This window comes from Aquarana catesbeiana, linkage group LG01 (assembly GCF_042186555.1).
Source record: "Aquarana catesbeiana isolate 2022-GZ linkage group LG01, ASM4218655v1, whole genome shotgun sequence".
Classification (NCBI taxonomy): domain Eukaryota; kingdom Metazoa; phylum Chordata; class Amphibia; order Anura; family Ranidae; genus Aquarana; species Aquarana catesbeiana.
In genome coordinates, this window is record NC_133324.1 from 513,800,837 (window position 1) to 513,872,925 (window position 72,089).

The following is a 72,089-nucleotide window of genomic DNA, read 5'->3' on the forward strand; positions in this document are numbered from 1 at the left end:
AATGTGAGTATGTCATCTTGAAGATTTAGTTAGGGAGGTAGGGGTTGAGATTGGTTGGGGGAGGGATGGGGGAAAGGTTATAAGAGTAGGTAAAAATAAGGTAAATTAGATTAGGTGTATTTGTACCAGCGGTACAGTAGATGAGTCTGAGCTCAATAAAACGTCCGTACGGCGTTGAGCTGTTTAGTGTTATATGGATAACACCGGATGCGACTCTTGGGGGTAGGTGGGAGGAGCGGCAGTAGGTGGGAAGGTTCTGTTTTTTATATTAGGTAGTTATTTTTAACATTGGGAGTTCCGCAAGGTCTGGAATTGTCAGGTTCTGTTAGCTATACAGCTTTGACTTTTGTTGAAACCATAATTTGTATTGATGTAAGGACTATAGGAGTCAGTGATGAGAGGCGTAGGTAACAGTTTGAACAGGTTTTTACATTTTAGTAGGTAGTTGCGTGTTTGTACCATAAGAAAAATTATAGTAAACATTTAAAATTTAAAAGAAGTAAAGTTCTTAAATAATATGTTAAGTGAAACATTTCTTAGTATCATGTTTTGGTAGATAATTTTGTCCTGTTGGAAATCCCACCAGTAGGTCCCACCACTGGTTAAGCCAGGGGAGGTGATGAGTGGTGAAGGGTGATGTAATTTTCCATTTGGGTGGTGAATAAACAATTCCTGTGCAGTCTTTTGTGATGTGGTTTCCTGTGTTTGTGACAAAAAGTGTGATTGTAGAATTACTCACGGTTCTTTAAATTGGTGTCCAGTGATGCTTGGAGATGTGTGAGGTTCATTTATGGCGATAGATCTGGAGTGTTCTAATATCTTTAAGTGGGATGGGTTTTAGCTGGTCCTTCGCCTAAAAAACTCAATGTGTCTAAACAGGAAAAAAGTAGATTAACAGACAAAATAAAGCGTAAAGACCGTTCCTGAATTTGTCATGCATGTGTTATTATGTAGCGGACACAGAATGAGATTTGAGAAGCAGTCTGAGTGTTTGGTTTTCCTCATAGGCGCTTAGCATCATGCGTGGGTCTGTAACTTCATTATTGGAATGGTTAGTTAAGGCAGAGGAGGTAGTGAATAGTCAAGGGAGGTGTAATGCCTCCCTTTGGGTGGTGAATAGTCATTTCCTTTGCAGGCTTTGTGATGTGATTATGTCAAAGTATGTGACAGTAGGGTTACTCACTGTTCTTCAGGTAAGTGTCCGGAATTGCTATTTTTAAACTTTTTGCTGCATTGCACTGTGACATCCTATGTTTACAGGAGTGTAATTTGAGCAAGGAGCCCAAGGTTGCTGGCTGGACCCAGGGACCAGCTATTTGATCCTTAAATAATAAAAGAAATGGAGGGTGTGTGTGCTATTTAGGAGTAACAATTTTAAAATTAAGAGGGTTGTGCATGTGGACTGAGGCCGCTGTGTTCTGGTCTTTTTTGCGTTTGGGGGCGTGGTTTTTTGGGGTTTTTGTATTTATGGTACTGCTGACAAGCATGAAAGACTCTTTATCTGATAAATTTAAATTATTTTTGGGAGGGAGGGAGCCTACCTTTTTGGTAGGTGACTGTATTTGTATTATTAGGGATGGAGATAGGGTGGGTAGGGGTAGTTGGGGGGGTTGGTGGTGGTGGTAGTAAAATGGATAGTTCGGGGAAGGAGCTAGGGGATATTGTAAAAATGTTTACGTTAGAGGATACTGGGAGTGATGGGGGACCAACTTTTTTTAGTTCTAGTAGAAAAGTGTCCTCACGTATTTATTTTTGGTTTATGTCTAGGAATTTGAAGGAGTCTTTTTCAGTACAGAGTATGCTTTTCATGGGTCATGGCAGAATTGATTGTGGAGTAAGTATATGTGATGGAGCTTTGTATGGGAAGGGAGTGTGGAAGTTGAATGTGAGTTTGTTGGAGGATGTGAAAACAAGAGAAGAGTATGTTAGGTTTTTTTGTAAGCTGAAAGGAAGAAAGAAGGATTTTGTGACCATGACGGAATGGTGGGAATGGGTGAAAATTAGGAGTTTTTCGTAAGAAAGGGGTGTGAAAAAGCAAGGAATGAAAGGTTAATGTATGAAATGTGTCAAAAAATGTTTGATTATTTGGAGGAGATGAGGGAGTTTGGGGAGGATGTGTCCGTGGAGATTAGGGAGGCAAGAGAAAAGTTGAATGAGTGTCCGGAGGCAAAAGGGAGGAAGATTGTGTCACAGGCTAAAATGGAAGTTAAGGAGAAAGATGAAAAGTGTACGAGGTTCTTTTTTAGGAAAGTGTTTGGAGGGAGGATGGAAATGAAGAATGTGTTAGATGAGAGTGGGAAGGAAGTGGGCAGGAATAAGAGTGTTAATGAGGAGGTGAGAACATTTTATTCTTGGTATATTTACATCAGGTAAGATTGATTTGAAGGTAGAAAAATAAGTTTTTGTTGAAACTGAGACGTGTTTGAATATAGAGGATAAAGATGTATTGAGGGCGGATGGAACAAAAGAGGAGGTTGAGAGGGGTGTGAAGAGTATAAAAAAGGGAAATCACCAGGAAGTGATGGGTTACCGGTGGATTTTTACTGTGCTTTTTGGGAAGTAATAGGTGGGTGTGTTTTTGATGTGTGTGAGGAAGTGTTGGTGAGTGGAAGGTTATCAAAATCTATGTGTGAGAGTGTCATTGTCTTGCTGTATAAAAAGGGGGATAGGAGAAATTTGAAAAATCGGAGGCCCATTTCATTATTGAATGTGGATTATAAGATCATTGAAAAAATTATAGCTGATGGAATGAGAGAGGTGATTGGGAAAATGGTGTGTGAAGAGCAGGTGTGTGCAGTTCCTGGAAGAAAAATTGCAGAAAGTTTGGTGAGTTTAAGGGATGCGTTGTGGTGGTGTAAGAGCAGGGGACAAGGGATAGCTGTATTAGCAATTCATTTTGAAAAAGCATATGATCGGGTAGTGCATGATTTCATGTTTAAGGTATTGAGTAAGATGGGTGTACCAGAGGGGATGATTAGGTGGATTAGGAGGTATGTATAGGGGAATGGTTAGAAGGGTGCTTGTGAATGGATGGCTAACGGGGGAGATGCAAATTAAGGCGGGTGTGAGGTAGGGGTGCCCGTTGTCCCTGGTGTTATTTATTTTGGTGATGAGCCGCTGTTGCGTATGTTGAAAAAAGATAAAATAGTGAGGGGAGTGGTAGTGTCTGAGTGTGATTGGGTATATGGATGATGGTACTGTGTTTTGCAGGACTGTGGCGGGTTTGAAAAGGGTGAAATTGTTAGTAGATGTGTTTTGTATGGCAAGTGGATTTAAGGTGAATTTGGACAAGAGCAAGTGTAAAGTGTTTGGTGTGTGGAGTGATATGGTGTCTTGTGGATGGAAAGAATGTATAGGAGGTCTAAGGGTGGTTGGAGTAAAGTTTGATTGTGATTTGTATGGTAGGGAAAATTGGGAAGATGTGAGGGGGAAGTTGGAGAAAAAAAATTCATTTCTGGTCTTTGAGATCTTTGTCGGGCAAGGCTTTAGTTATAAAATCTGTTCTTTTGCCAATTTTATTGTTTTTGTATTGTCTTTCCAGCGCCAGATAGGGTGTTTAAAAAAGTTGTAAAGTTATGTTTTACCTTTTTTTGGTCATCCAAAATGGAGCAACTTAAGAGAGAAAAAGTGGTGAAAGATAAGTTGAATGGGGGAAAAGGGGTGGTGTGCATTGAAAGATTTTTGGTACTGAAATATATAAGTGTGTGTGTGAGGCTTAATAAACTGGAGAGTTTGGGTGTTTTTTGAGGTATGTGGGAGGGGGAGTACTGAGGAAATGTAAGTTGTTGGAGTGTGATTTGAGGAAGCCTGTTTGTTTTAACCCACTGTGGTTTTAGGTGAGAGTTGAGAGAGGAATAAGGAGGTATGGGTTGAAAGATGTAAGTAAAGAGCTGTGGTGTGCATGTAAAAAAGTATTAAGGATGGTGGGAGGGAAGGAGGAATTGGAAATAATAGGGGGTTTGAATGAGGCTAAAAGTGAGAAGGTATGGCGGAATGTATGTGTTAGCGATCTGACAAATAGACAAAAAGATGTGGCTTGGATGATAGTGCACAGGTGTTTGCCTACAAGGGTCTTTCTACGCAGAAGGAGGCTGGTGGATAGTGAAGTGTGTCCGAGGGAGGGGTGTAGAGGGTGTGAAGATGTTGTTAATTTATTATGGAGGTGTGAATTTGCAAAGAAAGTATAGAGGGAGTTTAGAGGATTGATTAAGAGGCTGACTGGGGTGGAAGGGATAACGTATGAGATGATTGTGTATGGGATGTGTAATTTAGAGGAGATGAAGATGAGAGTGTTATGGCTGTTGGTTAACTGTGTGAAGGAGTGTTTGTGGGATGTAAGAAATATTTTAGTTTTTAGGAGAGAAACGGTGAGTGTGAAGGAGTGTAAAAGCGCAGGCAATTTGGTGTTTTAGACACTGGAAGTACTGGATATAAGCAATATATGTGATTATATTAATGACCTTTTTTTCTATTTTTCAGAGAAAATGAGATGTTGGTGAAGGGTTAGCGTAAAGGAGAGTGCTAGGAGAATTTTTTTTACTATAGGGTTAAGGGAGAGATTGTATTTTGTCTTTATTTTTTGAATAAATTGTGGGCGGTTTGGTTGTTTATGTAAATGATATGGAGGAGGGGGTGGAATAAAGTGTGATGTAATTGCTGCAATATTATACGATCTATTGTATCCTATATAACTATTGCATACATGTACTAATTTGTCTAGTCCCTATAGTTAGCTAGTCTATAAGAGTCTGATAAACACAATGATATAACAAACACCTCTGCTTAGTAAACAAGTTACATTTATTTCCCAAGGAATTATGAAACTAACATAAAAGTATTAAAAGGTATTACAATGTTACATAGCTTACAATCAGAACACAATATACTAAACAGCAGATATCTACAACATAACAACAATCAAACATATAATATAAGAATATCAAAGATACTTATCACAAGGTTTCATCGGCTGGTTCTGGATGATAAAAGGGGTCCGGGCCACATGGTTTAGGCCCGAGCCAGCACCCAGAGCAAGGCCTCAAGATGGCCGAGCCATGAGGCTTGCAAAGACCAACCTCAGCAGAGAGAGAAAGGGGCAGAGAGACAGAAAATGCCTGTGTGTGCTCATTTCATTCAAACATACACGCCCACTCGTAGCCAACCCCATTTGTCTTCCATCCAGTAGATATCGCCAAGAGGTAATCCTTCAAATGTCTGCCCATTCTTCAGGAAGCATGCTGTATTGTCCACTAGGGGCAGCGTCTCTGTTAGCCCTGGGCCGTCTTAGCTAGCTCTTATTCTCTTTGAAGCCTGTAATCACACATATCACAGCAGGTGGGCTTGAGCCAAGCCATTGTTCTTCCGATTACAAAGCTTTGATATGTTTCATTCCAACTGAGGCTACCTAGCTGTGTCAACCAGGAAGTGAAATACCAGAAGTAAGATATTAAACCATTTTGCTATCCAACAAAGTGGAATGGGAGGATGTGGGCCGGTTTGTGATGATTTGTACATTCTTGTTTCTTTTTCTTTGTTTGTTTGTTGTACTTATGTAAAAATGTGAAAATCTGGAAACAAAAGTTTTGTTGGACTATGTATTTATTTATATTTTTGATACATTTTAAATAAAAGAATTAAAAAAAATTGCTGTTTGGAATCGACTTTGGCTTGTGAACCTGACTATGAAACTCTCCTCCTGCATTGACCTTGGCTTGTGACCTCGACTACGAAACTCTTTCCTGCACCGACCTTGGCTTGTGACCCCAACACTGATCATTGGTCTAGCATTCAGATCTCTTACAGACCTGAGAACTGAGCTTGCCTGAAGTTGGGCCATTGGTCTCCACGCATTACAGGTATTCTCCTAACAACCTTGTCCCCATGTGTATGGGGACAAGGGCCTCTTCCCCACAACCCTGGCGGTGGTTGTGGGAGTCTGCAGGCAGGGGACTTTAACAAGGGGGCCCCCAGAACCCCCCCATGCAAATGAGTACTGGGTACATAGTACCCCTACCCATTTACCAAAAAAGCGTGCAAAGTGAGTAAGGACAGTACACAAGTTTTTGACAATTTCTTTATTAAAAAATAAAAAACAATGTCGTCGTCGCCCCCCCCCCCCCCCCCCCAAAGAATAAATGAAATGAACTTTAACAAATTTCAACTGAATTCAAACTTTAACAAATTTCAATGAAATTCGTTACTATTTCTTTTTGAGATTCGGATACATCCGAATCTCCTAATAACTCAAAATTTGTCTGAATCTGTATTTGTTCCGAAAAGAATTGCACATGTCTAAGCATTACTTAAATACAAACGACATGTACCATGTGGTAGTGTACGTTTGGATCAGAATCTTCTCTGTAATTACCGTAACTTGTATACACAGATTAAAGCTGACATTTAGTAAATTTAGGGAGAATACAGCACCGCACACATTAGGTATGTGTAATGGTGTGTATCCCATTACTTGCATGTGACTTGTAGTAAAAATCAACCATGAAGTGTCTCCTTTACAGCCGCTGGATACTGCCCAGAGGAGAGGTCTTTAGGTGCTGTGATACCTAACCGCTACCGCTGATATTTAGTAAAGTTGCGATTGCGCAGCTTGCTGGCACCCCTTCTACCCTCTCCGCCATTCATATTGCTCATGTTACCACACTCTCACAAACTACTTCTGTAAATGAGCAGAGGTGATCCTGTCATTTAGCTGCTCCTCCATTCACAGAATATTATGAAATGTGGGATAATAATTGTATGAGTTCTTTGAATGGCAGAGAGGGCAGAAGGGGGTAGGCGATCTGCACAACTTTTCAGCAGCGCCTGCTGCTGTTAACCTTTACACCTCTGGAAGCCAGCTGCAAAATGGTGGAAATAAGTTAATCTCCAGAAGGGGTTTTAAAATATTCGTTTTTCTTACTTGTGCCATAGTGTGTTTTAAAAACATGATTAGCAAAGTCATGAAATGTAGTTTGCTAGCCAATTTATCTTTCCAAATAAAATGAATGATTATGTGTGTGGAAACACAAACTGCATTGTGTGATATAGTTTGTGAATGTATGAAATCGCATTGGTATAGAGCAGGAATATGCAATTAGCGGACCTCCAACTGTTGCAAAACCCATCATGTCTCTGCCTCTGGTTGTCATGCTTGTTGTTATGCTTCATGGAACTTGTAGTTCTGCAACAGCTGGAGGTCCACTAATTGCATATCTCTGGTATAGAGGATAAGAACCTTTACAGAAAGACCTCACTGCACTTTTGCGAAACACATTTTAAATTCCCAGCCGATGTCCCATTTTTCACCTCTTGGAATCCCCATATTTTTTATCATTATTTTTCCCATCTTTCATCTGAATTTTCTTGAAGTCCAAAGAGTCCCTATCCTTAGACAAGGTCACGCCTGGATATATAAATCTTGAGGAAAGAGCAAGCAATCATAAAGAGGAAGGAACCCCTTGTGACAGAACAATCGTTCAGACCCATGGCTCCTTCTGTGATCTGCTGTACACTTCTACAACTTTTCCTTCTGGTCAGCGGTAAGGAAAAAGCTAACACCTATGCATTTATTACTACATAACAGCTACACTATCTACTATTCTTCCCAGCTATTCACTGTTCACCCTAGAAAATATTGTATAACTGATGACCTCATGTGTTAGTCTTAAATTTATATACTACTTAAACTTTATATTGACATATTGTTATTGTGCCAATATTTCAGCTAAAAAGTAAAAGTTTTTGTTTTTTATTGCTTTGAATTTTATTAATCACGTCACTGACAACTGACTAGAGTTTAAACAAAAATAAATTAGGAATGCATTACATGCTTAATTATATTTAATTTTAAAAATTAAGCAAACCAAAACTTTGGTTTCCTATCAGGTCAAAACTTAAAAATGTTCAAGCTCAAAACATTTTCAAATGTGGCATCATACCAATATTGCACAAATTAAAATGTAATGATAAATATACTATATAATTAAAAAGACTATACATTTTAAAATGCTGTCTGTTAAGTAATATATTACTTTTATAGTTTATTTGATAATGAGTAGGTTTGAAAATCAGATTAATCAGTAAACTACAAACATTTTGATTCTCTTGAATGTTATACAGTATATAAAGGTATGTCCAGTCTGAAGGAACTTAAAACTTAGGGATAATGTTTGCTTTATAATATATATATTATAAATAATATAATATAGAATAATAAAAAAATGTATTTTAAAATTTTTTATGCTCATACTTTATCTAGGACCGCATTTCTCATTTTTTGAACTGCAGAGCAACCCTTAAAATAATTTTCAGGTCTCAGCAAACCCCTGCTAAAATTATATCTACCGCTCACATTAAGTAAATGTGATCACTGAAATACCCAGTATATGGTAACATTGATGTGTTGGACACCCAGAGGGAATTATTTTTTCATTCCCCCACAACTCTATATGATAAAAACTATTTTCAGTAATAATCATGAAACCAATTGAATACTACGAATGGCCAGAAAAACACAGACCGTGAAAACATGGCTAGTGGAGAAATGCCCCTTTAGATGGTCAGTGCAAAAGTGTCCCATTCCCATTACCTTGGTAAGTGGCAGAGGAGCCCTTGTTCAGTGGAAGGAATGCCCATTTATATCCCCCTTACACTGGCGATCAGTGTAGTGCCCCTTGCATTGTTGGTCACTGGCCCCATGCCACTGGCTTTTGTGCTAAAACTATGCTGGCACTATTCAATTTGTCATAACTTCAAAACCCTCTGTTGAAAAAGCCATTATATCTGTAGCAATATGTTATTTAACTGCAGGTGTTTACCCATACTTGCAAACACAGATGTGCCCCACTTTCAGTTTACTGGCAGCAAAGGCTAATCGGCGGTTCTAACGTAATAGAAATTTACGAACATTTTTTTTTAACCAACGTGTTTGTGCAGAGTTTTTGTATTATCATTATGGTGAAACTGGGGCACCACTTCAAAATGCTGTATCTTTGATCCCGAAATGTCATCCTGTAGTTTTTTCTGTAACTAATGAAAACATCTGCAAGAATCTATGTCAGCTCCTGATCACTTGTGGAAGCCTAGTATTCTCATGATGCACAAAATTATATACTATAGAAAGACACTATCTGGGCAAATTGTGCGCTTTTTTATTTAAATTAACATGTCTCTATCAGGAAATTTGCATAATTGTTTTGAATTCATAAAAAAAAAAAAAAAAAAAAAAACTCTGGTCCAAATGACAATCTGTACAATGACAGCAGTGAATTACGTAGCTGTTAAAGTCTGCTAATTTGTATATTAATTATTTTTATTTTACTGGAGAATTCATTCAATTTCAAATGTACTGGAATCCCAAAATGCTGACTGCTTGTGTTGCCGTCGTTACTGCAGATGATATAAATAAGTGTTACTTTTGGAGGCATATTTATGCACTATATACAGCTAGTGCAGAAGTAAGACAAAACAAGAACCCCACCTCCCAAAGCCATCCTCTGTATAATATAAGAAAAATACAAAAAAAAAACCTTCTTTGACCTATGTTAAACAGTTGCACACAAGCGTAATAAATATTTTTTATTTTTTTAATAAATCAGGAGTGCTTTATTGAAGAACAAGGTAAAAAAAAGTCTCAGAAAAAGAATACAGTGCCATACATAATAGACAAATAAAAGCAGGACATTAGGACCCAACCATACAATGCCATGTAGCAATAACCTCATATACTAACAGAAAAAAGAGAAAATCCTCAACCCGCATGAGGCACCAAATAACACCTGAGGAGTTATCCATCCCCAAATATGACCATTAAAGCAGGAAGTAAAAAAAGGGGGTAGAGAAGGGGCAAAAGGAGCAGCAGAAGGGGGTAGGGGTATCAGAAAACAAGAATAGAGGTAGGGGATGAAGAAAAATCAAGGGTGGGAGGTGGGAGAAATCAATCGCATTTCAACTCGAGGTCCAATGAGACCAAACTTTATCATATTTCCAGGGACAGCCACATTCATATATGTAAGTTTAAACATTGGCAGGGAAGCATCCACCATAGCTTCCCAGGAGGACACTGCAGGGGGAGTTGAGGAGGTCCACTTAAGTAGGATTTTTTTTTTTGCATAGTATAAGACATACAGTATGAAATTAACAATTTAGCAGGGTGAGAGCAATGCTCGTCCTCATGAATCCCCAGAAGGGCCAACTCCAGGGAAGCTGGAAGTGTCAAGTGTAACCTTAAATTAATCAATTCAAAAACACCCGACCAGAATTTTGCACTACTTGGATAGTTCCAAAACATGTGTAGGTAGGAACTTAGGTGAGCACAACAGAGGACACTTTGGGTCTCGGGTCGGGTACATCTTTTGAAGCCTCGCAGGATTGTATAATATCCTATGCAGAAACTTGACTTGGATCAGTTTGTCCCTGGAAGATATTATCAATTTAGGACCACCCTCCAAAAAGTCACCCCAGCTTTCTCTGTCCAGAGAGGGAATTTAGTCTCTCCACATCTCCTATACACATTCAAGCGTAGGGAATCAGTATTGGGTTGGGCCCTGTATAGAGTAAGGGGCTTATCTCTATCACCCTGAGCAAGCAATTCCTCAATAGGATCAGCCTGAAGGATGGGCAGCTGAGGAAACTGGGCCCTAATCACATGACGCAATTGGCAATAACGAAATTGCATCCAATTTGCACCCATAATTGAGGGTCGGGGATAGTATGAAGTTGGGGGGGGTGAAGGGTTACCCCAAATGGGTTGGGCAAGGTGACCAGTGATTCGGGCGCAAGAAATGACGACAGGCAACCCCCACACTCTTCGAGTGGCACGTGTCAGATTCAAAACCATGGTAATAATTTACTGATGTTTACTCAGGAATGTTGAGTATAGACAAGTAATATTCTTCATTGTCAGTGCTGTAATACAGTATTCTCATTTATACTCGCGTAAACATGCTTATAGATGAGTAAACACATGTATGCAAGTAAATTACTGTGCTCAAATGTAACATTTTCTATAGTTGTTTTACTGCTCTGTACTCAATGCTGTATTACTGATCTATACTCAGCTGTGAGCATGGTTCAATAGACAACAATGCATCTCATTTATAATCGGTAAAAAACACTGCGTTTTTTACTCCCGTTTACAAGAGGCCTTAGACTGTCAACCATTTTACTTTCTATTACTTTCTTTTGCCTTAACTAGGTATAAAGGTTTCCACTATCTATATAATTCCTATGTACTCCTAAAGATTATAGATTTTCTATATTGCAAAACTCTGCTGTTTACCTAAGACCCCATTCACACTTGGCGATTTGGAATCGCAGACAGAATCGCCACAAAATTGCCCCAAATTGCTGCAAAATTTGTGACGCGCATTTAGGTACCATTCATTGGGTAGGAGAGAACTTCAGGAGTGGGAGCTGGTATCTGTCAGAAAAAGGTACCGGCTCCCAGAAAGAAAATAAGGCCCAGTAAGTTGGGGGGGGGGGGGGTTGAGTCAGATGGATGGTACTTTTTCTTTTAATTGAAGGACCGTTTTAAGGCCCTGTATACAGTGTTGGTCTCAAATTCACAGGTTCAGGCATTAAGATTTGTTCTACCTTCCGCCATGAAAGGGTTAAACTAAACAAGACTGAATCATACACCAGTTTTAGTAAAGACCAATGGCAGCAGGCAGAATAGTTACATATAACTGTATCCTATGTCTCACTACACTTTTTACATCCAATTCATTAATTTTTTGCAAGGGTGGGGCAGTGAAATCAGAATGACTATTAGTGCCGGTTCACACCAGCACGCTCTGCAAGATCGCACTGCAGTGCAAATCACATGCAATGTCCATGTGATGCAATTTCAGCCATACAGATTGCATGGCTGATATCGCATCACATTCGGACCAATCTCGCACAGGACCCTTTTTTTGGTCCGCACCAGAATGGGAACGCATGGGTGTCCACACCCATGCGATCCGATTCATGTCCGAACTGTCAGTTTGCAGTGTGATACGCAAGCTGAAATGGGGGTGTCATTAACAATGTATTAACACTTCCGGCAGTTCACATATGGCGGTGTAAACTGCTGTGCGAGTTGGGTGCGATGCAGGAACCCACAGTGGATTTGCAGGGTTCCCACATCGCACAAGTGTGAACCGAGCCTCAATGATATCTAATCTACTTATATTTAACAGAAGTGTGCACAGTTCAATTAAACAAACACAGACAGATATGGAAACCCATTTGGATGCATTGCAGTGTAATTAGAAAATTCTAAAAGATACAAGCTCTTATAGTCTGATTGCACAACCTCCTTTAGGTCTACCAGCAACAGTTCAGTGCGAGGGCCTGCCTGATTGGATACAGATTGATTGGATAGTATTTGTGGGTCCTTATATTACATAGTTTTGGTAAATCTAAGTTAAAGTAATTCTAAAGGTATGTTTTTTACCTTGATGCATGAAGGGAAAAAAAAAACCTTCTGCATGCAGCTCCCCCCCCCCCCAATGCTTATCTGAGCCCGATCGCAATTCAGCGATGTGCACGAGAGCTGCTGCTCTCCCAGGTCTCTGCCATTGGCTTCTGCTGCTGTCAATCACAGCCAGGGATGAAGGAGTAAAGGGTGGGACTAAGCTATGCTCTGTGTCCCATAGACACACAGGGGCAGCTCGGGAGCGAGCACGCTCGAGTGCCCCATAGCAAGCAGCTTGTTATGGGGGGCACTTGACAGGGGGGAGGAGCCAAAAGCACCAGGGGGGGAGGGGACCCGAAAACAGGTGGTTTGGGGTTGCTCTGTGCAAAACCATTGCACAGGGCAGGTAAGTAATTATGTTTGTTATTTAAAGAAATAAAATAAAATTGTAGGTTTATTATCACTTTAATTATACAAAGAGTATACAGTCCGATTGTAACATATATGGTGAGATTTAACGATAAAGCAATCAACCATGTATTGTGTCACTTCTGATAATCTCTGTGCATGTATGCATGAGTTCTTAACGCTTTGTTTCATTTCTACAGCTAATGACATCTTAACCATAGATCCTCAGAACCCAATTGTGCCACTTGGAGGGTCAATAAAACTAAATTGCTCCATTAATAATCCTTCGTGTACTACTAACTGGAAGGGCCTTGACACCAACCTTGGCAGTGTGTATACTGCGCCTGGTTATAGCGTCCTGACTATACAAAATGCCAGTATCTCTATGGAAGGCACCAAAATCTGTGTTACAACCTGCCCTGCCCCTGGTCGCAGCAAGAATTTGCAAAAGAGTGTGTCTCTTCAAGTATACGGTATGAAAATGGGTTTTGTATATTGATTTGTGGGGTGCAGTAGGGATATACAACACAGACAAGTAAACAGCAGCGCTTATTGATGCAAATTTTACAAAAGGCTAATTGTAAATACAATACCTTTAGGTGCCATGTATTTAAAAGCATACCATTCAACAGTTTTTTTTTTGTTTTTTTTATTACATATTTTTTTTTAAGACGCGCTAAAACAAGCAAGTATTTAACCCTCTGTTTAAATGCATTCCAGGATTAACAAAACAAAAGATCTCAAAGCCTTAAGGCCGTACACACAATACAAAAATCAGATGGAAAAATCGTATGAGGAGCTGCCTGACGATTTTCGGATCGTTACATAGTTACGCTTGAGAGGGGATATGATTTCAATTTACAAATACTGTACTGGTGACCCCACAATAGGGATAAAACTTTTTCGCAGAAGAGAGTTTAATAAGACTCGTGGCCACTCATTACAATTAGAAGAAAAGAGGTTTAACCTTAAACTACGTAGAGGGTTCTTTACTGTAAGAGCGGCAAGGATGTGGAATTCCCTTCCACAGGCGGTGGTCTCAGCGGGGAGCATTGATAGCTTCAAGAAACTATTAGATAATCACCTGAATGACCGCAATATACAGGGATATGTAATGTAATACTGACACATAATCACACACATAGGTTGGACTTGATGGACTTGTGTCTTTTTTCAACCTCACCTACTATGTAACTATGTAACTATGTAAGAAACAAAAGAATACATACAAAACTATTCAACACATTACGTCACTTCTGACGTTGTATTCTGTTGTACGAAAACTTTCGTATTGTTAGTAACCTCTTCACTTTCAACATGAGACTAGCATGCCACAAAAAACGGACGTTTGGCTGTCCGAAAATCTGATCGTGTGTACGAGGCTTTAGCCCAGGTTCACACTGAGCTGCGGGAATGAAGCCATGTGAGTTCAGCTGAACTGGCACAATTTTACTCCTGCATGTCAGTCTCGATTTCAGCCGCGATTTCAGAGACATCTGTGCAGAAACCTGTAATGTAAAACGCATCCTGAAATCGCAAAAAAGTAGTACAAAAACTGCTTTTTAAAATCGGTGCGGCACCGCAAATGCAGCATTGCACAGATTAGGACGGTGCCATTGCTGGCAATTAGCGCCGATTTGACATGTGATTTGACATATCAAATTGTACCAATGTGAACCAGGGCTTAGTCTGGGTACACACAGGCCAAAAATCATTCGAAAATGGTCAGGTCGAGCGCTCATGCTGCAAAACCAGCATCGGATCAGTGTTCGCAGCCATTCCAGGGGGGCAGTCCCCCTGTCAGCCCGCAGGGTTGAACAAAACACAAAATTCCAGTGTGTACCCAGCATTACAGTTCATTCCTTTACTAAATCAGCTATAGCCTGAGTAGAAAAGCCTGTCCCCTGCCAGCAGCTGCATAGTGGGACCCTTCTGTGGAAGCAAATATCAAACATGCCCCCACTGAATCAGACCCATAGCTCTGTAATCAGCAAAGTTCATGCTTTCTGCTGATTGGTGAGATCTGGCTCTGACTTAGCAGGGTGTGTGTCTGAACTCTGCAGAGAGATCACTGATTCCTCAGAGAGAGCAGGAGCTCCACAATTGCTGGAAGGGGACAGGCTTTTATACTCTGGCTATATCTCCTTTAGAAAGAAAATGAACCGTAAGACATTGAAAACCTTTTGTTTTGATGGACCTGTTATATATTTAGCTGATGTAAACAGAGGGTTGAAATGGGCTTTAAAAATAAATGTTGATATTAACTTAAAGTAGTATTAAAGGCAATTTTTTAAAATTTCATTTTCAAAAGAGCAAGGAAGGGTTATAACACCTGTCAGATTTTTTTTTCACCATCTGTGTCCGTTTCGGAGATATCCTTTCACTTCCTGTCCCATAGCCAATCATTGGAAGATTTCCCCTTTATTACATTTCTGGGGACAACCAAAAATTTGGGATTTTCTTTTACTTTAAAAGATAATAATGTGGGTGGTACAGTGGTGTAGTGGATAGCACTTTCGCCTAGAAGTAAGAAGGGTCGCTGGTTCAAATCCCAACCACAACACTACCTGCCTGGAGTTTGCATGTTCTCCCTGTGCCTGCGTGGGTTTCCTCCGGGTACTCCGGTTTCCTCCCACACTCCAAAGACATGCTGGTAGGTTAATTGGATCCTGTCTAAATTGTCCCTAGTATGTATGAATGTGCGTTAGGGACCTTAGATTGTAAGCTCCTTGAGGGTAGGTACCGATGTGAATGTACAATGTATATGTAAAGCGCTGCATAAATTGACGGCGCTATATAAGTACCTGAAATAAATAAATAATAATAAACATGACAAATAGAGAGGGTGAATCTCCTTAACAGGGGCACAGACAACAATAAAAACTGACAGGTGCTCTAATCCCTCTCCACTCTATCCAAAACTAAAAGAAAAAGAAAAGTTTTGCCCTTGGTGCCGTTTCACATAGTGGCGACCTGTCAGGCGACTTTGCCGCCTGACAAGTCGTGCTCCATGCTTTGCAATGGAACCTTTCCAATAGGAGCGACTCAAGGTCAAAAGGTTCCAGTACTACTTCGGAGCGGCTTGCGTTGACTTCTATACAGAAGCCGTTTTGCAAGCCGCTCTACAGCTGCGATGTACACGGTGGCTTCAGAGTCGCACAACTTTGAAGCCGGCCCTGTATGAACCAACACTTACTGTGAGAATTAGCAAAATATAAGCAGCGCACATTTACTAGTTTAATTAGAGGCATGGTTCACCTTTACCAAAACAATGGCTATGTAGATAAGAGACCTCTGTAGATACAGACATCCCTTATCTGCATAGGCAGTTTTGGTGAAGGTGAACTAACCCTTGCTGAAATCCAGGCAAACAGCCAACTACACAGATGAAAGCCATAAATGGGATCTGTTTTACCTGCAAAAGGATCTGTACTTCTGTCTATTCAGTTCTTACATTTACACAGCTCAGGCAAGCAGCAGAGTCCAGTCTGGCGGAGTAGGAGACCTGATATTTCTGCAGTTAGGTAACACTAATGCCACGTACACATGGTCAGATTTTCCCACAGGAAATATTCGATGGGAGCTTGTTGTCGGAAATTCTGACCATGTGTAGGCTCCATCGGACATTTTCCGTTGGAATTTCCGACAAACAAAATTTGAGATCTGGATCTCAAATTTTCCGACAACAAAATCCGTTGTCGTAAATTCAGATCGTGTGTACACAATTCCAATGCACTAAATTCCACGCATGCTCAGAATCAAGCAGAAGAGCCGCACTGGCTATTGAACTTAATTTTTCTCGGCTCGTCTTACGTGTTGTACGTCACCGCGTTCTCATGTTCGGAATTTACTACAAGATTTGTGTGACCGTGTGTATGCAAGACAAGTTTGAGCCAACATCCGTCGGAAAAAATCCATGGATTTTGTTGTCGTAATGTGCGATCGTGTGTACGCGGCATTAGCATGTTCCTTGTTAACACATGAGCACAGCAGCACAACTGACTGGCTCCTGGTCTTGCTTCTCCTCCTCCCAGTCTGAGCTCTGCTGTACAGGGACTGCAAGAGGCTGATGCCAATTCAGCTTTAACTACAGGTTTACAATTGATGAGCATGGTCAAATAAGATTTAGAAAAAGCCATTCTGTACTGAGAAATACCAAAGCTTAAACTGTAGGCAAGTGGAGAATGTTTACCATGGAGTATTGGGTTGTCTTGCTGTTGATTGCCACAATAAATCATACATAAATGTATGCATATTTATGTCTAGAATCCTAGTGAAGAAATAAGCATTAGCGCAGTTAATTAATCATAACATGTATATCCACCCAGTAACAGTGATGTTTTTTATTACAGAATTCACTTTTCTATGCAATAATTTCATGTCTCTGTTGTAGCTCTTCCAGAAACTCTGCTTCTGAGCACCAGCACAACAAACAGCAATTCCTATCTGCACTGTTTAATGAAAGGAATGCATCCTATGGTTGACATTGATGTGCAATGCTATAGAAATTCAGACAAGTTGGGCAGCTATTCTGATGATATTACTTCTGATGACGAGTTGGATATACACAATATCACCTGGAGCTGGGAGATCAGCGATGAAGATTTGAAGTCCCAGACTTTATACAAATGTGAAGCAGGACTTTCTATAGGCGAACGGATATTCAGAAGAGTGGGGATACTAGCGATACCTAAAGAAGGTACTGTACATTTAAATCATCTTGTGTTATTACTGTCCTATTTCTTCTATTTTATAGTTGTATTTATAATTTGTATAAAGAGTTTACAGTTTTATTCATATTAGGCAGCATGTCCTCTTCCTATTGGTAAGACATACATTACCCCGGTTTTTGTCTAGTATTTTAGTGGAGCAGCTAAACAGTGCAAAGCCTAATACTATTATTAATTTGTCAAGCAATGCTGAACTAATAAATGTATGAGGGAGACACAGATGTTCTTATTCTCTGGAGTTCATAGGTGTAATAACTGGGGGCTGGGTGAATCCTGCAGCTCTGAAGCTTAGGTAAGGTAAAGGTAAAAAAACCCTAAAGGGGTTGTAAGGTAGAAGGTCTTTTATCCTAATACATTCTATGCATTGGGATGAAAAGCACGAACGCCATTGGCTCCCACTGCTTACAAAGTCAGCTAGCCAATCAGGGGAGAGAGGGGGCTCCGTGTCTGAATGGACACAGGGAGCTGTGACTCAGCTCGGGTTTCCCCATAACAAGCTGCTTGCTGTAGGGGCACTGAACAGGAGGGAGGGACCAGAAGCACAGAAGAGGGACCTAAGAAGAGGAGGATCCAGGCTGCTCTGTGCAAATCTACTGCAACAGGGCAGGTAAGTATAACATGTTATTTTTATAGGCTTTAGAACAACTTTAAGTCACACCAGTACAAAATGGATTATACTTGCTTGCTATGGATTATTGCTCTTAATAAAACACTAAACTCTAGTTTTAAAAAAAATCTATTTAAGTGTCTATTTATGTGTTCTTAACTCAAAAAAGTACCTTCTATTGCTCTCAACCTCCTCCTAATCTCCAAATTCCCTCTTTTGTTTTTGCTGTGATCTGAGTTTCTATTAGAAGGTGGCTACGTTCATTCTCCATGGTCCCACTGTATGTAGGAACATAGCCACCCTTTCTTGCTCCCTCTTGAGATGGACTAGGGACTATAGACTATGGGATTTGTAATGTGCATAGAGCAGAGCACATGATCACAAGTAATGTGCACTACTGGTTCCAAACAAGCAGAATTAAGTGGGAAAGGGAGAGGTTTGAAGCCCACAGAGGACATTACAACAAGGCAGAATAACATAGTTGTGTGGATTATTTTTGGAGAATTAGAATATCGTTTTCGGTCACAATAATTATCTTAAAATATAAAAAAATCTTCATTGAATAAGGCCACATGTTCCTTACAACAATACATAACATGTGAATGCTGTGAGATTCAACACCCTAACCACATTTACAGTATGCTGATGGTTACTTTACATCAAACTCTTTTGACTACCTTAGACGGGTCCACACCAATTGCAGAGAAAAAAGTTTAGTTTTTCTCTGAGGGTTATGATCGCAGCTAGCTTGTGTTTTTACAGTGCAAGGCACTTTTTCCCAATTTTTTAAAAACTTTAATGGAATTAGAGTGGTATTAAACTTAAAAATAAACATTATATTGCATCTTACCAATTTTTAGATGTGATGGCTGCATTCATTTTCTTTTTTAGGCTTTCTTTCTTTCTTTTCATATGATGATCCAGCCAGCAAGCCTGTTGTTTTTCAAAAGAACTAGCTCTCCTGTAGATGTAGCGGCTTACAGTGATGAGGCGAACCATTTACCAATGACATGGGTGCTTACAATGATCAGTTTTTATTTATTTATTAATGTAAAACCTTTATCCCAAAAAGGAGAAAAAACTGTTTGCTGTAACTGATTATAAAGTGTTAGGTGGCGTTTGGCTTCAATTTGTTAGTGTATGTGAATCTGCTAGTCTGTCTAACACTCCCCTCCCCCCCAGACTGAGAATGGTGCTGTCTGCTGTGCTCCTTGTGGGCATGGAATTCATCAGAGCTTCACAGGTTGACACTGAAGTCCTCTTCCACTCCTCCATGACGACATCACAGAGCTGGCGGATGTTAGAGATGTTGCGCTCCTCCACCTTCCATTTGAGGATGCCCCACAGATGCTCAATAGGGTTTAGGTCTAGAGACATGCTTGGCCAGTCCATCACCTTTACCCTCAGCTTCTTTACCAAGGAAGTGGTCATCTTGGAGGTGTGTTTGGGGTCATTATCATGTTGGAAAACTGCCCTGCTCCCACTCTCCAAAGAGGATCATACTTGGCTTCAGTATGTCATAGTACATGTGGGCATTCATGGTTCCTTCAATGGACTGTAGCTCCCCAGTGCTGGCAGCACTCATGCAGCCCCAGACCATGACACTCCTGCCACCATGCTTGACTGTAGGCAAGACACACTTGTCTTTGTACTCCTTACCTGGTTGCTGCCACACACGCTTGACACCATCTGAACCAAATAAGTTTATCTTGGTCTCATCAGACCACAGGACATGGTTCCAGTAATCCACGTCCTTAATCTGCTTGTCTTTAGCAAACTGTTTGTGGGCTTTCTTGTGCATCATCTTTAGAAGAGGCTTCCTTCTGGCATGACAGCCATGCAGACCAATTTGATGCAGTGTGCAGTGTATGGTCTGAGCACTGACAGGTTGACACCCCCCCCCCACCCCTTCAACCTCTGCAGCAATGCTGGCAGCACTCATATATGTCTATTTCCCAAAGACAACCTCAGGATATGACGCTGAGCACGTGCATTCAACTTCTTTGGTCGACCATGGCGAGGCCTGTTCTGAGTGGAACCTGTCCTGTTAAACCGCTGTATGGTCTTGACCACGGTGCTGCAGCTCAGTTTCAGGGTCTTGGCAATCTTCTTATAGCCTAGGGAATCTTTATGTAGAGAAAAAGATCCTCAGAGAGTTATTTGCCATTAAGTGCCATGCTGAACTTCCAGTGACCAGTATGAGAGAGTGAGAGTGATAACACCAAATTTAACACACCTGCTCCCCATTCACACCTGAGACCTTGTAACACGAATGAGTCACATAACACCGGGGAGGGAAAATGGCTAATTGGGCCCAATTTGGACATTTTCACTTAGGGGTGTACTCACTTTTGTTGCCAGCGGTTTAGACATTAATGGCTGTGTGTTGAGTTATTTTGAGGGGACAGCAAATTTACACTGTTATACAAGCTGTACACTCACTACTTTACATTGTAGCAAAGTGTCATTTCTTCAATGTTGTCACATGAAAAGATATAATAAAATATTTACAAAAATGTGAGGGGTGTACTCACTTTTGTGAGATACTGTATGTGTTTCATTTTGTAATTCCTGCAAACTGTGCCTGGTAAAATTAGGACAATGTTTTTATCAGCAGCTGACAATATTTGTGGCAGCTAGACTAATTTTATTTAGGTTTACCACTATCTTTATGCAGGTTTTACCTAGGCCCTTTCTTTGTGCTCACCCCATTCATAGGGATACATTAGGTCCAATACGTTCAAAGCTCTAGGAAGTCATAAGGCCCCTTTCACACGATCGGACTATTCTGAACGGGCGCTCCGTGTTAGCCTATGGAGCGACGGATGTCAGCGGAGACATGTCCGCTGACATCTGACGCCGGTCCGATCCGCTAAAAGCAGACGGATGGCCCTACGTCCAGGTCCGTCGCTGGCGGATCGGATCGGGTGAGATCTGATGAAAATGGACATCCTGTCCGTTTTCATCCGATCCCTCCATAGGCGGCAGCGGTGCCTGACAAGCCCCTCCCCGCTCAGTGAGCAGAGAGGGACCTGTCATCCGCTGGCTCAGCGAAGCTCAACGGAGAGATCTCCCGCTGAGCCGGCGGACCGAGGCGGGCTCCGTAGAAATGGAGTCCGCCTCGTGTGAATGAAACCTTAAGGTGCAACATATGATACATTCTGTGTTTTGGTGAAACAATTTTAACCATTTCCTTTGCTTTATTCATAGTGGGGACCACTGATACTTTGGCTAGAACAGTGACCGATACTGAAAACCAAAACACAGCTATGACTACAAGAACACCCAAAACATTTTCTACAACCACAGATCCCACAACATTATACACAAGAACCCCCAAAAAGTGGACCCCATCACCTCCATCTACATCCAGCAGGGTCACCACACACAAACAATTCCCCACTTCAAACACAGGTAAACAGTTTTTTAGCATTAAAGGAATCCAAGCTGTCATTCCTGACCTCTCCAGAAAAGGCTAGTGACCTGGCTGTTATGATGATGCTTTGGCTTTCATACTGAGTCACAGAACACATACGGAACAGGAGTTTCTGACGTTTCTCTATCAGGTCTGTAACTGATAAAAAGTGCTGGAGCCAGGCAGCTAGTATTTTCAAAAGAGGGTCAGCTGTGGCAGCCCATGTATTTTTTAATACCTTACTCATATACAATACTGTGTAAAAGCAGGTGTAAAAAATGCTGTAAAGTAATGCTTTCAAAAATATATATTTTAATTGTTTATTTTTATCAATTTACAAAATGCAAAGTGATCAAACAGAAGAAAAATGTAAATCAAATCAATATTTGGTGTGGCCACCCTTTGTCTTCAAAACAGCATCAATTCTTCTAGGTACACTTGCACCCAGTTTTTGAAGGAATTTAGCAGGTAGTTTGTTCCAAACATCTTGGAGAACTAACCACAGGTCTTCTGTGGATGTAGGCTGCCTCAAGTCCTTCTGTTTCTTCATGTAATTCCAGACAGACTCTATGATGAGATCAGGGCTCTGTGGGGGCAAACCATCACTTCCAGGATTCTTTGTTCCTCTTTATGCTGATAGTTCTTAACCACTTCAATACAGGGCATTTTCACCCCCTTCCTGCCCAGGCCAATTTTCAGCTTTCAGTGCTGTCACACTTTGAATGACAATTGCACGGTCATGCGACGTTGTACCTAAATTAAATTTTGATAATTTTTTTTCCCCACAAATAGAGCTTTCTTTTGGTGGTATTTGATCACCTCTGCATTTTTTATTTCTTGCGCTATAAACAAAAAAGACCGACAATTTTGAAAAAATCACAATATTTATTACTTTTTGTTATAATAAATATCCCATTTTTTTTTCTCAGTTTAGGCTGATATGTATTCTTCTACATATTTTTGGTAAAAAAAAAAAAAATATCACAGTAAGCGTATATTGATTGGTTTGCACAAAAAGTTATACCGTCTACAAAATAGGGGATAGATTTATGTCATTTTTATTATTAACTTTTTTTTACTACTAATGGCAGGGATCTGTGATTTTTATCGTGACTGTGACATTGCGGCGGACAGATCGGACACTTTTGACACTATTTTGGGACCACTGACATTTATAAAGCGATCAGTGCTATAAAAATGCATTGATTACTGTATAAATGTCATTGGCAGGGAACGGGTTAACACTAGGGGGTGCTGAAAAGGGTTAAATGTGTGTCCTGGGGAGTGATTCTATCTGTGGGAAGAGGGGACTGATGAGGGGAGGAGACCAATCGGTGTTCCTATATACAAGGAACATACGTTCAATTCTCCTCTCCCCTGACAGAACGTGGATCTGTGTGTTTACACACACAGATCCATGTCCCTGCTCTGTGATGAGCAATGGCGGGTGCCTGGCAGACATCGCGGCTGCCGGGCATGCGCACCGGGTCCCCAGTGATGTGGCGAGCATACGCGCGCTCTCCACAATGCCGGGAAGACATAGACGTCATATGACGTCCGCCCGAAGGGAGGAAGGGTTCCTGCCGCCGTCATTTTACAATACGGTGGTAGGCAAGTGGTTAATGACATAGGCTGTATGTTTGGGATCACTGTCCTGCTGCAGTTTAAATTTGGGGCCAATCACACGCCTCCCTGATGGTATGACATGATGAATAAGTGTCTACCTGTATTTCTCAGCATTGAGGACATTATTGATCAGGCAACATTGAGGACCGTAGACACAGTGGTCAGCCAAGAAAACGTAATGCAGCAGATGAGACACATCATGCTTACTTCCCTTCAACATCAGAAGATGTCAAGCAGTGCCATTAGCACAGAACTGGGGAAACCAGTGGGACCCAGGTACACCCATCTACTGTCCAGAGAAGTCAGGGCAGAATTGGTCTTCATGGAAAAATTGCAGCCAAAAAGCTAAAACCTCTGGTGAAAACAAAGCTAAGCGACTCAACTACAGTGCCTGAAAAAGTATTCGTACCCCTTGAAATTTTCCACATTTTGTCATGTTGCAGCCAAAAACGTAAATTTATTTTATTGGGAGTTTATGTGGTAGACCAACACAAAGTGGCACATAATTGTGAAGTAGACGGAAAATGATAAATGGTTTTCAAAATTTTTTTACAAATAAATATCTGCGTGGCTTGCATTCAGCCCCCCTGAGTCAATACTTTGTGGAACTACCTTTCACTGCAATTAAAGGTGCAAGCTTTGCACATATAGAGTGAAATTTTTGCCCGTTCTTCTTTGAAAAATAGCTCAAGCTCTGTCAGATTGGATGGAGAACGTCCTGAACACCAATTTTCAAGTCTTGCCACAGATTCTCAGTTGGATTTAGGTCTGGACTTTGACTGGGCCATTCTAACACATGAATATGCTTTGATCTAAACCAGGGGTCTCCAAACTATGGCCCTCCAGTTGTTCAGGAACTACAATTCCATCATGCCTAGTCATGTCTGTGAATGTCAGTGTTTTACAATGCCTCATGGGATATGTAGTTCTGCAAGGCAGTATATGTCTGTGCGTTACTGCACGTTTAATGCAGTATATTTCTTTGCATTAGTGCACATCTAACGCAGTATATTTCAGTGCGTTACATGCCCTTTAATGCAGTATATTTCAGTGCGCTAGGTACCGTTTAACCACTTAACCACGCTGGGCATATACACTGGGTCCCCCGCCGTGCAGCGGGCGCGCGTGCCCTCTGGCAGCTCTTAAAGGGAACCGTTGTGTGGGGTTTCGCGCAGTACATAGTATATTTTATTTAATGCAGTATATTTCTGTGCGTTAGTGTACATTTAACGCAGCATATTTGAGTGCGTTAGTCCACATTTAACACAGTATATTTCAGTGTGCTAGTGCACGTTTAACGCAGTATATTTCAGTGTGTTGCTGCACATTTAACGCAGTATATTTCTGTGTGTGGTACACATCTAACGCAGTATATTTCAGTGCGTTACTGCACATTTAACGCAGCATATTTCTGTGCATTACTGCACGTTTAACGCAGTATATTTCTGTCCATCACGTGCCGTTTAATGCAGTATATTTCAGTGCGTTAGGTACCGTTTAACCACTTTAGCCCCAGAAGATTTTACCCCCTTCCTGACCAGAGCACTTTTTTGGCACTGCGTCGTTTTAACTGATGCGCGGTCATGCGACGCTGTACCCAAACAAAATTTTCATCCTTTTTTTCCCACAAATAGAGCTTTCTTTTGGTATTTGATCACCTCTGCGGTTTTTATTTTTTGGCTATAAACAAAAAAGAGCAACAATTTTGAAAAAAAAAACCCCAATTTTTTAAAAAAACAAATGTCTTCAGTTTATCCCGATATGTATTCTTCTACATATTTTTGGTAAAAAAAAATTGCAATAAGCGTATTTTGATTGGTTTGCGCAAAAGTTATAGTGTCTACAAACTATGGGAAAGATTAATGGCATTTTTATGGCATTTTTTTGGCATTTTTATTATTTTTTTTTACTAGTAATGGCGGTGATCTGCGATTTTTATCGGTACTGCGACATTGCAACGGACAGATCAGACACTTTTGACACATTATTGGGACCATTGACACTTATACAGGATCAGTGCTATAAATATGCACTGATTACTGTATAAATTACCGTATAAATGGCACTGGCAGGGAAAGGGTTAACACTAGAGGGCGATTAAGGGGTTAAATGTGTGTTCCCTGGATGTGTACTTACTAGGAACAAACGACATGTCTCCTCTCCCCTGACAGAACATCGATTTGTGTGTTTACACACACAAATCCCTGTGCTGGCTCTTGTGCACGCGATCGCCCCGGGGGCGATCGCTGGCCATGTACACCGGGTCCCCTGCCGTGCAGCGGGCACGCGTGCCCTCTGGCAGCTCTTAAAGGGAACCATTGTACGGGATTTCACGCAGCGGTGTTACCGTACCACAGTATATGTGCGTGAGCCGGTCGGGAACCGGTTAATGCAGTATATTTCAGTGCGTTACGTGGCAGTTAATGCAGTGTATTATTGTGCCTTAGTGCACGTTTAATGCAGTATATTTCTGTGCGTTAGTGTAAATTTAACGCAGCATATTTGAGTGCGTTAGTCCACATTTAACGCAGTATATTTCAGTGCGCTAGTGCACGTTTTTCATAGTATTTTTCTGTGTGTTACTACACGCTTTTCACAGTATATTTCTGTGCATTAGTGCACGTTTTACACAGTATATTTCTGTGTGTTACTGCACATTTAACGCAGTATATTTCTGTGCGTTACTGCATGATTAACGCAGTATATTTCAGTGCGTTACGTGGCAGTTAATGCAGTGTATTATCGTGCCTTAGTGCACGTTTAATGCAGTATATTTCTGTGCGTTAGTGTAAATTTAACGCAGCATATTTGAGTGCGTTAGTCCACATTTAACGCAGTATTTTTCAGTGCGCTAGGGCACGTTTTACACAGTATTTTTCTGTGTGTTACTACACGCTTTTCACAGTATATTTCTGTGCATTAGTGCACGTTTTACACAGTATATTTCAGTGCGCTACTACACGTTTAACGCAGTATATTTCTGTGTGTTACTGCATGAACACAGAATATTTCAATGCGCTATGTGCCGTTTAATGCAGTATATTTCTGTGCGTTACTGCACGTTTAACGCAGTATATTTCAGTGTGTTGCTGCACATTTACCGCAGCATATTTGAGTGCGTTAGTCTACGATTAACACAGTATATTTCAGTGCGCTAGTGCACATTTAATGCAGTATATTTCAGTGCGCTAGTGCAGTTTAACGCAGTATATTTCTGTGTGTTGCTGCACATTTAATACAGTATATTTCTGTGCATGGTACACTTCTAATGCAGTATATTTCTGTGCGTGGTACACATCAAACGCAGTATATTTCTGTGCGTTACTGCACGATAAACGCAGTATATTTCTGTGCATTACTGCACGATTAACGCAGTTTATTTCCGTGCATTACTGCATGATTAACACAGTATATTTCAGTGCATTACTGCATGTTTAACACAGAATATTTCACTGCGTTAGTGCACGTTTACCGTAGTATATTTCTGTGTGGTAGTGTACATTTAATGCAGCATATTTGAGTGCGTTAGTCCACGTTTATTGCAGTATATTTCAGTGCGCTAGTGCGTGTTTAACGCAGTATTTTTCTGTACGTTACTGCACGTTTAACGCAGTATATTTCTGTTCGTTACCGCACATTTAACGCAGTATATTTCTGTGCGTTAGTGCACGTTTAATGCAGTATATTATAGCATATCAGTGGAGTGTGTCTGTGTAGTGAGTACTCAGGTTAAAGTGCACCAAACACCACTTTCCATTGTTTTTTTTTTTTTAACAGTGAACACTTTCCATTGTTTAAAGTGCATCCACGTACACATTTCCACATCTTTATTACATTTTGTTAATAAGGCAAACAAGAAGAGGCAGACGTTTCCATGGCACTGCGAGGGGGCCAGCAGCGTATGTGTCCACAGGCAAAGGTGGACATCGCCAGTCCTCAGGCAGGGCATAGTTTCCTCTGATTAGTGATGTTGGCTGTGCTACCTAGCCACAGCATGCAGATGAGGTGGTGGACTGGCTTACTAAACCATCCTCATCCTCCGTCACCCAAGCAGAGACTAGTGCACAGTCCACTGCAGCTGCCAGAGTAGCTATTTCTGCCTCCTTGTCCATAGCTATTCCTGCCATAGCCCCAGCATCAGGCATGGAGGAGTCAGCTGAATTATTTGAACGTGGCATCAGCCACTTGCTCCTTGACAATGCACAGCCATTACTTGATTCAGATGTTGGTTCTGAGGTTGAGGAATGTAGGAACATGAGCCTACAGAGAGGGTAGAACACTGGTACACAAATTGGCAGTCATGTTCCCCCAGCCGCAGCGTATTGCCAAGTTGTCTACAGTGGTAATGAGGATGGAGGAAATGATGAGGTCACTGACGCAACTTGGGTGCCGGATAGAACAGAGGTGGAAAGTGATAGTGAGGCACAACCCCAATGAGGCAGCCATCATGGAAGAGTAGAGAGCAGCCACTCTAATATATCACATTGTGGAGCTGTTATCTCCTGGCCCACTTCCCACAGCTCAGCTGTCGTTGCCTTTTTTAGCACATGTGCAGCCGATCGCACTGTTGCAATTTGCAAACTTTGTCTCAAGCACATCAAGCGTGGCAAAAACACCAGCCATTTGGGTACCACATGCTTGACAAAGCATTTAACCTCCCACCACTCAGCCGGGTGGCAAGAGCCACACAAAAGGGACACAATTCTGTTTCTCCTCCTTACTCACCTCAGTCTGCCACTGCTATACCTCATGACCTCTCCGCAGCCTCCACTGATAGGGATGATGGTATAGCGCAGGGTGTCCTAGGTCCTTACAGCACATCTGCCAGTAGCACACCACCAGCTTCAGACTATAGCCAGTCACATTTCTCTGCCCCACCTGCTGCGGCCAAAAAAAATACAGTCACTGCCACCCACATGCCCAGCATCTAAATGCAAGCTTTTCAAACCTGCTGGCTCTACAACTTCTGCCTTTCTGTCTGGTTGATTCTGCCCTTTCTGTGAGTTTGCAGAATGTGCTGTGCCACAATAGCAGGTTCCCATTTGCTTTTTCTTTTCGTGTAAGGCCATTCCAGCTCTGTACCATCACATGGAAGGTAATGTTGTGGCATCGTTGGGCAAGGCATTAAGCCGCAAAGTCCACATTACTGCTGACAAGTGGTCCAGCAAGCATGGTCAGGGACAATATATTTTGTTCACAGCGCACTGGGTAACTCTGCTTGCAACTCGAAAGGATGCAGCACAGGGCTCAGTGCTGCAGCTTGTTGTGCCACATCTCTATACAGCTAGTGGTGATTATGCGAAATTTGTCAACTCTACCCAGTGCAATGCTGCAGCGGCTGCACATGCAGCAGAGGGCCATCAACGAGTACCTTTGTGAATATGGCACAATGTCAGGCTCAGGCTGGCTCGGCTTTTTTTCCCCACGCCAATGGCTGTTCATAAAGGATGCATGCCCTGTACTGTCACCATTTCAGGAGGCCACAAGGATGGTCATGCATCAATCCCTGTTGTGTTTCTGCTGGAGAAGACTCTGTGTGGCATTATGAACAGGGCACTCGAGGCAGAGCAGCTGGAGGAAGAGAGGGGTTTACTTTCCTCTCAAGGCCTGCTTTATGCAGACACCATTCTTCCTACACCACAGAACACACAAGAGGTAGGGGAGGACAAGGAGGATTCTGGCAGTTTTGGAGCCATCGAAGCAGAGGAAAACATACGTCAAACATTAAGAGATAGTTTTCCATCCCCAGAACCCTTGGGAGTAGTACGTGGCTGGGGGGAGGCAGTTCCAGATACTGTCAGTGACCTTGAGGAGTCTGCTTCTCATACCTCCACAAACTTGCGGTGCTTTGGCTCCCTCATGCTTCAACGTCTGCTAACGAACCCAAGAGTATGTAGCATAAAGGAGAAGGATCACTATTGGTTGGCAACCCTCCTTGACCACTGTTACAAGGGGAAAGTCTCAGAACTTGTCCCATCCCCACAGAGGGTGCAAAAGATGAAATCTCTTGAGGACACCTTAAAGAGGAGTTTATACAACGCCTTTCCAGACTCTGGTAGGTTACAGTGTCATGGAAAATGTAGTTTTGAGGCTTCTGTTGGTTAAGAGAGGAGCGGTGGAGAAGGCGGCCACCTAAGTGATGCATTTCACAATTTATTTAGTCCTTGCCACCCAGGGCTGTCAGCTTCCACATCGCATCGGCAGCGTCTGCATCATATGGTGGACACATTATCTAGGAGCAAAAACAGAGATGGAGAGTTTTCCAGTTGAGGATCCACTGGGTTACTGGGTCATGAGAATAGACCACTGGTCAGAACTTGCCCAGTATGCAATTGAGCTGCTGGGCTGCACTGCATCCAGCGTGCTTTCCGAACGGGCATTCAGTGTTGCTGGAGGTTTTGTTACTGATAATAGAACACGTCTGACCACAGACTCCGTGAACTGTCTGACATTTATCAAAATGAATTAGTCCTGGATTACGAGCAGCTATTATGCCGATGTCGCTGATTAAGTGTTTTTGGGATGTGGAATTTCTGCAGGACACCCAAAGACCAATTTTTCCGCACCTGATTGACAGGTGCATGTCATTTAAATTTTTGACAGCAAGGCCAAATCTTGCTCTCATCAAGAGTACCTCTATAGGGTTACAGGGTTTCCACACCTGTTACTTCTATCCAAGAAGAGACCAGAATTTATCCAAATAATCTCTAATCTTGTTCCCAGTGCACTACGTTGTGGCCTCATTATACAGACTGGCTCCCCAAGCCGTTGTTTACAAAATAAAGTAAGCTTGCAGGGAAAATGTCTTTTTTTTTTTTTGCTTTATAAATGCAATTATTACTGCAGCAGCTTCTATACATGGTACAGATGTGCCACTTTACAAGTAGACTAAGGGGACCCCCAGGCACTATATTGAAAGAAATTTTTCATTTTTATTGTTCTTTCTCATTTTTTTGCTTTCACTTTAAGCATCAGTAAATCACTGCTCATTTAAAAATTACGTTTTTTACAAACTTTTTTTTTCATTGATACATTTATCAACACCTTCCTAAAACCCTTGCACAGTGCTGTATTTGTTCACGACATCTTGTAGCTGACTGTTATCTGATGAGGCAAATATATTTATTTTTTAAAGAAAAAAGACAGGGAGGTTGATTTAGTAAAGGCAAATATACTGTGCACTACAAGTGCACTTCAATTGCAGTTGCTCCAGAACTGAGGGGAAGGTCCTGAAATGAGGGGAAGCTCTGCTAATTGCTATCATCCAATCATGTGCAAGCAAAAGCGTTGTTTTTTATTGTCCTTGCACGTGATTGAATATTCTTTGCAAAGTAAAGCTTTACCTCATTTACTAAGCTCTGTGCAAGTGCACAGTATATTTGCCTTTAGTAAATCAACCCCAAAGTGTTTTTTCTTGACAATTCATCCTTTCATTTTTCCCTAAAAGTAACTGCTGAAAAGTGGGCTACCTGTGGCTTTTTATTTATTTTGGTGTTGCTTATTGCAACCTCTCAGAAGGCACCCAACAGTCAGTCTAAACTCTGCTGCAACATTCACTCTCCATAATGATAAAGGCAAGCTTAACCGGTTCCCGACCAGCACACACCGATGTACAATCGGCAGAATGGCACGGCTAGGCAAATGGGCGTACCTATACGTCCCTTTAAATTTGCCACCATGCCATTGCGTGCGCGCGCCGGCGGGGACCTCCGTGAGTTGGGTCGCGAGTCCCACGGACTTGATTGCCGCGGGGATACCTGCGATCGCCTCACGGAGAGAAAGAACGGGGAGATGTTAATGTAAACAAGCATCTCCCCGTTCTGCCTAGTGACAGTGTCACTGATCTCTGCTCCCTGTAATCGGGAGCAGAGATCAGTGACGTGTCAAACGTAGCCACGCCCCCCCACAGTTAGAATCACTCCCCAGGACATACTTAACCTTTACACTGCCCCCTAGTGGTTAACCCCTTCACTACCAGTGTCATTTACACAGGAATCAGTGCATTTGTATAGCACTGATTGCTGTATAAATGACAATGATCCCAAAAATGTGTCAAAAATGTCCGATGTGTCCGCCATAATGTCGCAGTCACAATAAAAATCGCTGATCGCCGCCATTACTAGTAAAAAAAAAAAAAAAAATATTAATAAAAATGCCATAAAACTATCCCCTATTTTGTAAACGCTATAACTTTTGCGCAAACCAATCAATAAACGCTTATTGCAATTTTTTTTAAATTTTTTTACCAAAAATATGTAGAAGAATACGTATCAGCCTAAACTGAGGAAAATTGTTTTTTATATATTTTTGGGGGATATTTATTATAGCAAAATGTAAAAAATAATGGGTTTTTTTTTTTCAAAATTGTCGCTCTTTTTTTGTTTATAGCGCAAAAAATAAAAACCGCAGGGGTGATCAAATACCACCAAAAAAAAGCTCTATTTGTGGGAAAAAAAGGACGTCTATTTTGTTATATGTAATGTATCATTGATGTTCTTTTGTTTTATATGCTCTGTAATATTTCCCTTTAGTGTTTTTATGTTAGCGTTCCTATTTTATTGAGAAATAAATATGACCCTTGTTTATATAAGCAATGTGTTTATTTTTAATAGCTAACCTTATTATTGTAATATCGCCAGTAACTATACCAGAGCTTTGCCACACTAGCTAACTATAGGAATAAACAAGTTAATACATATATGGAATAAATAGAGGGAATCCATAACCATCTAAAATATTTATTTTGCCATGCGTGAAGCGCGCTGTGCTTTCTGATTGGCCCGGCAGCAGGGGAAGGAGGATGGGGCCGAACTTCTGGGAGATTGGGCTGCTGCCCGTCTCCCGGAAGTGAGGAAGGGGACCTCTCAAAAACCCCCCCTCCCCCCTGAAAGGTGCCAAAGGTGACACCGGAGGGGGGGGGGCATATAAGCGAAAGTTCCACTTTTGGGTGGCACTCCGCTTTAAGTTTAAATTTAAATACACTAATAAAATGAAGCTGTACTACAGCTCACACTGAAGTTACACAAGCAGTTACAGCAACAGGTTTTTTTTTTTTTTTTTCGGGATAAAGGTTTTACATTAATAAACAAAAGCTGATCATTGTAAGCACCCCTGTCAGTGGTAAATGGTTTGTCTTAACACCCTTAAAGTATTACCAAACCCAGGACCCTGCATTCACTATATCTGGTTTCCCACAGTAAGCAGAATGTGGAAATGCAATTATTTTAGTCAATATAAACTGCTAAATCTATCTTTCAGTATCCGGCCGAGCACTGGTTAAAGCTTGTAGGAAGAGTTTTTATTTTCCTCTGACTGTCCTATGAGGCTGCATGACCCCTGACTTGGAGAGTGCTGATTGGCCCTGTGCCAATCACATGCACCCCCCCCCCAAAAAAAAAACTCTCTAGCAATACACCCCAAACTGAGCATGTGCAGAGTGCCCCCAATGCTCTGTACTATCAGTAATAATAAGTATAATAATAATAATAATAAGTATAAGACAGGATCAAACAGCATTTTTACACAATGTGCAGGAATAACCCCTTAGGATCCACATTATAACAAGCATGCTTTACTGCATATACATACTGATTTTACGGTTTTGGGTTTAGCAACACCTTAACACTTTAAAGCGGAGGTCCGCCCAAAAAAAGAAAATTAAAAACCAGCAGCTACACATACTGCAGCTGCTGGCTTTTAATAATAGGACACTTACCTGTCCTGGAGTCCAGCGATGTCGGCACCACAGCTGATGTTTCCCTCAGCTGTCGAGTGCTGCCGCCGCCATTGCGTGTAAGGGTACCCGGCAGTGTAGCCTTTCAGCTTCACGCCGGGAACCCTATTGCGCATGATGCACGAGGCCCCGCTTCTCTCTCCTGCTGGCCCGGCGACAGGGGGAGGAGGAGGAAGGAGCCCCAGCCGTGACGTCAATACCTGCGGCTGAGGCTCCCGGAAGTGGGAAAGGTATCCTGTCCCCCCTCCCCCCAAAAGGTGCCAATTGTGGCAGCGGAGGGGGAGAGGAATCAGTTGAGTGTAAGTTCCACTTTTGGGTGGAACTCCGCTTTAACTGATACATTTATAGCAGCTAGCTTGTTCTTTTGAAAAACAACAGACTTACTAGACAGCCAGGGGGAGGGAAAGAAAGAAAGAAAGAAAGAAAGAAAGAAAGAAAGAAAGAAAGAAAGAAAGAAAGAAAGAAAGAAAGAAAGAAAGAAAGAAAGAAAGAAAGAAAGAAAGAAACTACTAATGCAGCCATCACATCTAAGAATTGGTAGTCTGCAAAATAATAAATGTTTTCTTTTTGGTTTAATACTGCTTTAACTTATACTATGACAGGGAATCTTTTTTCTTTGCTTTATTGACAGTGAGGGCCACTGATGCTTTGGATACAACAATAACTAATACGGAAAACCAAAACACAAGTATGACAACATTTTCTACAAGCACAGATTCCACAACTGTGTACACAGAAACCCCCAAACAGAAGACTCCATCACCTCTATCTACAACAACTGTGTACACAGAAACCCCCAAACAGAAGACTCCATCACCTCTATCTACATCAACTGTGTACACAGAAACCCCCAAACAGAAGACTCCATCACCTCTATCTACAACAACTGTGTACACAGAAACCCCCAAACAGAAGACTCCATCACCTCTATCTACAACAACTGTGTACACAGAAACCCCCAAACAGAAGACTCCATCACCTCTATCTACAACAACTGTGTACACAGAAACCCCCAAACAGAAGATTCCATCACCTCTATCTACAACAACTGTGTACACAGAAACCCCCAAACAGAAGACTCCATCACCTCTATCTACAACAACTGTGTACACAGAAACCCCCAAACAGAAGACTCCATCACCTCTATCTACAACAACTGTGTACACAGAAACCCCCAAACAGAAGACTCCATCACCTCTATCTACAATGTTTAGCAGTCTCATCCCACGCAAAGAGCTCTATACTCCAAACACAGGTAAGCATGGAGAGAAAATGTTGCCGTTACCTTGCACCAATATGTATTTCATGTGATGGAGTGAAACAATGTTAATATAATTCTTTATTGATACTGCGGACCACAGATCCTTTGGCTGTAACAGTGACAAATACTGAAAACCAAACCACAGTTATGACCACAAGAATACCAACAACACAGAGGACACTATCATCCCCAATTTCATCTACTGGGTTTAGCAGCCCCACCACTCATAAAGTGCTCCCTCATCCAAACAGAGGTAAGCAAGTAAAGAAAATGTTTTCAGAGCTAAAGAGGAACTGATATTTGGAAGCGATGCCCAAAAAAAGCAAGCAGAGGGCCTGTGGTTTACCTGCAGCCAATAATACTAACTTACTATGCCTTGTTCTTCACTGTGCCCCTCTTTGGAGGCAGCCATCTTGGTAGATGTAGGGCTTTACTTCCTCTTGTCAGAGTCTCCAGCAAAGAGAACAATAAGCAGAACAGTAGTGACAACACCAAATCTCACTCAGAATCTTTGATACTAGCTGTGCTAAGATCTCACATGGCACATACTGTAATGTTATAAGGCTGCAGGCACAAGAGTGGCTAGGCACACTCACACACCAGGAAGTGCACTTCTGCTTTTCGAATAGTTCTACATTTACCCAATAACATACCGAATCTTAACTTTTTAAGTTCAGGTCCATTTTTAAGAAAACTTTACATAGGATGCAGGCTGCCACTGCTGATCTCTCCTGAAAATGCAAGCTGTCTGGCTGTCATGCACTATCAAAAGGATAATATTCTCTTCTTACACAACATCATGTGACATGATGTATTATGTAAAGCCTCTTATCTGATTATTCCAGTGCACTAAAGAGTATTTATTATTAAGTAAGCAGCCCTCTATTTTATCTGTGAAACAGCAGCATTGTAGCCAGTGCTGGGACAAGGCCCTCTGGCACCCAAGGCACAGATACCAAAGATACCCCTTATTCTCTTTAATTTGGTAATACAAAAATGAACAAAAGTGGTAAAAAAAATAAAGTAAAACCTAGTTGAAGGGCATGAAGGCGTTGATAAAAATTAGTCACCTTAAATTTTAGCTACAAATTTTATTAGGGTTAAGTACAAATGTTATTCAATGATTTGTCCCTCTAAAAAAAAAAGCACTTGAATCATGTTTCTGGCACAAAACATTTTTTTAACCACCTCAGCTCCGGAAAGGTTTTACCCCCTTCATGACCAGGCCATTTTTTGCTATGCAGCACTGCGCTACTTTAACTGGCAATTGCACAGCCATGCAACGCTGTACCCAAACAACATTTTTATAATTTTTTTTCACACACAAAAAAATATTTTGGTGGTATTTGATTACCACTGTTTTTTTTTTTTTATATAAACAAAAAAAAAGACCGAAAATTTTGAAAACAAAAACAACATGTTTAACTTTCTGCTATAAAACATATCCAATTAAAAAAAAAATAAATAAATAAAAATCTAAGTTCTTTATAAATTTGGGGCAAAATGTATTCTGCTACATGTCATGGTAAAAAAAAAAAAATCACAATAAGTGTATATTGATTGGTTTACATGAAAGTTATAGTGTCTACAAACTATGATAGATAGATATATACTGGAATGTTTATTTTATACTACTAATGGCTGTGATCAGCGCCTTGAAATGAGACAGCGATAATGCAGCGGGCAATCTAACACTAATTGGGGGGAGGACTGGCTAACTCTCATTGTCATCACCAGTGACACCAATACAGTGATCAGTGATATTATACACTGTCACTGTACTAATGACACTGGCTGGGAAGGCATATTAACATCTAGGACAGGGGTAGGCAACCTCGGCACTCCAGCTGTTTTGAAACTACAAATCCCATCATGCCTCTGCTTCTAGGAGTCATACCTGTGATTGTCAGGGTCTTGCAATGTCTCATGGGACTTGTAGTTTCACTACAGTTGGAGGGCCGAGGTTGCCTACCCCTGATCTAGGGTGATCAAGGGGTTAAATGTGTGATGTGTGCTGCTTTTTACTAAAGATCTTTTTGTTTCTTATCCCTGTTGTAATGTTTTTAGAAAGCTTGTGTTTTTATTTACACAAAGCAGTTTTCATGAATGAAAGCAAAAGTATCTTTCATTCCAAACTGAATGCACAGAAGGACCTAAGCCGTCAAACTGACAGCTCAGTCCTGCAAATTACGCAGGTAAAACGCTCATCATCAGAGGTTCGTAAATGCGGTCACGCTGAAAGTGACTTTTTTTATTTTATTTTATAAAACCACTATACATGCCATTTCACCTGTTACATATAGTTACATAGTAGGTGAGATTGAAAAAAGACACAAGTCCATCAAGTCCAACCTATGTGTGTGATTATCTGTCAGTATTACATTGTATATCCCTGTATGTTGTGGTCATTCAGGTGCTTATCTAATAGTTTGTTGAAACCATCGATGCTCCCCACTGAGACCACAGCCTGTGGAAGGAAATTCCACATCCTTGCCGCTCTTACAGTAAAGAACCCTCTGCGTAGTTTAAGGTTAAACCTCTTTTCTTCTAATTTTAATGAGTGGCCAAGAGTCTTGTTAAACTCTCTTCTGCGAAAAAGTTTTATTCCTATTGTGGGGTCATCAGTACGGTATTTTGTATATTGAAATCATATCCCCTCTCAAGCGTCTCTTCTCCAGAGAGAATAAGTTCAGTGCTCGCAACCTTTCCTCATAACTAATATCGTCCAGACCCTTTATTAGCTTTGTTGCCCTTCTTTGTACTCGCTCCAATTCCAGTACATCCTTCCTGAGGACTGGTGCCCAGAACTGGACAGCATACTCTAGGTGCGGCAGGACCAGAGTCTTGTAGAGCGGGAGAATTATCGTTTTATCTCTGGAGTTGATCCCCTTTTTAATGCATGCCAATATTCTGTTTGCTTTGTTAGCAGCAACTTAGCACTGCATGCCATTCCTGAGCCTATCATCTACTAGGACCCCAGGTCCTTTTCCATCCTAGATTCCCCCAGAGGTTCTCACCCCAGTGTATAGATTGCATTCATATTTTTGCCACCCATTTCTATATTGAACCTCATTTGCCATGTAGTCGCCCACCCCATTAATTTGTTCAGATCTTTTTGCAAGGTTTCCACATCCTGCGGAGAAGTTATTGCCCTGCTTAGCTTAGCAAATACAGAGATTGAACTGTTTACCCCATCCTCCAGGTCATTTATGAACAAATTAAACAGGATTGGTCCCAGCACAGAACCCTGGGGGACCCGGCTACCCACCCCTGACCATTCCGAGTACTCCCCATTTATCACAACCCTCTGAACTCACCCTTGTAGCCAGTTTTCAATCCATGTAGTCACCCTTTGGTCCATGCCAACGGACCTTATTTTGTACAGTAAACGTTTATGGGGAACTGTGTCAAATGCTTTTGCAAAATCCAGATACACCACGTCTACGGGCCTTCCTTTATCTAGCTGGCAACTCACCTCCTCATAGAAGGTTAATAGATTGGTTTTGCAAGAACGATTCTTCATGAATCCATGCTAATTACTGCAAATGATACTGTTCTCATTACTAAAATCTTGTATATAGTCCCTTATCATACCCTACAAGAGTTTACATACTATTGATGTTAAGCTAACTGGTCTGTAATTCCCAGGGATGTATTTGGGCCCTTTTTAAATATTGGTGCTACATTGGCTTTTCTCCAATCAGCTGGTACATTCCAATCAGTAGACTGTCTGTAAAAATTAGGAACAACGTTCTGGCAATTACTTGACTGAGTTCCCTAAGTACCCTCGAGTGCAAGCCATCTGGTCCCGGTGATTTAATAATGTTAAGTTTCTCAAGTCAAATTTTAATTCTGTCCTCTGTTAACCATGGAGGTGCTTCCTGTGATGTGTCATGAGGATAAACACTGCAGTTTTGGTTACTGAAGCCCCCGATTCCCTCATGAAGACTGAGGAGAAGAATAAAATTCAATACCTTCGCCATCTCCCCATCCTTTGTAACCAGATGTCCTTCCTCATTCTCATTCATTCTGTTGAGCATTCCCTGCAGTCATTTTAGTTTCTGATACAGAATTTACACTCTTTTTATAATAATGATAATAATTATATAATTATATTTCAGATGACATGAGCATTATCTGGATGGCTGTTCCTGCAGCAGGTCTAGCTGGAAGCATTCTACTTTTTCTGCAAATCTGGAGACAACTGAATAAAAAAGGATTCTTTCAGCCCAATCAGATACACTGGTCAGATTGTAAACATGGTGCAAAAGATCTTGCATACAGCTTAGAGACTGGATCATCTCATTACAGATCAGTCAAATGAAGAAGACTTGACTGCATTGTGGGATGAACATTTGCACTATAATACAACCAAAGATGGAAAGCTACTGTGAAGAGACTAATTGTGTTGGTACAAATCTCTAGTAATATTTTTTTATTTTTTATAAAAAAATAAAAATGTCTTTGTTTAAATGTATAATGGATTAAAAGCTTTCTTTGATGTTAATGATGATATATTGGAGCAACAATTGATGTGTCACAATGTATAGCAACAGCAATTGAGGTAGGAGGACACAAACAGTGACACATTTATATAATCTGATTAATAAATCATCTGACTCAGAATTCTGAGATGTACCGTTGGCTATTTGCTATTACTCAGAGTAAACATAGCTGTTTGATAGAAGCTTTTTCTATTTCTAGAAGTTGATGAGCACACGAGTTTTGCATTTTCATATTGGGTGTCCCATTGGGCAGATTTCCCTTCAATTCCCATTTTGGACACACAACACAAAGTGAGGAGAAATCTCTAGACACAGTGAGGGGAATGCTCCACTTAGAAGAGATGTTCCTATTGGAAGGGTTCCCCTCACCTGTTCTGGTGACAGTTCAAAAACGTTGGACTTTTCATCACTTTCTGTCTCAGTGACAATGGTTTCTAGGACAAATATAGAGGAGTGAATTTACCTAGTGGGGACACAGATAGCAATAAAAACCTGTCTGAGGTTTTAACTATAAATCAAGTTTCTAATGCAGAAAAAATCACCAGGTATCTAAAATGCAAGCACAGGCATGCCGAACTGTAGAAAACAACCATATGTAGTACAGTACCATTAGTGTTTGTATGGGCAAAATGGAAAGAAAATGTGAAATACATTTCTTTCCCAGCAAAACAATGCTGCTGCCTTGAGTTGTAGGCCTCATGTACACTGCTGCTGGTAAACGGATGTTTAGGAGCAGTTGGCCATTTTTTTCAGCTGCCTTTGAACTCTCCTCTATGCTATCTTATCAGTACATGTACACAGGGTAGTTTATAGTCGTTTCTAGGCAGTTGAGTTTAGAAGCATTTTTTGGAACGCAAAAAAAATGCGTTCAGGACTGATGTTCGGAGGAATTTGAAATGCCAAATGCCTGTAACAGCTTGTAAATGCTGCTAAACGCGGTAACTCGCGTTCAGCAGCATTTCCTTTAGACGTTTTTCACTTTAACCACTTGCCGACCAGCCGCCGCTTTTGTTCTGCGGCAGAATGGCATGGCTGGGTGAACCAACGTTATGTTACGTCTCGTCGCCCTGTGGCCACCAGGGGCGCACGCCCGCTGCTCACCCCCGGAGTTGATGCGAGTGCCTGGCGGTCACGATCACCGTCGGGCTCCCGCGATCGCTGCTGACACACCGAGAACCGGGATCTGTGTGTGTGTGTAAACGCACAATTCCCAGTTCTCTGAGGGGAGAAGAGACAGATCGTCTGTTCATACAGAGTATGAACAGCGATCTGTCATTTCCCCTACACAGTCCCCTCCACCCTTCAGTTAGAGCACACACTAGGGAACACAATTAACCCCATGATCACCCCCTAGTGTTAACCCCTTCCCTGCCAGTGACATTTTTACAGTAATCAATGCATTTTTATAGCACTGATCGCTGTATAAATGCCAGTGTGGTCCCAAAAATGTGACAAAATTGTCTGATGTGGCCGCCATAATGTCACAGTCCCGATAAAAATCACAGATCGCCGCCATTACTAGTAAAAAAAAAAAAATAATAATAAAAATGCCATAAAACTAACCCCCTATTTTGTAGACACTATAACTTTTGCGCAAACCAATCAATATAAGTTTATTGCGATTTTTTTTTTTACCTAAAATACGTAGAAGAATACATATCGGCCTAGAATTAGGAAAAAAATTGTTTTTTTTAATATATTTTTGGGGGATATTGGGGGATATAAAAATTGCGGGTTTTTTCAAAATTGTCCCTCTTTTTTTGTTTATAGCGCAAAATATAAAAACCACAGAGGTGATCAAATACCACCAAAAGAAAGCTCTATTTGTGGGGAAAAAAAGGACGTCAATTTTGTTTGGGTGCAACGTCGCACGACTGTGCAATTGTCAGTTAAAGCGACGCAGTGCCGAATCACAAAAAGTGCTCTGCTAAGGAACGGGGTAAAGTCTTCCTGGGAGCAGAAGCAGTTAACAAAAAAAAAATATTTTAATTTTTTTTAAAACGCTCCTAAATGCAAACATGGCAAAACGGCATGTAAATATGGCTAAATTGACATTTTTAAATGATGGATTCTAGCTGTCAAGTTAAATCGTTCAGGAGAGGATAAACAAGGTCCCATGTACATGAAGCCTTAAGGGCCTGCATATACACTCTGTGTAGGTACAGAGCTTTTGGGATATGTTGCTCTGGGGCATGACTATGACACTAGAAAATGAGCTCCCAGCAGCAGCCCCTTCAAGAGCTTTACAAGCCTGGTGAGGATGTCACAAGGAATAAACTGTATTTCTCACCTTAAACAAGTTCAAAGAAAAAAATGATTGGGGAGGGAGGTTTGGGGCTGACTTTTAGTCATGCCTGGAAATATGCTGGAAATACAAGAAACCTAATCTACCTCCTAAGCTTTAGTACTGGTCCTTTAAAGGAAACCTGTCACAAAAGATATATGGAAATTGCCATTACTTTCCACCTATTGGAAATTCAGATCACTTCGTTGCCGTAGTAATTTTCAAGTATCTGTATTTCTGTGTCTCTGATCTAGGGTCAAGAGGATCAGTATTATATTTGTGCTTAATGCCTATAATTATACTATTCTGTATATGAAAGGGGTTGTAAAGCTTAATTTGTTTTTAATATAATAAATCTTCTACTTGCCTGCTCTGTGCAATGGTTTTGCACCGAACCCCCGAATCTCCTCATCTGGAGTACCCTGCCAGCGCTCTCACCACCTAATCTTCTCTGTGTGCCACCATAGGAAGCTGCTTCCTATGGTTTGACATGTGTAAGCTTGATCCCAATCAGGCTGTGTGCGTCTATAGACACACACAGTGCGGCTCAAACCCGCCCCTCTCTCCCTCCTCACAGGATTTGACTGAGAGCAGCAGGCCAGTGGCCCCCGCTGCTGCCAAGTCTCCTGTGAGAAGAGAGACAGGGGAGAAAAGATGCTGCGGGCACAGCACTGGATGGAGATCTGGCTCAGGTAAATGTTTTTTTTTGGGGGGGGGGACTTGGGAGGAGCTTCTATTGAAAGGTTATGTACCTTAGTGCAGAAAATGCATTAAAGTGGATGTAAACCCGATTCATGAAATTTGACCACATATATGTGTAGTGTTTACTTATCTCTCTCCAAAGCCCTAAGTCCAATGTCTTTTTGCTGCTCAGTTCTTCTGTTATCAGAGGAACTGACGAGTTCTCTGAGACAGGTCAGGGTGGATGCTATAAATAGATTAGCAGAGAGCTTGTCTTGTCACAGCTCTGCAAGTATCTTTGTTCCTCTGCCTATGTGGAGGGAGGGTGTGTGCCTTTCCTCCAATCAGCTGTCACACAGTGTATGCCAAGAATCCTACTGCTGAATGAGGAAGTAAATATTCTAACACAATGTTAAAATTCTACAGAGTCTAGAAAACTGAAAACAGCAGATACACTTGAAAAACTTATGTAGGGAGATTTTTTTCATCCCTGTGTATCATCTGAGGCTGTTCACTTCACTGGGTATATGTGAGGGTTTACATCCACTTTAAAGTAAAAAATAAATAAATAGAACGTTTTCCTTTATAACCACTTGAATTCATTTTTTTTTCTATTTGACATGCAAGTTATTTATAACTTTTTCACACATACATGCAGACCAAGTTGTCCAGGAAAAAAAGACAGTTATAGTGTATGCTTTAAAACATAGGAGACACACAGAAAACAGTAGGTGCGTGAAGCTAAGGCATAAGAGGGCAGTGGTACAGTGATCACTGGCTACTGAAAAGGCACAGACACACAGAGCTGAAGGCAGGTATAGGGGACACAGGTAAGATTTTTGGGGCCAAGCCTTGCATTGCTTCTTCATTTAAAGTGGAGTTCCACCCACTTTTACAACTCTTCAGCATCCCTCACTAAACTGTGCACTGTAAACGAATTGGACATTTTTCAATTTTTTTTCACAGCACCTACTGTATATCTGCTGTATTCATTTTTCACTTCCTCCTCCCTGGCCGCGGCCCATCGCATCATTTCCTGTTTGCAATGCCTTCTGGGAACTTCCTCTGACACTGCCGTTGCTATGGAAACCTGACCTGAAACCTCTTACACTGCTTGTGCTGCATTGAGCATGTGCGAGATCTGCAAGGATGAGATCCAGGAAGAAATACAGTCTGGCTTCAGATGCCCACCCTTAAGATGGCCACGGCCTGCTGTAAGTTTATAAAATAACAAACTACTGCTATAAACTAACAAAACAGACCTTAGTTTACAGACTAACTTTACTAGAATACATTAAGCTTGTGTATTATAGGGGTATTTTTATTTAAAAAGTATAATTTCGGCCGGAACACCACTTTAAGCTGGCACCTGGCACTCTTAAGGTCGTATATAATACAGGGAACACTTCATGGAGAGAACCTTGGAAAGAATGGTTTTGGTGGCAAGCCAAACTTTATCCCTGGGTTGGGGAAGCAGTGCTTTTTAATGGTGTCAATATGCAAATTTCTTGTGCCTGAGAGCAAAGTGCTGAAACTGGTTTAGAATATGGGACCAAATTGATTTAAGTGCTGGAATATTGGGTGTGGACATCCATGCTTCCCATAGACAATGGAGAATGTGGACTTCTTGTTGCTGGCACTAAGATGGATATGAGCAAATTCTGCCCAAGGCAGACATTAGTTAAAGAAGGTTTTTCAAGGTTTGATTGACCCCCTCATTTGGAAGCAGAGGTGGCTTGACTGGAGGTGGCATATGTTGAGGCTCCAGACCAGGCTTATTATGTGGCTTGACAGCAAGTTTTAATGGAGCTTTCTCTCCTGCTTGTGGAATTAACTAAGAAATTGCTTTTGCACACTGCACAGTGGATCTTTGAGTGCCGAGTAGGCATTTTACTCGGTCGAGTGGAATTATCTTTGGGAGATTCTGCAGCGATTCGGCTTTGGACCTGTTCTACTGCAGTGACTTCAAAACCCAGAATTTGTTCTTTTGGGAGATAGACTGTTGTGTGAGCTCATTTATTTGGTATGGCACCCTTCCCCAATTAGTAAAATTCACCCTACATCCCGCAACACGTTGCGGGGGGCTTGACCCTTCCTATTTTTCAGGTGTATTATTGGGTGGCCATCCTGGTTACTGTTGCATTGGTGGTTTATTGGATCTCCATACAATGCTGCAGTTTGCCTGGAAGATGCATTTCTGGGCTCTCTTTCGGAGCTCTGGAATCTGATATAGAGAGGCCCGAGGGCTTATGCCATGCTCCCTATTCCTACTAAAGCCACCCTACGGGCGTAGGGGGCAGCTGGACATAGATTTCTTCAGGTAAATCACTGGTCACCTGCACAACCCCTGTGGGGGAATCCTTCCTTGCCTCACTTTCGCACTATTCCAGATCCTCAAGTGTGGGCCAGATATTAAATTCAGACTTTGGGAGATATTATGCCATCTGTCTCCTTTTTAACCCCTTTTCCATCTCTCTCATCAATTAAGACTGCCAGGCTGGATGCTTTTTCTGTAGTTTCAACTGAGCCAGGTCCCAGTTTCTTCATGTGCCTGTACTCCCAAGTGGACCCGATTGAGGAATTGCTAGATCACAATGAATTAAGTAAGCCTATTTCTACTCTGTATGCACAGAGTCCCCGAAGGTATGGCGGTTGTGGGATCTATGGATGGCTGACATCTCAGCTCTTGACAGAGTGGACTGGGATTGCCCGGAGGCCTGTCCTAACTTGTTATTTCCTCCAGGGATAAATTCATACCAATGAAATGTATTTATCGGGTCTATTACACACTGGTACGGTTACATAGGATTTACCCTGGGTGCTACTTGCCTGCTTTATCTAGGTACCTATATTCACATGTTCTGGGAATGCCCCAAAGTTTCTCTGTTTTGGTTGGAGGTCTTTGACCTCCTTAATTCTTGCCTTCAGCTAAGCCTTTCAGTGATCCCAGAACTTGCCTTTCTGGGAATTCGTGATGATGACCAAAGACCACATCATTTGAAACGATTAATTTCTTATATATTATAATATGTCAAGAAGGAAACCTCAGTTTCTTCCCCAACTGTGTCTTTTGTGTCTTCCTGGGAGTCCATGATAGATGCTGCTCTACCCCTGTATAAGTTGACCTATCTTAACAGTGGCTGCCCCTGGAAGTATGATAAGGTCAGGCTCCCTTTGTCTTCTTAGTAATAAACTTGGCTTGGGTTATTTCTTATGGATGTTTGGCTGGAGAGATCACCCCCCCCCCCTTTTTTTCTGCCTCTTCTTACTCTACACAACCCCCCCTTACCCCGCCTACTCCCCATCTTCCGGCTGTTCCTTGGGTTTTGAGGAGATCCTCTCAAAATCATCTACATGCATTTTGGGCTGTATGTCTATAGTTGAGGTTCTATTTCCCTCTGCTTGTGGACTCTGTATTGTGTGCAATTATGCTCTAGATTGTACTGTGTTAACTTGTACTTTGCTTTCTTGTTCTTTGTACTTATTCGATATGATGTGCGATTTCAAGTAATGAGATTTTTGCAACCTGCCAATCCATCTTTAATTTGCTCGAACAAGGTTGCAGTGAGAGTCCCATTTTTCAGCTGCTAGTTTGTTACTGAATTGTTGACTGACTGTCCTACTGTAAGCAAAACTTGGTAGAGGCATATAAGGGAAATTGGAGGCACAAGCAGGCTCATCAAGGTTTTATCACAAGAGAGCCATGAAAGCTGAGTATTGTTGGTCACAAGGTCACCTTTTTCCCAGAATGAGGGTGACCAGGCCAAGGCCTCTCCAGAGAGTAGGGAAATTACATATATTACACATTAATTCCAAACTCTTGGGATTGCCTGAGAAGCATGGAGGAGATGGCAGTTGAAGTGTGAAGGCCACAGACGTGACTGATGGCTGAGCTGGAGGAGGCTGCAGTGGGGCCAAAGGTTCAGGGGCTGGAGCAAGGGGGTCCTGTGGTTAAGCCAAACAAGGCAAGGGGGTGTAGAGATGTTGGATCACCAGTACTTTACTGGCTTTCTGGGCATCAAGTATTTGAAAGAGTTGTTTGTTGGGATAAATATGTGGCTGGGATTTGTCAAAAAGATTCATGGTTCAAACAAACTGTCAGAGATGGGTCCATATCCAATAAAGACAGCTAGTCAACGTGACAGTAGGGGCATACCACAGGCTGTGTGAAAACTAGGGTTGCCACCTCATCCCTTTAAACCCGAACACATATGAATTACACAGGTTCTGAGGCTAATTTAATGTAGATAAGGCACCAAGTGAGTTTAATTACCACCTTAATCAGCCACAGAACCTGTGTAATCAATATGTGTTTGGGTTTAAAAGGATGAGGTGGCAACTCTAGTGAAAACAGAGGAGCGCACTTGGAGACACAGGGCACACTGGGATGCACAGGAAGACACGGGCTCACAAAGGCTGCACTAGAGACACATGGGTGGAAAGTGATGCATTTGAACATATGGGGGCATTGGAGACACATGGCGCATTTGGAGAAGAGCATACAGGGGCGCACTGCAGACCCTGGAATGCACTTGGAGACAAGAGGGCTCACTGGGGGTGCACAGAGAACACTTGGTGTTACAGGGGCACACTTAGGCCCCTTTCACACTGGGGCGGTGGGGGCGTCGGCGGTACAACAGCGCTATTTTTAGCGCTGCTGTACCGTCGTTCTTGCAGCGGTATTCGGCCGCTAGCGGTGCAGTTTTAACCCCCGCTGACCGCTCCTTCACCGCTCCAAAAAAGCGGTTTGCAGGACTTTTTTCACCGTCCTGCCGGCGCACCGCTTCAGTGTGAAAGCCCTCGGGCTTTCACACTGAACAAACAGCGGAGGCTGTTTAGGGGCGGTTTGCAGGCGGTATTTTTAGCGCAATACCGCCTGCAAACCGCCCCAGTGTGAAAGGGGTCTTAGAGACACACAAGGGTGTGCCTTTATATAGAGTACACAGTACACTGATCAAGCACAGTTCACAATTGTGAACTAAACTAAAGCATATATTTGGTTGCCTATACCAGTGGTTCTCAACCTCACTCCTCAAGTACCCCCAACAAGCCATGTTTGCAGGTTTTCCTTTATCTTGCACAGGTGCTTTAAATCAGAGTCAATGGCTTGGTATTTTGGACAGATATTTTATCTAAGAGAAATTCCCAAAACATGGCCTGTTGGGGGTACTGGAGGACTGAGGTTGAGAACCACTGGCCTATACCATATATAGGCAACCGATTAATTAAGAAGAGTTGGAATATTTATATGAATTCAACTAGAACTATAGGCAAAACTTTTTTCTTCAATTTGGATAGAGTAAGGTAGGGTTATTACCCCTGTCAGGTTTTTTTTTCACCATCTGTGTCCCATTGTGGAGATTCCCCTTCACTCCCTGCCTCATAGCCAAACAGGAAGTGAGAGGAAATCCCTGCAAATTAAGGGAATTCTTTGGGACCCCCAGGTCACCAGACTTAGTGTCCCCATTGGAAGATTTCCCCTCTATTACTTTTCCGGGGAGAACCCGAAATTTGGTATTTTCTTTTACTTTCACTTTCAATGACAATGGTAGACAGGACAAATAGATCTCCCTAACAAGGGCACAGACAGCAATAAAAACTGACAGGTGTTCCAATCTAACTCCACTCTATCCAAAACTAAAAAAAAGTTTTGCCATTAGTTATACTTTATCTTGATTATTTTACACAATATCATGTCTGATTATTTATATGAATTGTCAAATATTAAGGCCACTTTCACACTGGGGCATCGGCGGTAAAGCATCGCTATTTTTAGCGGCGCTTTACCATTGTTTTAGCGGCGCTATTCGGACACTAGCGGGGCACTTTTAACCCCCACTAGGGGCCGAAAAAGGGTTAAAAGCATGTGCAAAGCGCCGCTGCCCATTGATTTCAATGAACAGGGGCGCTTTAGGAGTGGTGTGTGCACTGCTCCTACAGCACTGCAAAGATGCGGCTTACAGGACTTTTTTTTTTTTACCGTCCTGCAAGCGCACCGCTCCAGTGTGTAAGCACTCTGGCTTTCACACTGGAGTGAGAGGAGAGGCACTTTACAGGCGCTATTTTTAGCGCTATAGTGCCTGTAAAGCGCCTCAGTGTGAAAGCAGTCTTAAAGTTTTTTTTTTTTTTTTTTTGAGATCTAATTAATTATCTACGTTATACATCACTGTTTTTTTTTTTTTTTTTTTAAGCACTGATTATTAATTGTTCTTTGGGAGGTATGCACGCTTATTTGTTTATTTAATACTTGCGCCATACAATACAGAAATGCAATGTAACAAATATAAGCAAGGTTGTAATGATGACAGCTTCTTTGTAAGGTCCTTCTCTGGGGTCACTTTCGAAGTGTGCATTCAATTCTATTTGGCGTCCTCAGTCGTCATGGCCACCATATTTTCCAAAACTAAACATGGCTGAGGCGTTACCTTGCTGTAGGATGTAATAGCGTTGCCCTCACCAAAGATGGCGTCTGACCGGTTTCATACGAGCCCGGCTATGGCAGACAGGAGACGTGCTGCAGGTAGCTCCCCGGTCCCCCGGCCTCCTCAGCGACAGACCAGCGAGGCCGATTTCCTGGTGCAGGCTGGAGTGCGGACAATGATGAGAGAAGCTGTCCTCAAATTACTGGAAGCCAGGCCGGAGAATCCAATGGCTTTCCTGGCAGATTACTTTGGGAAGCTCGGCCCGGGCCCTGCAGGGGAAGCTGCGGCTGATCACGGCCTGCCGTTACCAGGACAACAGCGCCGGGCCCGTGCACTGTGGTACCTCAAGCTGGCTCATCACTCACAAAGGTGTGTATGGTGACATGCAGTGGGGAGGGAGCTTTTCTATATGTCAGTGATCTAAGTGTAGGAAATACTAGGGAGACAACATGGCCTTATCCGTATTAGAGGCTGTCATTTGCAAAACATGGAATAAATGCAGCCACTTTAATCAAATAAAAAAAAAAAAAAAAAAATGTGCATTTATTCCATTTTTGCATAGCTTTGCAACTCACAGGTTTGTCCCAAGCCCCGAGTCTGTACGAGTTACACTGCTATGGGGATGGGGTGCTGGGACATCCTGCCATGATCTGAGTCCCCCCTGCCACGGGGGCACAAAACACGTTAGTCTGTGGGCAGCCACATGTCAGATTTACTGCTTACCTCCAAATCCATCCAGGTTCACAAAAATGGAAAGGAGTTGGCTATTCCAATCTGATGGATCGTCTGGTGTAAACAGATGCAAGTTATTTATATCCGGTTGCCCATTGATTTAGCCCTGGTTCACTTTGGAGAGATTTGACATGCCAAATCAGTGGCAATTGCCAGCAATGACACGTCCAAATCGGTGCGACACCGATCACTGCCTGTGATTAGCTCAGTGCCGACTTCCTGGCGGGCTCTGCACATGCTGTTTGCGAACACGCCTGAGCTCATCCTTAGTTCACAGATTGTCTGCTATCTAACTGGACAGCACCTGTGCGATGGTGGCTTATATGTACAAAATATTTTACAGCGCACACATACAAGAATGACATTTCCTGCAGGGCTAGTTAAAAACACCTGAACATATTCAAAAAATACGGGGGTTTGGTCACACTATATGGTCATATAGCGCTAAGCCCACTTACTGCGACAAAGTACCCCGAATTAGTGGGTCCTACACTAGTAATAGAATGGAAGATCCTTTGTCTCAACCATGGGAGCTGAACTCCTCTATGTGGGAGAACTGAAGGGGATACATCCTAATCACTGGTGGCCACTAATAAGAGGTAATGAGGAGGGGGAGGGGTGCTCCAGCCCAAAAAAAACCTGGTCAGGGTCTATTCCAATATACAAGTACATATTCGGGGGGAACACCCTACAATGCGTTTAACCCTTTCATGACTAAGCCTATTTTTGAAATTTGGTGTTTACAAGTTAAAATCCATATTTTTTGCTAGAAAATTACTTAGAACCCCCAAACATTATATATATATATATATATATATATATATATATATATATATATATATATATATATATAAATTTTTTTTAGCAGAGAATCTAGAGAATAAAATGGAGATTGTTGCAATATTTTATATCACACGGTATTTGTGCAGCGGTGTTTTAAACGCAAATTTTTGGAAAAGGGACACTTCCATGAATTTTAAAAAATCCAAACAGTAAAGTTACCCCAGTTTTTTTGTATAATGTGAAAGATGATGTTACGCCGAGTAAATAGATACAAAACATGTCACGCTTTATAATTGCACGCACTCGTGGAATGGCGACAAACTATGGTAGCTATGAATTTCCATAGGCGACGCTTTAAATTTTTTTTTTATGGTTACCAGGTTGGAGTTACAGAGGAGGTCTAGTGCTAGAATTATTGCTCTCGCTCTGACGATCGCAGCGATACCTCACGTGTGATTTGAACACCGTTTACATATGCGGGCGCGACTTCCATATGCGTTTTCTTTGCTGCGCGAGCTCGCGGGGACGGGGGCGCTTTAAAATTTTTTTTATTTATTTATTTTTATACTTATAAATTGTGTTTAAAAAAAAATGTTTTTTTTTTTTTACTTTTATTGCTGTCACAAGGAATGTAAACATCCCTTGTGACAGTAATAGGTGGTGACAGGTACTCTTTATGGAGGGATCGGGGGTCTAAAAGACCCCCAATCCCTCCTCTGCACATCAAAGTATTCAGATCGCCGAAAACGGCGATTCTGAATACTGTGTATATTTTTAAATTCGGCGCCATTGGCAGCCGAGTAAACGGGAAGTGACGTCATGTCGTTGCTTCCGCGCCCACAGCCGCCGGAGGCAGCCGATTGGACACCGGGCCTCCCGATCGCACGGTAAGAGCGGCGGGAGGCAGCGGGAGGGGGGGGGGCGTCCCCTCCCGCTCCTCCGGTATAACAGCCGAGCGGCTCTGTTGAGAGATTTTTCTTCATTACCTGACTTCTTGGGGCACGAAGTCAAGAGAAATCTCTCCAACGGAAACACAGACTAGAATAAAAACCTGGTTCCAAGCATTTGAGGTAATGAGGCACCATAGCTAGTCAATTGCATTTGCCTGCACAGTAGTAGCAGAACTCTTATGCCTGATCAAGGTAATTGACTGTGTGCCATTTTTGGCTGCAGGGTTGAGAAGGGGATCGGTGGAGGGCAAACTTGATATGGGTTTTAAAAGAGAAATATGGCCAAAGCTTGTTTAGCCATACTTCTCATGTGGGTCACAGGAATACACTTACTTGTGCTCTCCTGTGACCCCGAAAAAGCCGGCTAAAGCTGTCAGTTGGTTGACATCACGTAGCCGTTCCAGACTCTGAATGTATCCTGACAATAATGCCGGGATCCAACTAGATCCCTTACAGGCAGCTAGCTCGGTCTCTCAGTGCGTTGCTCCCATTCCCACTCCTGCATGGCGCTCCATTGAACCCTGGAGGAGCAGAGCGGAGGGAGGTGACTGACAGTCACCACTCTGCTCAGTGAAGACTGAGAACTGAGCAACCAAAAGTCACATGATCACTCAGGTGATTCTTGTGTTTAGTGCCGGCCGGGAACAGCTTGCAACAGGTAGGTTCGTATGTACTGTATGTTTTGTTTTTATGTTCCCACACTTCTCCTTTTGGGATTTATAAAGAACACCAAAATGACTCATTTTACTAATACAATTTTTTTTTTTTTTTTTTTATGTACAGGACTGCTTTTAACAACAATCTGAGTGTTGCTTATGACTGCCTCAGTGCTGGAGGAAAGAAAAAAAAGCCAGGTTTGAATGGCAAGACTCACACTGACTTACTGACCAAAATTTGTCAAGACGGTGATCTACCTAAAGAGACTTTGTCTGCCCTCCTAAAGAAGATACAGTGCCGAGACTATGAGGCTGTACCATTTGATGTTTTCCGTTATGGGGTAGTGACCTGCTTTGTGTTGATAGAGTTCAGATCCAAAGTGGATACTTTGTTTAATATTCTAGATGAGGATAGCAAGTCGGACCAAAAAGTTTGTCAGACAGTATTGGACACTTTGGAAGAAGCTTTGGTTGCCAGTGACTTATCGGTCCCTGCTAGTTATTTAGAAGCTGGTTCAAAACTAGGACCTGATTGTTTGGCTGTTGCCATGCACCGTGCTCTTTTAGGTAAAACGGGTGTAGCTATGAGCCGCAGTGAATTTTTAAAGGAAGCATGTTCCCTCTTTCTTGATAAAGTCAAACCAATTCATTGAATGCCCACTGATCTGTGTTCTTTATTCTCAATAATATGCTGCTTTCATAATTTCTACATTCCATCTCTACAGCAAATTAGCTGATACATTTCAATTCTCATGTAATACATTAATAAATGTAATGTTGCAGATTGTCTTTTTTTTTATTTTTTTTTGTATTAGCCATGAGAATATTTGGTTTATTTTGAAATTCTCATGTTTAAGGCCAACTCTTATCTATGCTATTGCTGGTTCATACAGCAGTGCTAAAAAGGTTACGCAGTCCAGCCCTTCGTTAGTACCTGCATGAAATCACAATCCCCTCCTGCTTATGTTACGATAGAAGCTCTTTTATTGCAAGAGCTCCTTAAGTTGCCAGAAGAGGGACCGTGATGGCATCTCAGTTTCGCTGAGAATGAGAAGAGAGAACTGCAGTACCAAAGGGCTATATGAGTTTTATTCTTGATATCACATTCAAATTAATGGGTTGCATTATTTGTGGGTAAGGTTCTGCTTTTAAAAGTCCCAACTCCAGGAAGTATTTTTTGAACTGAGTGGGTTATAACATCTGGCAGGTTTCTGTTGTTGTCAGTGGTGTTATATGTTATACATGTTATACCTGTGACACCAGTTAAAATTTGTTTATTTTTGGGGGGGTTTTAAGTAGAACACAAACCAAAACTTGACCGGTTAGAATTGCTTCCAGATTTTTATTTCTATCTGTATCTCTTTGGTGAGATATTCCTCCCCCCCCCCCAGTTCCTGAGTGACCCATGACATTTATACACTATATGCTTTGTTCAATAAAAGCCCTGTGTGTGTATATATTTATTTATATATTAATTTTCTTTTTTTTTAATTATAAATGGACCCCTAGAAATGTTTTCATTTTTCACTGTTGTTAGTGTGTTTTCATTGAACTCACTCAGGTGCAATGTTATAGCACTGTAAAAAATTGAAATATAACAAAAAGAATAGTAAATTAGGTGTTGAATTTCACAGAATAGTTAACACGGCCTGGTGCCCCCATCAGATGCCCCTGTTGAAGTCCATGTGGACGAAACGCGTCGGGTGAGCCTTACTCTTTCCTACACTTGATTTTATTGTTTTACACGTGATCACGTTTTTATATCGTTTGTTGATTATTGGTTATATCCAATAAAATACGTCATTTGATCTGCACTATTGGCGTCCTATCTATCTTTTTGGGAACCATCCATGCTCTGGAGACTTGTTTGTGGCGGAGAATTCCCTCTCGGGCTTCTGAACGAACAGTTGTGACGTGGACCATAGAGGATAGATCCCCCTTGAGATCCGGGATTTCCAGGACCAACCATCGTCCATTAAGGATCTCAGAGCCTGTTTGATTCGGTGTCACCGGCATCCGAATCCACTCCTGCTGGTAAGCGTATTCCATCTATTCACTTCCCATGATCGTACAACTCATGATATACAAGAGAAGATTTCTACATCAGTCCAACATTCATATTTAGCCTATGTTTGGGACTCTCTTGTATCAGATTCATAGCCATACATTGGGACTTTACTATATCCCGTCTAATATTAAATTTTTTGGTATTATGCTTCATGTGTTTCAGCTATGTATATATTGGTAATGGTCACCATGTCTGATGTGCATTTTACTATTGGTTATCATTTTTAGCGCTGCATTTCACTTTTACTAATGTTATAGCACTGTAAAAAATTGAAATAAAACAAAAAGAATAGTAAATTAGGTGTTGAATTTCACAGAATAGTTAACATGACCTGGTGCCCCCCATCAGAACACACTAATTGGTGTGCCCATCCATTGGCTGCGGGCACTGATCAGATGGTGGTTTTCCAGCATGTCCCTTCAGAATGACAGCTGTACACATGGTCCTAACTGTAGGTCTATTCCTGATGAACTAGACGATATTCGGACCTCGTGTACCCAGTCATGTTTTTTTAGTGAATTTACTACTTTTGAGACAAATACCACAAGTTATTTTAAGGCAAAAATTCATACAGTTTTTAACGCTTAGTGAATTGATTCTGCAGACAGCAATAAGGCCTGGCTCACACCTATGCATTTTTTTAGTGATTTTTCAGAAACACACTACAGTCTATTTAACATGGTTTCCTATGGGTCACGTTCACATCTGTGCATTTTATGGAAAGGGCCAGGGACTTTTTTCAGTTTTTTGGTTCCATTGACTTTAGTGGATCAAAAATGTGTATTGAAAAACGCAAAATACACCTGGAATATGCAAACAGCAACCTGCATAGGTGTGAACCAGGCCTAAATGCACATACAGTGCCTTGCAAAAGTATTCACCCCCTTGGCATTTTTCGTGTATTGTTGCCACACAACGTGGAATTAACATGGATTGTTTGAGGATTTGCATCATTTAATTTACAGAACATTCCCACAACTTTGAAGATTTTTTTTTTTTTTTTATTGTGAAGCAAACAACAAATAGGACAAAATAACAGAAAAAGTCAATGTGCATAACTATTCACCCCCCAAAAGTCAATACTTTGTAGAGCCATCTTTTGCGGCTATCACAGCTCCAAGTCACTTTGGATAAGTCTCTATGAGCTTGCCACATCTTACCACTGGGGTTTTTGCCCATTCCTCCTTGCAAAACTGCTCGAACTCCCTCAAGTTGGATGGTTTGCACTTGTGAACAGCTATCTTTAAGTCTGACCATAGATTTTCTATTGGATTGAGGTCTGGGCTTTGACCAGGCCATTTCAACACATTTACATGTTTCCCCTTAAACCACTCAAGTGTTGCTTTAGCAGTGTGTTTGGGGTCATTGTCCTGCTGGAAGGTGAATCTCCATCCTAGCCTCAAATCACACACAGAGTGGTACAGGTTTTTCTCAAGAATATCCCTGTATTTAGCGCCATCCATCTTTCCCTCAACTCTGACCAGTTTCCCAGTCCCGACTGCTAAAAAACATCCCCACAGCATGATGCTGCCACCGCCATCTTTCACTGTGGGGATGGTGTTCTTTGGGTGATGTGATGTGTTGGGTTTGCACCAGACATAGCGTTTTCTTTGATGGCCAAAAAGTTCAATTTTAGTCTCATCAGACCAGAGCACCTTCCTTCATACATTTTGGGAGTCTCCCACATGCCTTTTTGCAAACTCAAAACGTGCCATTTTGTTTTCTGCTGAAAGTAATGGCTTTCTTCTGGCCACTCTGCCATAAAGCCCAACTCTATGGAGCGTACTGCTTATTGTCGTCCTATGTACAGATACTCCAGTCTCTGCTATGGAACTCTGTAGCTCCTCCAGGGTTACCTTAGGTCTCTGTGTTGCCTCTTTGATTAATGCCCTCTTTGCCCGGTCCGTAAGTTTTGGTGTGCGGCCGTCTCTTGGTAGGTTTGCTGTTGTGCCATGTTCTTCCCATTTGGTTATGATAGATTTGATGGTGCTCCTAGGGATCATCAAAGATTTGGATATTTTTTATTATAACCTAACCCTGACTTGTACTTCTCAACAACATTGTCCCTTACTTGTTTGAGTTCCTTGGTCTTCATGGCAGTGTTTGGTTAGTGGTGCCTCTTGCTTAGGTGTTGCAGCCTTTGCGGCCTTTCAAAAAGGTGTGTATATGTAATGACAGATCATGTGACTCTTAGATTGCACACAGGTGGATATCATTTCACTAATTATGTGACTTCTGAAGGTAATTGGTTGCACCGGAGCTTTTTATGGGCTTCATAACAAAGGGGTTGAATACATACGCACATGCCAATTATCCGTTTTTTATTTCTGAAAAATAGTTTTATGTATATATTTTTCTAATTTTACTTCACCAACCTAAACTATTGTGTTCTGATCCATCACATATAATTAAGATAAAAAAAACCATTGAACTAAAGGCTGTAATGTAACAAAATAGGTAAAAAGCCAAGGGGGGTGAATACTTTTGCAAGACACTGTATCACCCTTAGACCCCTTTCACACTAGGGCATTTTTCAGGTGCTTTTGGGCTAAAAATAGCACCTGAAAAACACCTCCCCTGCAGCCCTAGTGTGAGAGCCCGAGTGCTTTCACACTGGGACAGTTCGCTTGCAGGACGTTAGAGACAGTCCTGCAAGCAGCATCTTTTGGGCGGTGGAGGAGCGGTGTATACACTACTCCTCCACCGCCCCTGCCATTGAAATCAATTGGCACTGCTGCCAAAGCACCTGCAAAGCACTTCGAAAGCGGCGCTTTGCGGGCACTTTTAACCCTTTATTCGGTTCTAGCGGGGGTTAAAAGCTCCCTGCTAGAAGCCAAATAGTGCTGCTATAACAGCGGTAAAGCGCTGCTAAAGTTAGCTATGCTTTACCGCTAACGCCCTGCTCCAGTGTGAAAGTAGCCTTACAGAGACACAGAAAGCTGAACGTGGATTATAAATCCACCCAAATATAACTAAAGCAAAAAAATAGGGTTTTCTAAGACTAAAAAAAAATATGTATTATTTCCATTTAAATGTAGGTCTTCCACATCAGATCTTTTGTAGCTAAACAGAAAGGCAACTAAAGGGTAATGATAATTTATTGCTAATACTAATTATAACAGAAGAAAATCCCAATCAATGTCCCCTGTGTACAACTGTACCCAGAATTAGAGCTGGGGAGAGCGTCGAGTCAACATCGGAAGAAGAACAGAGGGAGAAGACAGTGGAGTAGACTCGGCAAAAGAGCGAGAAGATAGCGGAGAAGACCCAGCAGAGGCAGAAGACAGTGGACAGAGGGAGAAGAACCAGAGAGGGCTAGAAGACATCAGCGGAGAGCAGAGAAGACCCAGCAGAGGAAGAAGACATCAGCTGAGAGGGGAGAAGAGAGTGGAAGAGACGCCGGAGCTGCGTTAATAAATTACTTTAAAAACGCGTGTAATGTGTTTTTATTTTTGACACTTTTTTTTAGGTGAATGGGTAGGGATACAATGTACCCCATACTCATTCACATGGGGTGGGGGGCTGGAATCTGGGGGCCCCCTTGTTAAAGGGGGCTTCCAGATTCCAATAAGCCCCCCCCCCCGCAGACCCCGACAACCAACGGCCAGGGATGTCGGGAAGAGACCCTTGTCCCCATCAACATGGGAGCAAGGTGCTTTGGGGTGGGGTGGCGCAAGGCCCCTGATATTTCTGTAGTACTGACATATAGCCCCCAGGTTGGAATGCAGCCAATTAAGCCTAGCTCTGCATGACAATACTGACTCCGATCTGTCTATAAGAATTCCTGGTTAACTGCTCTGCAAGCAAGCTTCAAAGAGAGAGCATGTCTGGCAAGATAATTGATGAGTTGAGCGACAGAAGATCAGAGTCCCAGAAATCTATGAAGATTTGACTCAGGTCAGACAGTGGCAATCCATGGACAAACACTGCCCCCAGAGGCCAATTACGGCAAGACAGTCAGTAATATAATCTATTGAGGAAGACTACCCTGTGAACACCTCATGGCTCTGGCCCTCTCTTCAACATCTGAGCATAGCTCGAAGAAACCAGCCTTGCGGAGGGCCTTGTGATAAGTATCTATGATGTTCTTGTATTATATATTCTGATTGTTGATCTGTGTTTGTAATATCTTTCTCTAGTATTTCATGTTGGCTTTCTTATTTCCTTGGGAAATAAATAAGACTTTATTACTTATAAACCGTGTATTTTATAGCTAACCTTGTATTATTGTGATATCATCAGGTCAGAGTTTCTATAGACTAGCTAACTATAGGGATTAGACAAATTAATATACAGATACAATATTTATTATTGTATCATTACTTCAAAGCACCCATCTCCCCATGTTGAGGGCATGCGGCCTGGTACGGTTCACGAGGGGGGGGGGTTGGCGCTCGTCCCCACCCCCTTTCCTGATCCGCCTGGCTGCGTGCTCGGATAAGGGTCTGGTATGGATTCATGCTGTTTTTTTCTGCGTAGGTGTTCCCCTTAAAATCCAGACCAGACCGAAGGGCCTGGTATCTCATGGAGGGGGAACACATGCCTTTTTTTTTTTGTTTTGTTTTTTTGGCGTGGAGTTCCCCTTCAAGATCATCATAGCACAAGTCGCATGCCAAAGTCGGATCAATTAAGACGGAGATCCGACTTCAGTGATATTCAATGGGCTGAAGTAGGATCAAAGTCAGACCAAAGTAGTGGAGGGAGCATTTTCAAAGTTGGACCGACTTGTGTCAGACCAGTTAAGACGGCTCCCATAGGAAAACATTGATTTTCACACATCATGTGACATGAGCTCCCAATGTCAGAGTGTTTGTCGTACCAGTGTGAACTTGGCCTGAATTAGAATTGTATTTCTTTTTAACTATCTTAATATAACAGATTTGTACAGCTCCATTGTGCATGATTTTGCACACATGGGTTCTACCTGATCATTGTTTATGCTGTTTGTACCTTTTTAAAGTGGTGTTTTCTCTTTTTAGGTCTATGTGTATCCCCAGCTCCTTAGTGTTAGGGTGCATTTATACATGCGAATGCGCCCTGCCTCCAATTAGATACGAGAACTCCAATGGGGTTCCTTCGTTTTAGCTGTGGGGGGGCAGCCCTATCGAAACTACAGCAAATCGCAGCCACCCGCATTTAATGACCCATGCAGTAATACATGTGTGTGATTGTCCCTGAGGCTGGGTTCACACTGATGCGACAAATGCTCCGACATTGGGAGCACATGTCGCATGACGTGTGAAAAATCAAGGTTTCCCTATGGGAGCCGTCTTAACTGGTCCAACACAAGTCGGTCCGACTTTGAAAATGCTCCCTGTACTACTTTGGTCCGACTTTGATCCTACTTCAGCCCATTGATTATCATTGAAGTCGGATCAAAGTCGGATCGCTGTCTTGCATGATCTGACTTTGGCATGCGACTTGTGCTCAGATGATCTTGAGGGGAAACTCTGCACCAAATTTTAAATAAAAAAACCAGCATGGGTTCCCCCTCCAAGGGCATACCAGGCCCTCGGGTCTGGTATGGATTTTAAGGGGAACCCCCTAGCCGAAAAAACGGCGTGGGGGCCACCCCCAAATCCATACCAGACCCTTATCCGAGCACACAGCCCGGACGGTCAGGAAAAGAGGTGGGGACGAGCGTGCGCGCCCCCCCCCCCCTGAACCCTACCAGGCCGCACGCCCTCAACATGGGGGGGGTGGGTGCTTTGGGGCGGGTGGGGGGGCCGCAAAGCACCTTGTCCCCATGTTGATGAGGACAAGGGCCTCTTCCCGACAACCCTGGGCGTTGATTGTCAGGGTCTGCGGGCGGGGCTTATCGGAATAATGCCAATAACTGGCTGGCCCTGGATCCGGACTTAGTTATCAATTTGTATCTCATCCATCAGGAAGGTTCCCCTCCCCTGATATCAGGAGATTGTATTTCAGAATGCATGCGCTTCCAACCTGATCAGTGAAGCTGTACTCCCCTCCTATACACGGACAGTCTTTGCAGGAGTGGAGTGAAGGTATGTGTCAGTTTCATCAATCTGATGCCATTTACATTGACATTTTTTCAATCATCACATTATTTTGGGTGTACCGCATCTTTGAGAACATTCAGTAATTACTCCCCAATGGTCCACTCTGCATAATCTGTCAGCAGCTATAGTGGTTTTTCATTTCCGTCCGCAGTTATTGGCAGGATCTACAACATTATTTATTCAAATAGGGACTACTATACAAGTTGTGCACTTATTCAATGCTTCTAGGGCATATTATTTATTTTGTACTTTGGTGTTCCATCATCATTTTTGTATTGCCCTAAACATTAGAATTTGCAACTGTTAGTTTGTCATTTATACAACTCATCCTCTGGGGGAGAATTTGAGTGAATGAGGAGGGCTTATGTGGTGTGTCTGTTATGTCATTATTTCATCTACTGGTGGAGGTATATATTGGTTACTTGTTGTTATTGTGGGTGGAAATTAATATTTATTTATCATTAAATTTTTCCATTTTTGTAATCTTCTAAAGCCTTTGTGTTCTTCTCTGAAGAATCCTTTCCCTAGACCCTCTGGTCCTTTTTTATATACGCTCTTTCATGATTCAGAGGAACTTACCCATTTTGCTATAATATTATTTAGCATCTAGGTACTAGGCTTAGTGTCTGTCTATAGGCATATAATCATTGTTCTAATTGTGTAGGTTGCACATATATCATTAGCCTATCAGACACTTATATGTATTAGTTGTTTTCCTGACCTTTCGTTTTTGTTTTTCTACTATCTACAGGAGCCTGCCTGCACTTAAATGCATTTCTTTGTGTCTGGAGAGAATCCTAGAACACGTTTTGGCTGGTAGAGGCTCTGGCACTTGATAGCTGCATTACAAGGGCAGAACTTAATCTTGATTTGGAGAGAAGTCGAGGCATTTCATAGGCCTAGGATCCAGAGTCCTCAAGTACAATAGAGCTGTTGTGAAAACAAGAGCAAGTGCTTGCAGACACCTTTTTCCACCAGTGTTAGTTTATAAACCATGATGGATGTGACGGGTATACTTTAAAACTGACTTTTGCGCTCAAGTAACTTTAATTTTGCCCCCCCCAGTTTGGGTATAAATTGTTTTCATTTTAATAGATTATTTGTGCTGCTATCATATTTCTCACCTAGATGAGAATAATGTTTGTGACTCCCCGCCCCCTCCTGCATTCTGCACATATGTAGATGTGTTGCAGGGCTTCGGGTCCTCCACAAATGAACAAAGATGGGCTATTACAGAAGTTCCAAAACTGTGAGGTTTGACCATGCATGGGCACATCTGCCCACACACCAATATATGAAAGTGGGCAAAGGGGTGACAGAAGCCAAATGGAAGGGGACTGAAGTTCCTCTTTAGGGTAATACTTCTATTTGCTTGCTCTGAGTTACTGCACTTTTCACATACTTTTAACTTTTTTTTTTGCTAAGTAAGCCTAATAAAAACATGTCTGAATTTTCATGTAAACCTGATAAAATAGGTACCCCTTTTTATTCCATCATGTCTTTAATTTTTTTATTTCAATCAGGTTTTCATTAAAAAAAAGGGCAGATATGGTGACTTGCTTTAATGGGAAAAGTTGGCTCTACTTCGGGAGCTCTGGAGAGAGATTAGTATTTGGTTGCTGTCTGCAAATGGAAAGTGCTGACAAACATCCTAGTGAAGTCCTGTCTATCACAAGCTATAGAGGCACTAGTTAAGGGGTAACCAAAGAAAATGAATACGCTATTGCGCTGACTAGACCCCAACCGGCATTTAACAGCGCACATAAGAGGGCCAGGAGAGTGCTAGGGAACACCAGGTGAAGTGGATGCAGCACCTCTCAGATTAGATCTTCAAAGAGAAGTATGGGTTTGGGGGGTTTTCCTCCATCATACTTAGCTGGGTGGATGCAGCATCGGTCCCCTGGGACCTCTGCACTGAGAACTGAGCGATCGAACATCGCCAGTGGCTCAGTTCTCACAGCTCCCCAAGCAGAGAGCTGCAGCTTGTCAATAAGCAGCTCTCTGCTCTGCTCCTCCACACTCACTGGAGGGCTGAGCTGTGGAGGGGCAGGAAGCGGCTGTCTCAGCGGCTCGCTGAGAAGCTGAGACGGGTATTAGTCCAGGCACCTGCCGGATCCAGACTTCCAGAGTTGGGATGACGCGCTGCCTGGACTGATTTCTGTGATGTCTGCAGAGAGTGGACTTCAGCCCGCTGTCTGCTGAAAACGGGTCACAGGAGTACAAAACAAATAGCACTCTTGTGACCCATAGGAGAAGCCCAGCCAAATGAGCTTTGGCTGGACTTCTCCTTTAAGATCCTAAGGCACATTGTTGTGGAAAATTTTATATTAATGTATTGTCATAAGAGTCTCCCAGTGTCTGTCCTCTTGCAGCCCGCTCTAAAGAGCTGACTGGGGTAGACTGACGCTGGTTGAGATCCGTTTGGTAGTGAAAAGCTCTTTGGGGATGTAGAGAAGTGTTTGTGGAGTGGGGACGTGTCCGCCAGCTAAGGGCCCCTGTGCGATGCACAGAATGATCGTCTGGTGGGGGTGTGTTCGCTCTGCAAAGACCTTATCTGTTTAACAAGTGTGCTCTCATGTTGCCCCTGTGTGCCTGATGAACACATTTGTGGCCCAATGAGTGTACGCCTGCCGATAATCTCTCGTCCACAAAGACAGTAGAATAATCCAGGTATACATTGTTCTCTGGAACAATGTATAATAGGGATTTCTATCAATGGAAATACAGGAGTCTTTTGGGTTGTTCTGGTTGGAGACAGAGTTAATGTTTGAAAGCCATGTGGCTTCTAAAAGCATGCATGCACCCTGTCTCTGCTCAGACACACCCATAAGACTCCTGTAGTCATTGTTCATTGGTTGTTGTATTGTGTTCTGTTGTTAAATCCTTATGGTCATTCACATCCTGTGAGGTCATATCCTGTGTCCATTTCTTGTGAGGTCACAAGCTTTGTAAGAGGTGTTCGGCTGTTGGAAGCCCAACCCTCGAGCTTTGGGACTTCCTGTTATGCTAATAAAGAGTCAGCACACGGCTGAGCAGGCAGTGTGATCTTGGAACTGGAAACGTAAGGTTGTGTCTATTTGTGAGCATGGGGCACACACCAGAGGAGGGGCTACATCAGAAGGAGAGACATATGATCAAAAGGTGAGATGCATTTATATCATTAGACGAAATTGTTATTATGATTAGAAACAGGAGATTTGGCTGTGTGCTCTGCGTACAACCAAATTTCCATAACAACATATACAACTATATGTAGCAATTTAATAAAAAGAATAAAAGACAATAAAAATGCACTCACTAGTTTAAAGTGGATCAAGGCTTGTCATAAACTAGGGATGCAATGATACCACTTTTTTTTTTTTTTTTAACGCAGAGTATGAGTACCGATCCCTTTTTTTTTTTTTTTTTTTTATAAAGTACTTGCCGATACCAATTTCTGATACCTATCATCGAGGATGAGTAGGTAGAGAGGTAGTTTTGGAGGTGGGGGGGGGGGGCATTAAGGACAGAGTGGGGGGGAGTAGGGGGATAAGTGAAGGCAGAGTGGGGGAGAATAGATGCAAAGCGGGGGATTAGATTGTTGATACACAAAATTTGAACAGAGAACTTCTTAGAGAGGGCAGCACACTTTTCAGTTGTCCACAGCAGGGAATAAATCGATAGGTAGGCTACGCTGTGTTCTCTGCTGGTCTCCTCTAGTATAAGCCTGAAGCTACATAGCTGATTGTGTGTCCTTCCTCCTTTGCATAGGTTTGGCTGGACTTCATGTGGTGGGTGTAGGGGGGGGGGGGGGGGGGAATTTCACCTGACCTGTCCTGGGAACGTGGGCTATATCTCCAGACATGCAGCCGGCGCAGTCTTGCCTGTCCCGCTGGCCTGCCAGCAGAGGGATAGAAGTTGGTGAGGCTTGGAGGACTTTCGGACGTGTCACTTAGGTGAAAGAGGATCCTGGGCGGCAGCATAGATGCCAGAATCCGCTCCTCTAAAGTTACTGTGTTCGAGGAAGGCAGGAGTGCTAAGCTAAGCAGCCTCTTCCTCGCTGGCCAGACGCCCCCTGTTGATAGCTAAAATGTCATTGGTTGTTAAGGACATGACGGCTCCGCTCATTAACAACCAATAATTGCTGCTATTCTTTTCTTTACATTTCAGCTGTTAGCGGGCAAATCCCGCTGACAGCTGAAAGAACTGAGCCAGAAGGTATACGTTTCGGGTATTGGTACATTTTCACGAGTACCGATACCCCTGCAAATGCCTAGTATCGGCACTGATATTAGTGCAACCCTATCATAAACCCATATAGATGTCTATAGGATCACCGTGAGGCAGCAGAGCTTGGCAGGTAAGCAGCTGGCTAAAGCAGAGTTCTTGGTGGAAGTACAGCTGTGGTGTAGCAAGATGGCTGCAGCTCCAATCAGCACCTCACTCGGCTGTGTGACATGGGATGGGGGCTTTATTTGTCAGGGGCAGGGAGGATCAGGCTGGAACATAGGCAACAGCGGCTTCTGGGTGTAACATAGCTATGGTTTCATAAAGGGGCAGTCCTGTTGTCCTGAAACACTTCCACTTCTTGTCACTATCACCAAGCCGAGAGAAGTGTTGATTGGAGCCGCAGCAATCTTGCTACACCCAGACGCTGCTTTTGCCTATTCCAGCTTGAAGCTCGACAGTTGTACCTGATGCCTGATACCCTGACACATGTAGCCAAGCCTTCTCCACATCCTGTCACCATCCCCCAGCCAAGAGAGCTGATGTTTGGAGCTGAAGCCATCTTGCTACACCCAGAAGCTGCTGTTGCCTGATAGCTGTACTTCCACCAAGAACTTTGCTGCAGCTTCACAATTCAGTGGATATCTATATGGGTTTGGGACATGCCTTTATTCACTTTTAACTAGTGAGTGCATTTTTATTGTCTTATTTTTTTTAATCGCTATATCTAGACAAAGGAGCCCTTTATACTAGTAAAGGGGTAAGAAGCCTGAGGACTAGTGAATGCAGAAGATGGGTCATTTTAATAGGGTGCACTGTTTGACATGTAGCATACATAGTTTTCTCGTATTCAGTTTCTATGCCTTGATAACTAATATAGGGTAGCTGGTTCAGTCTGGTTGGGTATAGTAAATGTATGTGGGAAGCCCAAGCTGGTAGCCTTGCACATCAGATAAGGCACGAGAAGAAACAGCCCAAGAAGGTCAAAATAAAGGAAAGAAACTTTTTAAAAAATGCAATGAGCACATCTAAGGGGCAGGTGTTTCGTCAGATTCGGCGACCCATCAGAATGTGTAACGGAAGTGACGTTCTGTCGCCGCCATCTTGCTACACCCCGCACTCCTCCATTAGTAAGGATACACTGAGTAGACATCTTGTTACACCCACTGGAGTTTTGCATTTTACACTTATTTTTAACAGTAAAGTGAGTTTATATAATGAAATACAGTACTTAGAACTCCGTCTGACTAGTTAGAGGTTGAATTTTAAAAGCAGCGAACCTTTGTCAGATTAGCAAACCTATGAGATGAGCATGCTTGCCGCTGCTTTTAAAATTCAACATCTAACCAGTCAGACAGAGTTCCAAGTACTGTATTTCACTATATAAACTCACTTTACTGTTAAAAGTAAGTGTAAAATGCAAAACTCTGGTAGGTGTAACAAGATCCGTTTTCCCCCTTCTCAATATATCCTTACTGTGGAGGAGTGCGGGGTGTAGTAAGATGGCAGTGACGGAACGTCACTTCCGTTACACATTCTCATGGGTCGCCTAATCTGACGAAACACAGGCAAGATGCAATGTTTGTGGTTATAAGGATTCATTTACAAAAGCTGTAGTTTTCCAGTGGTTCAAAGAGGGGATCTGAAAGAAAAACTCAACAATAGAAGAAAGTCTTAGTTAAGCTCCATGCACACAGGACGCTCAAAAAAGTAATTCTGGACGTTGGATTGCTGGCAGGAAAACGTGGCTTTTAAAACGCAATTTTATCAGCATTTGCATTGGTGTCAATGCGTGTTTAGCCACGCTAGCTTTTAGCCGCGTTTCTCTGCCTCTATTCAAAAGCAATGGTTTCCTGTGGGAACCCATTGATTTGAATAGAAGTCGCACCAGAAGTCGGATCATGATGATCCGACTTGCGGTGCGACTTGTGTGTTGAGGATGTTGAAGGGGAACCCCCGCCAAAATGAAAAAATTGGCGTGGGGTTCCCCCCTCAACGATACCAGACCCTTCGGTCTGGTATGGATTTTAGGGGAACCCACCCACCAAAAAAATGGCGTGGGGTCCCCCTCACAATCCATACAAAACCCTTATCCAAGCACGCAGCCTGGCAGGTCAGGATAAGGGGGGAGACGAGCGATCGCCCCCCCCCCCCTCCTGGACCATACCAGGCCACATGCCCTCAACGTGGGGGGTGGGTGCTTTGGGACAGCACCCCAAAGCACCTTGTCCCCATGTTGATGAGGACATGGGCCTCTTCCCCACAACCCTGGCCGGTGGTTGTCGGGGTCTGCGGGCAGGGGCTTATCGGAATCTGGAAGCCCCCTTTAAGAAGGGGGCCCCCAAATCCTGGCCCCCCACCCTATGTGAATGTGTATGGGGTACATTGTACCCCTAAAAAAAAAAGTGTCAAAAATAAACACACACACAGGTTTTTAAAGTATTTTATTAATGCAGCTCCGGCGTCTCTTCCGACTTCTTCTCCCCTCTCCGGTTCTTCTCCCCTCTGCGCTGTCTTCTCTCTCTTCTCCTTCTGCCAGCTCTTTTGCTGGGTCTTCTCCGCTGTCTTCTTCCTCTGTTCTTCTTCAGATGTTGACTTGATGAGATCTCCCGGTGTAAAGCTGGGTCCACCGTGTGCAATGACTTATATTGGCATGGGGCGGGCCACCTGCTGACGTCATCTGGAGGCCCGCCTCTTGTGACGTGATTTTCCCATCATTCCCCGGGTGGTGACGTCATAAGGTGGCCCCCACCCCATGCCAATATAAGTCACCCGGCAAAAGAGCGGGCAGAGGAGAGAAGAACCGGAGAGGGGAGAAGATATCGCCGCAGGAGGGAGAAGAGCCGGAGATGGGAGAAGAAATTGGAAGAGACGCCGGAGCTGCATTAATAAAATACTTTAAAACCTGTGTAGTGTGTTTATTTTTGACACTTTTTTTTTTTTTTTTTTTTTTTAGGTGAATGGGTAGGGGTACTATGTAAAAAGTAAAAAACGTCCATGTGTGCATGGGCACATAGGATAACATAGAGTGGAGTTTATGGGCTGTTAAAAAAAAAAAATGCCCAAATGCCAAAAAACTGACGTTTTTGAGCTCCAGTGTGCATGGAGCCTTATTGGTAAATCTGAAAGAGCTGCTACAATCAGGTCTTAACTTATGGCTAATGACATACAAAATGAGTTAGATGATTGCGCAGGTAGAAATAAAAACCAAACCAAATCAAAAAGTGAATATAGGCTGCTGGCAACCACACAACAGAACAACATGTGATAAAACCAAAATGGTAACAAAAGTTGCCGCACTTAACAGTCAAAGTGATGCAAGTGATGAAGAAAAATGTCCATATATTGAAACAATTCATGTTGTTCTCCAAAAAGGAAACCGTGATTGTAAACAAAATCTCTTGGTAAAGGTCCAATATAGGTGAGCAAATAATTAGTAGGAGCATCACCCAGGTGCACCTCCAGCGTCTAGATAAATGTGAGTAGTATTCAGAAGATCTGATCGATTCCCTCTGTTTAGGCTGAAGGGGATGGTGTCATGGCTGACAGTAAAGATCGCTGCAAATCAAACCCCATAGGAAAAAAAAAAAGAATTGCCCACATAGTGTAAAACCGTATAGTGCTTTATTAAAATAAAGTAATGCTAGGAACTCACAGGAATCCAGATAAAATCCAGCATATAAAATTCAATAGATCCTGGGAACTGGTCGGCAACACTACACTATGCCATGCTCATCTCTGGAATTCCTGACCATGGTCAAACAACTGAACATGCTTATGTCACTTAGCCTGAACCCAGAAAGAAGTGAGTTGATGGGGCCACTGCTTTTGTAATGCCGTTCTGGAATGGTGTCAGGTGACTTAATTTGGAGGGAGATAGGGAAACTACATGTAAAGGTGCAGTACACAAGAGATGGCAATCAAAAGATATTAATAGTGCATAAACATGCACATTGGCCATGCACATGTTTATTTACTGTGCAGCCACCCCTGGCACTTAACATACCTTGAAGGAATAATCGTTATCCTAGAAAAGTCAACTCGGCCAGTTGTTTCTTCTCACAAGATATGTCAGCAGGCCTGCCAGTACCATATATATGAGGATCTTAGCCCTTTATTCCAAGTGGCACTGCAACACACATTACCAGTAGCAGTACCAGACTGTACTACTAATAAGTATAGATTAAACCAAAATGAGGGACAACTGAGGAGGAAAAAGTGACAGTCCCTCAAAATCAGGCACAGTTGGGAGCTATGGACAGTGATCAGTTATAATGCTATACACAGTTACTGTACTCATGGCACCAACTGGGAAGGGCTTAACATCTCTGGTGATCAAGGGGTTAAACGTGTGCCTAACAATGTGTAATGTGTACTGATTTTTCCTAATGCTCTCTTTGTTTCTTATCAGATTGTTCCCTCTGTACAGAGCCCTGTGTTGATTGTCAACACAGAGCTCTGGGCTGTGATTGGACACAGTTAATCAGCAGGTCCTGGTCATGAATCACTGGGACCTGCTAAGTCCCGCTGTGTTCAATCACAGCAGAACCGGCGGGCAGTGTAAAAAAAAAAAAAAAAATTATATATATAATATATATTTTTTTTTTTAATGCACCCCGCACAAAGTTGAATATACAAGTCGGTATCACTGCGAATGTCAGAGTGAGAGCAATAATGCCAGCACCAGACCTCCTGTGCGACCTAATTAGTAACCTGTAACGGCTATAAAAGCATTGCCTATGGATAATTTAAAGTACCATAGTTTGTCGCCATTCCACGGGTGTGGACAATTGTAAAGCGAGACATATTTGATATCTATTTACTTGGCGTAACATCATCTTTTATATTTTACCAAAAGTTTTGGTATTGTGTTTGTTTGAACTGAAATTCATTAAAATGTATTTTCCTGGCCCACCTCACGTCAGCACACAACGGGTAAACCCCACATGATCACCTGTACCTAGCTGAATAAAAGACAGCCCCTCCCCCAACTAAGATGTTCTTAGTGTTTTCTAGGCCACCTGTTGATTGCAGTTGGTAAGTAATTTGTTTGCTACATCCCCCCCCCCTCCATGTTCAGCCTCTAATGGAGTTGGAAAACCACGAATGCTGAAGGTAAGTCCTTCTTAAAATGGAATGCCTTTTTGTGCCAAGGCCGCGGCCAAAATGATACTTAAACAGCATTGATATTGTACAGGTGTGGTATTATACGAGCTCTGCAATGTCATCATTGCCTCTCCCTTAGGTTTTTTTCCCTGTCTTTTTATATACAGCGCACTGCACTGTTCACCTGGCTTTGTCAGTGTGAGAGCAGCTGTGAATGGAGTCACAGGGTGCAGGGAGATGGGCAGCACAGGATGGGCTAGACGCCATGCAATGGTGTAAATGGTCTTGGAGGTCTGCAGTTGGGAGGGCTTCTCTCCCTCTCTCTCTGCAGTCCTGCCAGGTAAAGGACTTACTTCAGATTCTGGCTGAGTCTCCTGTCTGTCTCTGGATGTGCTGTCCTGGCTCCCTTGCTATGCTGTGTACTTCTGTGGGTTTGACAGTCTGCCTGTTTTTTTGTCTCTGACTCTAACTGCGTCTGCTGTCTGCCTTTGGAAGTGCTGTCTGGGCTCACCTGCAGATGCTTCTTTAGGCCCCTTTCACACTGGGACGGTTTGCAGGCGTTATTGCGCTAAAAATACCGCCTGCAAACCGCCCCTAAACAGCCTCCGCTGTTTGTTCAGTGTGAAAGCCCGAGGGCTTTCACACTGAAGCGGTGCGCTGGCAGGACAGTAAAAAAAGTCCTGCGAGCCGCATCTTTGGAGCGGTGAAGGAGCGGTGTGTTCACCGCTCCTAAACTGCTCCTGCCCATTGAAATCAATGGGACAGCGCGGCTATTGTTGTGGAATCTCATATTAGCCAATGTATTTCATATTGTATATATTGATTTGCATATATTTTATTGATAATTATTATTATTATTATTTATATTATTATATAGTAGTGGTTTTATCAATATTATTATTCAATAAGTAAAGCAACAATTATTAATCTTTAATAATGTATACTGTGTTTTCCAGATTTAGAAAGTCTTCATTTTTAAGTGTTGAACTTTAAATGACCTCTGCTTTATGACAAGTACTTGTAAACAGGTGTTCTCGAAAATGTATTAAGATAGTCTACTGGATGAAAGTTCATTAGAATAGATTCAAGTTATGTAGAATTGTCTCAGACAGATAAGAAAACAGGTGGTTAAAATAATTAGGTGGAATACAGGAAAGGTATGTACAGAACATTAATTAAGTTTGACAGGGTCAAACAAAGGTCTGCTTGTGCCCTCATTAAAACTGTTAAAATACATGCATATAGTGAAACATATAAAACATCTGGTGGGGTTATTGAAAGTTAATTGTCTCAAAGTTGTAAATCTGCAAATCCTTGAAGCTAGTTAAATCTTATCAAGATAAGGAGAGTTTGATAACACAGCTGGGTGCCAGACTGTCTCTATACAGGTGTATTTAATTGGAAAAAAACAGTTATAAATCACTTTAATGAACATATAGGAATTTTGGGAATAATTAAGTTTATCTGGTTGTAGAACAGGTGTCAGATTTATGGTTGGTTACTTTGACGTAGATCTTAGCGACCAATCATATGTAAGAGATATGTTAAGATAAGACTTGTAAAAGAGTATATAAATGCAAGCTCTGCAATTGTTAGACAGACAAGTCAGATAGGAGCTCATAAGGCTGAACTCTATGTATGCTGCCCTATTGCACGGGTCAGAGAGGTCAGAACCAATGGGCAAGTATCTGTCCTAACTTGTCCCCTCGGACAAGTCAGATAGGAGCTCATAAGGCTGAACTCTGTGTATGCTGCCCTATTGCACGGGTCATAGAGGTCAGAACCAATGGGCAAGTATCTGTCCTAACTTGTCTCCTCGTACGAGTCAGAGAAGACTTCTTAACTTGTTCCAGAGTGTGGTCTCAGGTGAATTTCCCTCACAAACTTGGTTGAGCTGGAACCCAGAACTCTGTGAGGAGACCAGACCACCGGCCAATTGGCTGGTCCCTATCAGGTGAGAGGTTCCCAAGAATTGGCAGTAAAGACCCATTCTGGTTCAAGGTAAGAACAATTCACAATTGTATCAATTGGGGTAGAGGATAAGAATACCTATATCTAATGTGCTTGCATGGTAAGAAACTGTATAAATTAGATCTGTATCTTGTAATACTTTGAACAAAAACCTGTATGTTATCAGCTGTTAATAAACCTGCATTGCTGAAGTTCTGCCTGGTTCGATACTTTACTATTCTACTTCACTATACCGCGGCAATACCGCGGCTATAGCCGTGCTGTACGAGCGGTTTTAACCCTTTTTCGGCCGCCAGCGGAGGTTAAAACCGCACCGCTAGCGGCCGAATACAGCCGCAAAAACGACTGTAAAACAGCGCTAAAAATAGTTTTACCGCCGACGCCCCCACCGCCCCAGTGTGAAAGGGGCCTAAGTGAGTGGATGAAGGCAGATGGCTCTTAAAGAGACAGTGTACCTGTTTTTTGGTGAGAAGCAATATGCTTTTCTCCATGTATTTTGTGCAAATATGAGCTTGCCACACCTGTTAGTGGCACAGAAGATTAGCAAAGTTAGGAGGGGGTGACGTGGGACATGGTTCTTAACCACTTGAAGACCGCCTCACGCCGATGTACGTCGGCAAGGTGGCACGGACAGGCAAAATCACGTACATATACGTGATTTGCCTTCCGCGGGTGGGGGGTCCGATCGGACCCCCCCCCCCGGTGCCCGAGGCGGTCGTCTTTTGTCCCACGGCGATCGGAGGTGAGGGGGAGACCATCCGTTCGTGGCCCCCCCCTCGCGATCGCCGCCGGCCAATCGAATCATTCCTTTGCTGCTGTATGCTAAACAGCAGCAAAGGAAATGATGTCATCTCTCCTCGGCTCGGTAATTTCCATTCCGGCCCGAGGAGAGAAGACAGGTATGTGAGTGCACCAACACTACACAACACAGTAGAACATGCCAGGCACACTAAACACCCCGATCCCCCCCCAATCACCCCCCCCCGTCACAAACTGACACCAGCAGTTTTTTTTTTTTTTTTTTTTCTGATTACTGCATTGGTGTCAGTTTGTGACAGTTACAGTGTTGGGACAGTGAGTATTAGCCCCCTGTAGGTCTAGGATACCCCCTAACCCCCCCTAATAAAGTTTTAACCCCTTGATCACCCCCTGTCACCAGTGTCGCTAAGCGATCATTTTTCTGATCGCTGTATTAGTGTCGCTGGTGACGCTAGTTAGGGACCTAAATATTTAGGTTCGCCGTCAGCGTTGTATAGCGTCAGGGACCCCCATATACTACCGAATAAATGTTTTAACCCCTTGATGGCCCCCTAGTTAACCCTTTCACCACTGATCACCGTATAACTGTTACGGGTGACGCTGGTTAGTTTGTTTATTTTTTATAGTGTCAGGGCACCCGCCGTTTATTACCGAATAAAGGTTTAGCCCCCTGATCGCCCGGCGGTGATATGCGTCGCCCCAGGCAGCGTCAGATTAGCGCCAGTACCGCTAACACCCACGCACGCAGCATACGCCTCCCTTAGTGGTA

General features: G+C 42.4%; 2 protein-coding genes across 5 annotated transcripts; both read left to right on the forward strand.

Annotated features, from left to right (window-relative positions):
* Positions 1–7,403: 7,403 nt before the first annotated feature.
* On the forward strand, positions 7,404–38,675 carry MADCAM1 (mucosal vascular addressin cell adhesion molecule 1). Of its 4 annotated transcripts, XM_073594029.1 has the most exons (7): positions 7,404–7,535; positions 13,003–13,275; positions 17,196–17,501; positions 21,350–21,553; positions 33,545–34,168; positions 34,275–34,427; positions 38,296–38,675. In XM_073594029.1, exons 1-7 carry the CDS (start codon positions 7,481–7,483, stop codon positions 38,496–38,498), a joined length of 1,818 nt encoding a protein of 605 aa, XP_073450130.1. In that variant the 5' UTR covers positions 7,404–7,480; the 3' UTR covers positions 38,499–38,675. The 4 variants fall into 4 exon arrangements, with proteins under 4 accessions (XP_073450130.1, XP_073450131.1, XP_073450132.1 ...); XM_073594030.1 differs by lacking the exon at positions 34,275–34,427; XM_073594031.1 differs by lacking the exon at positions 21,350–21,553.
* A 9,389-nt stretch (positions 38,676–48,064) lies between these two features.
* TPGS1 (tubulin polyglutamylase complex subunit 1) lies at positions 48,065–51,969 on the forward strand. Its single transcript, XM_073594033.1, has 2 exons — positions 48,065–48,435; positions 51,315–51,969. The coding sequence occupies exons 1-2, from the start codon at positions 48,107–48,109 to the stop codon at positions 51,838–51,840; spliced, it is 855 nt and encodes a 284-aa protein (XP_073450134.1). The 5' UTR covers positions 48,065–48,106; the 3' UTR covers positions 51,841–51,969.
* The last annotated feature ends 20,120 nt before the right edge of the window (positions 51,970–72,089 follow it).

Coding starts and splice junctions, on each gene's coding strand:
- TPGS1 (XM_073594033.1), top strand. CDS start 48,107: ATGGCGTCTGACCGGTTTCATACGAGCCCGGCTATGGCAGACAGGAGA. Junction 48,436..51,314: donor CTGGCTCATCACTCACAAAG/GTGTGTATGGTG, acceptor TTTTATGTACAG/GACTGCTTTTAACAACAATC.
- MADCAM1 (XM_073594029.1), top strand. CDS start 7,481: ATGGCTCCTTCTGTGATCTGCTGTACACTTCTACAACTTTTCCTTCTG. Junction 13,276..17,195: donor TGTGTCTCTTCAAGTATACG/GTATGAAAATGG, acceptor TCTCTGTTGTAG/CTCTTCCAGAAACTCTGCTT. Junction 17,502..21,349: donor ACTAGCGATACCTAAAGAAG/GTACTGTACATT, acceptor CTTTATTCATAG/TGGGGACCACTGATACTTTG.